This window comes from Seriola aureovittata, chromosome 4 (genome assembly GCF_021018895.1).
Source record: "Seriola aureovittata isolate HTS-2021-v1 ecotype China chromosome 4, ASM2101889v1, whole genome shotgun sequence".
Classification (NCBI taxonomy): Eukaryota; Metazoa; Chordata; class Actinopteri; order Carangiformes; family Carangidae; genus Seriola; species Seriola aureovittata.
The window spans coordinates 8,933,961-9,000,010 of NC_079367.1; the positions used below are offsets into that span (position 1 = coordinate 8,933,961).

Genomic DNA, 66,050 nt, shown 5'->3' on the forward strand with positions numbered 1-66,050 from the left:
CCTTTTTTTTAAACAAGCCTTATTTTAGAAAAGCATAGAAATGTAAGATGATAGTAAGGCATAAGAAACAGCAAAAAACATCATGGTATTGTAAGGCAAAAAAACGTCAAAAAGCATTCTACTACAGTATGGGAAAAAAATGTCAAAGAAGAACCACTGTACTACAGTGCCTCCCAATTAAAAAGTCATATTATACTAAGGCATAAAAACGTGATATAATAGTGAGGCAGCTAACATGGTTAAATAACATCAGTTGTATTTTTTTCTGGTGACGTTAGGTACAACTGTGATATCCTCAAATGACATGAACCTTCAGATAGCCAGCCGCCCTTTCAGTCATTCAATGTTTGCATGCGTAAATCAATGTTTTGGAGACATAGCCTCTTGAAGGGCACATTCTAATATGACTTCACTCCAAAATAGTGTGAACGAGTTCACTTAAATATTTGTAGAGACAGTTCAGTCCTCTCAAAATATTGGTAGGGACATGTCCCTACGGTCTATATGCAAACTTACACTGTTGGTGGAAAATCACCGTAAACCTTTCGGCCAGGCTTCTCTCATCTTTGACCTCATTCAGCCTCAACAGCAAAGGTCCTCATCTACAGGCTCCTATTGATATGCACATTGCACCCAAAGGCATCAATACTGGATGCACAGATCCTGAGGCCATTGCAGTCACAACAGCTTGCTTTTTCTGCATGCCTACATGTCTGAGTCTTCCAGACTAGATGGTCTTGTGCAAACGTATGCTGGCAATTAGGCAGCAAAGTGCAGAGATGTCTTCTGGAAAAAAGGTTTTGCAGCTTATGTTTGTGTTATCACAAGAGGCAAATGCTTCACAAGCACATTGCACAGCTTGGGATTGCGATGCTTGGCATTTAGCACTTTGCCATTTTTACTCTGAGAAAGATTGATATAGAATATGAATGCTCACTGACATGATGACCCAGCAAAATGGCTGCCATCAGCGTACAGCCCCCTCACCCCTTGTTTCCATTCACACAAACACACACACCCAGACAATCACCATGCTCATGCAGAGTATAGACATACAGTTTTCACTTCCATCCAAGCAATTCATAGAATATGAAGCCATGTGGTGAATGCTATAACTATGTGATTGTTTCCATGTCTGAATCACTCAACAAAAGCGTCATTTCTATTCACACCAAAATTTATTAAAATGTTTTAGCTCAATGCTCTTGGCAACATTTCATAATTATTCAATCAGATTTTTTCTGTTATGAAACAGCCAGATGTGGTTTGCAACTGAGCAGGATTTTTAAAGATTAAAAAAAAAAGAAAAAAAATATGTTACCATATGAATTGGCATGGAAGGGGCAGCATATGCAATGGGTTACTTGAAACCTAAAAAAACAAGAAAGGCCAAATCGAACCCTTAAAATTGATGTCTATAACCATCAACCTCTTACTGAATAACTACTGTGCAACTGTGGGTCAAGCAAAGGGAACCACAAAGGGGCTAAAGTGAGGCAGGATATGAACCTTAAAGGGCCATGACAACTTGTTGACTGTTTAACAGCTTCAAAGCCTCTTCAGCCTCATGACCTCAGTCAGGAGTTAACAGACTTAAAAAGAGAGCTCTGGTCTTGATTTCACTGCCTATGAAGTGCTGTCATTTCAAATCATCAATTTACTCCTAATGAAAACAAAAGTAAGAGTGGCTTTCCCTATTCAGTTACTTTGGAGTTCTGGAACCCACAGTATAATCCAGTATTGTTATCAAGAAATTCTTCAGATGTTCAGTGGAATCACTATTACTTGTAGACACCGGAACACTATTCAAAGTTTATGCAGGATGTCCGTGACTTTTGAACCCACTCTTTCTGATCTGCAAAGAATTTCTTATGTATTTGTGGATGTTATTCAAAATGTCTTTCCAGTCAAGTTTTTTTTTTGTGAAAGGTGTCTCCCATCATGATAAACCCACAAAGAAAATCACCCAACTCTACAGTTTCTCAGTTCCTGATTGTAAGGCATTGTTGATTTTCTGGCCTGCCTTTTGTTGACCCCTAAAAGGCCCAAGACTCAATTTCATTATTTACAGGTTTTAACTGTGTAAATAAATAAAATACAGTAGTTACAGTATGTATAATAGCAAAACTTATTTTAAGATTATTTTAAACAAAATCATTTGCTGAACGGTAAACAGGAATTTCATCACAGTGACAGTGCTATCTATTGATTAAGACATGCAAACACAGTATTTAATCATGCAAAAAGCATGAGCAGCAACATGCAGGAACACATTTCCAATTTTATCTCATTTATCCCTTTGTTACACCACTTATCACCTTACAAATAGTGAAGGTTAGCAGGTCACTGACTGCTGCCAACCTCTTGGCCCTGAAGTTGATTGACAGAAACTGATATAGAAACCGACATTATTCATTTGAGTGCTCCTATTGACGTGGAGAGAAACTGCCATTGTTCACTATCACCACAAGACATCAAAGGCACTTAAGCGTTGAAACATGTATTTCTATTCAATGAAGGCTTGTAGCTACAATGTTGTGTTTGTGTACTAATCAGCTTATCGTAAGTACAATGTAAACACAAACATCTGTTTACCACCATGTGTGCCTGTCACCAGAGGTTGCAGCAGTGAACAGAAATAGGTCTCACTAATGTACAGTATTCAATAGCTTCACATTTGGATTGTTCCTGTAACTGCATCAGTCTGTAATCTATACTGTAGATTTACACACTGGTGCAGTATATGATCTCCCCTAATGATGTTTTTACCCTCCCATTAAATTAAGACTTTGATTATTTCACTCAATCAACCTCTTAGATTCTGATTAATAATTCAATTTATAATAAAATATTTTTAAAATCGACTAAATTTGCTGATAGATGATATATTGCATACACTTTCACATCCACAAACTACAATTGCATCCCTGTTAATTACACTGTTTTAGAACATTTTATGCTGTCATAAGATTTTTACTTTCCTTATTAATTGCACATCATTATAAAGTCAACAAGTCAACAAGGTCACTAAATTTAAGTTGCGTGAATTTGATGAAAACAGCTCTTGAGAGGTTCTTAATGATCAGTTCTGTTGATAATTGTGATCGTTCTCGATATTGGAAACAGCATCACCCTATCTGGGGACTTATCTGTTGTTGTTTGTTGTCATTATCATTCAGTGGCAGTAACTTTCTCAGATTGCATCATCAATCAAATGTTGCCTCCACCAATCTTAAGTTGTTAAACCAGCCCAACAGTCAGTGCAGGTATGTCCTCTGGTGGCTACTTGCGAGCCTTTTGTCTCATATGAAAGGGATAAAAACGAGGGAGCCGATTAAACAAACAGTCAAATCACCCCCTGAATAAAAAAACCCTTAAATGCTAAAGGCTTGTCATCTTTTTTACAATAGCAGGGATTTAGAAACTAATCTTGTTGTGTGTCAACAGTAATGCATTGTGTCTGTTAATAGAGTACACATTCTGCAGCTTGCAAGGTAATACTGCAGCCTTTTGTACCACTTTTGCTGGGAACAATAGACTTGAAAAATGACTCCCATTGCAATTCACAACTTTTCTCCTGAACCTTCTCTGAACAACTTCGGCTCATGAAGTGATTTGGTTCCTGGCCGACCCTGGAGAACTTTTCTATTTGGATCTTAGCCACTCCTTTCCTAATCTCAGCAACCTCTGTTGTCTCACTCCATCATCTGTTTATGTCCTTTTGGTCCCCATATTTCATCACAACACAGCTCTTTAGTTGTTCTGAAGAGGGGACAATGGTTGTTGCTCAGAGCAAGACAACTGCACTGTGCTGAGCTGTGAAGTGCTGATGTTTGCTCTACAGTGACAACACTATGCCTGGGATGTGTTCAACATATTTTTTATCATGACACTTTTTAGAAAAGTTGAGGAATATATGAGTGAAATTCTATTATCTATCATGAACACATACTCTAGAGACAACATTATCATTATAACATATTAACATCAGGTAACAAAAAGCACCTTCTAGATGATTCTAATCATCCTAGCTGCTCACATCTTCAGACATTCACTTTCCAAATTCTGGCATCAACTGGAAAAAAAAGGAATTCCTCAAAACAGTAGCAATACATTGTGTGTGTAAGTGTGTGTCCACAGTAAATAATGCCTCACAAACTGTTTGTCATTGAAATGCAGAGAACCCGAACCATATGGCGATACAGTACACATAGGTTTTGCATTAGTGTTGTCAACATTCACTTAACTAACTGTTCCAAAATGACTGAAATTTGAAAAGGCTTCAATTCAAAAATCAAAAACTTGAAACAACTGACTATAAATCCACAGCAGCACCCAGTCTGTGGTGGACTGGGAGTAATAGAGGTCAGCGTGGCCCTCGGTGCCAGCCAGGCATCTAAGGAGTAAACACAAGATGTTAGAGCCGAGGGAAAGGTGTGCATGTGTGTGTGTGCGCGTGTGTTGGAAGGCGGAGGGGTACTTGATGTCTCTGTGGGCGTAAACATCACCTGGCTGATTCCAGCACAGCAGGACAGGACAGTATAAATGCACACAGGTATTGGTGAACAAGCATAACAGGAGGACACACCTAAACTCTCTCAATCAGTTGTGAACAAGAAAGGCACAGGAGAGACGGCTCAGCTGGAGATTGCCATTCATCAACCTTTTGCATGTGCATCAAACAACTTTGACTTCTTATCACAAAGGTGAGTTTGGATTGAAGGGCGTTCACTTCACTTTTATCTGTATATTTTTGCAAGAATGTGGTGAGAACTGTCTCTCAGTGTGAGTGCTTGAGATACAGTTGATTCAATGGAAATAGGATTGTTACTGTGACTTTTTACAAAAAATAAAGAATAGATATAAAAAATGGAATGGGGCTGCTAATAAACGGATTGGTTCAATTTCCTCAGATAAAGCTGGCTTACACCTCATTAACAAGAGAAAGCATTTGCCACAAAAAAGGCGCTCATTAGAGACTTATTCCAGTAATCTCCCTTTTAAATCAAAAGTACTGCTAAATCCCTGCTCTGGCTGGAATCATGTAACAGTCACAGCACTTTAATAATGCAAATAGTGAAAGTTTCCATTGATTCTCATATAGAATAAGTGCCATATATTTGCAGCATTATAATGACTTAAAGGGAAAGAAGTTTTAATAACAGTAATATGAACCGTAACGGCAATTATTGCAACAGAAGCAACACTGTTCCTTAACTATATACTAGCCCACATTTTAGTTGTTTCCACTATAATTGATTAAAAAAGAAAAGAAAAAAAAGTTATTTGTCAAAAATTTAGTTAAAATTTAGTTCACTTAATTCACAAATGTAAATCTGGTACCAGTAAGGAAAGAGCAGGCTCAAAGCTTTAAACCCAAAACACCGTTATTGTATACATTCAAAGGGCCTGTGTAATTACATTGGAAACCAAAGGAAAAATACAATGAAAAAAAGTCTATCATTCTAGCATAATATACAGCGATTGTTAGCCTTTAATTGATTTATTACATTTAAACTGTTTTAACTCTGGTCAACCTTAATGTTCAAATGCTTTGACTCTGAGCCATGATAGTGAACGCACTAAAGCTGTGTGGGTGCTCTTCAGGAGTTCTTCACAGTGGTCATTTCCACTTGTAACAACTGTAACAACTGCTTTTTTCTAATGCAAAAACAATAATTTAGAGCAAGTTGCAGTGAGACGTACAATTAAAAGACCTACATACCTGAAATTATTTCAGCACATATCTTGTTACAGTATGAAAACATGCTGATGTAATGATTAGGTGTGGATGGATAGGTTCACTTCCAAAAGGATTAAAGTTCGCAGGCGAGCTGCAGAGTGGGATTATCAGATTTCTTTTGGATGTGAGCTTTGAGGGCGGAAAACAAAAACATAAACTCGCTGCACTGATCGTTTTGTACTATTTCACACTCACTAACAAGCACGCCATGATCCAAATGGGTAGTTTGCATGACTTGGCAGGAACAGAGGCCATACTTATTTGGAAACCTCTGTGCAGCCAATACTGCCAGTTAACCATCCATCAAGCACCAGACTTACGAGAAGTCGGAGCTTGAATAAAGTCAAAGATTGTTATGTCTGCGAGCAGCTGGCCCTCTGGCAGGGGTTGCCCAAATTATTTTAATGCCACGTTTATTTTTGCTGCGCTGAAACCCTGCAAACAAAGATGATGCTTGTTTTGAGACACTTGCACGGGACTGAATTTCCCAAATCATTTGGTTTATTTGCAGCACTTATGTGTTCTGCTTCAGTGGAAACTTTTGTGTCTCATTATAACTTCAGGTCTTTACAGCAGTGCTGCATCCACTCAGGATTATGGCATTTCAGTGAGGATTAAAATTGCAGTGGGACAGAGCAGCTTGGAACATATGAGACTGTACATGTAGAGTGAGACTCAGTCACCATGGGAAGAGGAGTAAAGAACTTCCAGAAGGAAAACAAGGAAGATACTTGCAGTGTACAGAAGTAGGACTGGTGCTCACTATATATAAAACCATAAAAATGCAGTCATGTAATAGCTTTCATGTCAGTTTCAGAGCCATTTTTTGCTTTCTATAGGTGCTAAATATTGCTGCATATGAAATATATCATATATGTGCTTGCCCTCCCCTTTTTTTTTTTAAATCTCCCTTTCAGAACTGAACAGGCAGCATCATTGTGACATTTTACTGTTTGATTGTAGTGAATTACAGCATTTAAGGAGGACTGACAGTCTGAGAGGGCCTGTCACTTCCTGACTGGTTAAATGATAGAGACGCAATCAACTATATTTGTTTTTTGCATTTTTTAGCTCTATTTTTTTTTGTCTTAATCAGGGTCACTATAGCGCGGTGGGTCCCCAAGTCAGCTACAGATACAGTCACAAACAGATTGTTATTGCTTAGTGTGAAGTTTGCATTAATTTCATTGTATATCTTTCTCACTACCTCTATATTTTTTCCTGTTTTATTGTCTTGTAGGTCGTGGGCTCGTGGAAATGATTGGATCCTTTAACAAACGTATCCAGGACAGTCTGGCAGAGCGAAGAAGCCGCAGGACCAGATTAGTGACCAAAGATGGTCGCTGCAACATTGAATATGGAAATGTCAAGTACAGCAACCACTTTGCCTTCCTGGCTGATTTCTGGACAACTTTTGTGGAGATCCGGTGGCGCTTTGTTCTCTTCTTTTTCATCGCCTCGTTCACCCTCAGCTGGTTCATTTTTGGCCTGCTATGGTACTGGATTGCACGCAGTAATGGAGACCTGACATGGCAAAACCCACCAGTAGACCACACTCCATGTATCGATAATGTTGTAGGACTCACCACGGCGTTCCTCTACTCCCTTGAAACCCAGACAACTATTGGGTATGGTGGGCGAGCACTCACCCCTTTCTGCCCAGGTGCTGTGGCCCTCATCATCATTCAGTCCCTCCTTGGAGCCATTATCAACTGTTTCATGTGTGGAATCATCCTGTCCAAAATCTCTTTGCCCAAAAAGAGGGCAAAGACCATCACATTTAGTGACATGGCTGTAATCAGCCCCAAAAACGGTTCGCTCTCCCTGTCAATCAGAGTGGCCAACCTGCGAAAGACCCTGATGATAGGAAGCCAGATCTACGGCAAGCTGCTAAGAACGACAATCACTCCAGACGGGGAGACGATCATCATGGACCAGGTGAACATTGACTTCATGGTGGACGCTGGGAAGGACAACCTCTTCTTCATATGTCCTCTCACACTCTACCACATCATCGACAAGAGCAGCCCCTTTTTCGAGATGGCAGTGGACACGCTCCACAAGCAAGAGTTTGAGCTGGTCGTCTTCCTGGATGGCACAGCAGAGTCCACCAGCTCCTCCTGCCAAGTGCGGACCTCGTTTATTCCTCAGGAAATCATGTGGGGCTACAACTTCTTGCCCATCATCTCCAGAAGCAAGGAGGGCAAGTACAGAGTAGATTTCTCCAACTTCTCCAAGGTGGTGCCCGTAGCTACAGCACATTGCGCCTACTGTTTCCACAACATCAAGGGTCATCATCACCACTCCAAAGATGGAAATGACAACCAGGGCTTTGAGGTGATTGATATCAATGAATCCCCGAATGTCACCAAGATGTGAGACGTGTGGAGACATGTGGAGACAATGACTAGCAACAAACTTTAGAAACTGAGGCTGGTCGAGGCATGTATGTCTCAAAGACAAACTCCCAAAGACTCCAAAGGACAAACAGGGTTTGCCCTTCAGGCAGGTGGGGTGACCTAATGGCAGACAGTGCATTGTGCAGCATTTAAATATGAAGTAAAGCAAACCTACTTATTTGTTATTCTTTTGTGTTTAACAGAGATAAGAAAGCTGTCTGTTGGCTAGGAAAATTATTGTGAAGTATTTGTATGTAAAACCACACCTGCCACTGTCTACTTGATTGACTGACCAAAAACCTGTTTTCAAAAGGGAGGCCAGGTCATGCAAGATGGTGAAGCTACAATTCAAAAACAGGCAAAAAAACCCCCAAAAATCAGTTTGAATATACCTTCAGCCTTGCACATCAGGTTTACTGAGTATGGAGAGGCAAAAAAAAAAAAAAATTGTCCTGTACATAAATCTTGCAATTACTTGAAGGACCAGTGATTGGGGGGCATGCTATTGTCATGGATGATAAAAAGACAAAGTCGTTGTTCAATAATTCATGCTACTGTAGGCTGTCGTACACAAAGAGACACTCGGACTTGAGTCATTAGAGTGTTTTAACTATTCAGACACAGAGGCACTATAGCAAAGGATTGGGCTCAGGCACCAGTCTTTTTAAACAGTGCGTGACGTAATTGCGGTTTTCTTTTTGAGTGAAGACATTGTGAGAGAACAAAGCAGTAAGGAAACACTTAAAATATGGTTGCATTCAGTGCCGACTATAGCATGAAAATCAAATCTGTTTGTAAAGTCTTTTTTTGTATTTCATCTCAGGGGAAAAATACACTGAAATAAAGGCTATTTTTGCATTTAAAAAAATGTCTGCACTGCATTATTATTATTATTATTTGGTGTCTAACGAAGCTGGAACTTCATAGGAGGACTGTTCTCAAAAAGGTCAGAGCAACATAATGACAGGTGCCAACCCTTATCATGGCTTATCATCTATAAACAAAGTGAAGTTGTGACAGCAAACAGGGGCCTAAACACAACAGAGTGGTAGTGTTTGGAAGGTGAGAGCTGTTGCTTATTGTCCACTATTTTGCCTGCAGATTCTGAACATGAAACCAGAACTCTCCATTTAGAGAAATAACAGCACATACTGTATGCTAGCATGGAGCTTTGACAGGTTTTGTTAAGGCGGACCTCCCACTACGCCCTCTCTAATGAACTGCATATGCTGAGAGTCCTCTGTGTGTGTCTGCACCCGGGGATGTTGCTGTAGCTAATCACACAGCAATAGGCAAAGCCAGGGTAAAAGATTGTGAATATTGACAAATATGTGAAATTACTAAGTAGCATAAGGATGATAAATGCTTCACAGGCATATTTTAATTATAAAGAAACAAGCCCATCTCTGTCTTGATGGCTATTCACTGTGCCTTCTATTTGTGTTTTCATGCTTCTATATGCAAAATAAAAGGACACTTTGCAAGGCTGTAGCTGTCACCTGACACAGACGCCATGTATACACACTGGTTGTTCAATTACCAACACCTATCATTTCAAGCTGTGTTCAAAAAGAGAATTAAATGATGCAACCCACAATTGACTTATTAGCATGTTTGTATGAAGGCAAATACTGAGTAGACCTACCTGTAAAGTGATTTTACACCTTATGCTTATATGTAGCCAATCTGCGTGCATGTGTAGTTAACACTGAATGACATTCAGTCGGGATTTGACATTTACATCAGAACAGAAAGAATTGGAGGTCGCGGTGGTAGATGGGTGTATACATCGCATGGGTTTCAGGATCTGTGCCAGTCTATCGTCAGTATTGACATCTTTATTATTTAGAATTGACACAATCATTCCCTGAACTTATCCAAGTGGTGCCAATTGTCTGAAGGGATATCATCAAGTGGTAACTGGTAAACTAATTTGATTGGTCAAATAATGGTTGATCTATTGATGATCTCACAAGATAAGAAAGAGCAGGTCTGTAATGGTTAAGTTAAAACTAAAAATCTTATTTTTTTTCTTTCTAGACAGCGCCTCCACATCTGGGTCTTTATTGTGTCACTTTCTACAAATAAAGAAATGTACAATTCCCTTGTTCACAGCTTGTGGCCTTGAATGATCTGTTGATTAAAAATCTGATAGAACTGGAAAGGGTATAAACACAGTTCATCATTATTTTAGCGATGACAAAATGGAACTTCTGATCAACATGACAAAAAGCTGGCATCAAGAAAAGAAAGCCTGTAAAAACGGTGCAGTTTCCTCACCCTTCCTTCCACTGGAAATTATAAATGCTTAAGTTATACTCTCTATTATTCTACTTTATCAGGAACAGCCAGCTAAAACTAACACAGTGTAATGTTTATTCTACCTTCATTAACATATGTTGAGTACAGATTAGAAACATCCACATCACGTATAACACCAGTATGACACCATACATTCAACAGCACCACCAACTACAGCCTCTAAAATGACCATCATATTGAATCCAGGCCTCTTGAAAACAATTTCAAACACACACTAAGCATTATAACCTTCATGGAAGCAGGATTTATTGCATGGCTGTTGTATTATACTGCATTAGGTGCATCTAAAAGACCAGTGAATGAAAATAAAGTAAATTTCTCAAACTTTTCATAGTCCCTTGTCATTGTTAGTTTGTGCAAAAATTTGATTATATTGTAATCAGATATCAAATCTTTCAAGAATGAACAAGCTAAAGATGCCAAAGTATACACTGAAAAGTGGTCATTAAATTCCAGATTGTTTTGTTAGAATGAATACATGCTTTGTTTTGTTTCTTGTTGCAGATACTAACAAAGCGGGCTTGAGATAAGGAGGCAGAAAAGCAGGTTTCTAACCCCCTCTTACCCTCTGCATTTGTAAATACAAGAATACAACTGTTATCATCATACTATATGGAATAATCAAATGCAACACATTATTACTTAAAGGAACAAATATGCTTTGCAAATGTCTGACGAGTTGCAAGAAATGTCATGAATTTGAGGCAAGTATTGTCCTAAATGTGCTAGTCACTATCAAGGTTGTTGTATTGTACTTTTGTAGATCTGATTTCTGAAAATGTGCTGCGACTTTGTTTCTACGACACTCTGCTGAAGCCATAGCCAGGCAATGGAAGATGGTATGAGAGGTAAAAACATTTATTTTGTCACATTTTCCTATACAAAAGCCCTTTTCCAAAAGGTATTCATACATTTCAGGAATTACAATAATAATAATAATACACTGGTTAATTGTAAAATTATACACACATACGCACACACACATACACACACACGCACACACATATCTATATATATATATATATTTGATATCCAAAATACATTGCATATACGAAGTAGCACAGATCCCTTTTCATTGTCAATGCTTGTGAAACATGGAAGGGTACATTACAATAATTTCTTTATGCTACAAATTATATGTTCCCTTTTTTATTGTTCTTTTAAAGCTATAGATCTTCATGAGAAGCGGGTTGTGGATATTAATACTGTTTTTGCATAAAATACCTGAAATTCTTTAATGCACAGGAAAAGCTACCAATCTGAGGGCAGTCTGGCATAAAAAAAGTGATTCAAAATGGAAACAAACCATCTTAACCACATGTTGCATAATAGAGGAGAGGAATCCCTGGCTATTGGATTATGATTCAAGCAGGCATTTATGGTTTTGGGAATACAAGAAAATATCTTGTGCATTTAAAGGCATTTAAGATGTTACAACCGAATTTCAGAAACAATAACAACAACAAGACAACAAAAATGTTAAAATGCATTGCCCAAATGTACAGATATAAAAACGCTTAAATGCTGAACACACTACTTAGCAGAAATGGACTCAAAAGGTTTGCATTTTTGACCGAGGTCAACTCGTATTAATTCTCTTGACTTTTTTATACTGTGTCACATATGAAAATAACTCTGCATAATTTATACAGTAAGTTGCTTTAATGCCTAGTTGACTGATGCTTATAAAATAATAAAAAATAGGTCTGACAAACGCACAGCGTTTGCGAATCTGAGGATTTCTTTGTTTCATCTCGTCATACTTTATTGGTTTTGTTCTCTGATAAACTACTTAGTCCCAAGTAATTTATTTTCAAGTGTCCATTCTCAGTTACTCTTAAGGAATACTTTTGCTATAAACAGCTTTGAACACCTGAAGATGGATATGTTTTGATATGATACTATTACATGATGATGATGAAATCCTGACTTGAGATTCATGTGCATTTTGCTGGGCTCTAGATCAGTGAGAAACTAACATTCAAACACACATGCTGCTCTCAAACTAGGATCCAGCCCTTGTAAAAAAAAATGCAACTTGACTGTCCACTAACATGACTTACTGCTAAGCCACTTCTCTGTGCTGACCTATACGGTCCTGACTGGCCTACATAGAGGAAGGAGACACCGTGGCAGCCGTTATTGTCAGAGTGCACTTCAAAATCAAAAATTGTCAGATTTCTGGTCAGACATGGAAATTATTAATGTACTTCACAATACATTTGTAAGCTGTAATGCTGTTTCATCTTTAATGAATAGAAATATATGGTATAAAACAGCAGTTAAGGCATGGCACTAACACTTTGATGGTTAGGGTTTTGGGTCTCATTATGGCACATAGTAAACCACCACATAGTAAAAGTAGATGCACTGTAAGGTATAAAAAAAACAAAAAACAAAAAAAACAATAACATCCACTTATCAACATTTAGCCTTCAGCTTTGTTATGTAGATAATATCTATATGTTTTAGATTTAGAAAGGTGCAGCAATCATGGTCTTATGTTTGAAGGAATTTATTTTCTCCATTAAAAAGTTTTAACAAAAAGAAAACATCTGACAAATTTTGATTTTGCTGCAGGGGTATCCCTTTTTACGTGTTTCACAAACCAGAAGACATTCACATTAATACTGACACGGTCCAGCAACAAAACATCTGGAAATGGCATGGCTGAAAGGCAACAACATGGCAAACATTTACTGTAGTAGCCTAGTGTGTGGCCCCCTGAAAACATCTGACCTGGGTTGAATTATTGTTGCAAATGACTTCAATTACATCTTGACTCGGCTTACCCAGCACAAACGACTCAACTGTACACATCGCCCGTCGTGAACTCCACAACACAACACACAGAAAGCATTTTAAGAAACTGAGTTGACCCAGGTCAGCAAAACATACAGCGCTTCCTTCTGCGGCATTTAACTCTTCTCTAGCCTTCCAGTTTGGAGGATAAATTAAATTGTGAATGGCATATTCCAGTTGCCAAATTTTCATTCAGTGCTGAGAAAAGTCCGTCCCTTTGAGAGCTCTTCCTTATCCAGCGAATTCCAGAAGACTCTCCACACACACATAAAAAGATGCAGATGGACAGACGAGCGGACGAGAATAAGAAACCCCGGACAAGGCTGTTGACAAGCAGAAAAGGCAGATGCTTTAAAGCGTAATGTACATAATGTACTGAGGAGGATGTAGATTGAGACCCATGAATAATAGGCCCATGTCTGGTAAGATAGCAGGGTGAGGAGGCAGACAGACTCGGGTTGTTTCTCCTGTCCTCAGGCTTTGATTTGGGAAGGTTTTGGAAAGGGCACCTGTGGGTGCAGCTTTCAGGAGGAAGGGAAATAAAAAGGCACAGGAAACTCAGACGCACGTCCAAAAAACATAAACAAACAGTTGCTAGTCTTGAAAAGGTAAGTAGTATTCCATTTTGGAGCATAGCATCCAGTTGTTTATAAATTCTTACATATAAAAAAAAAAAAAGTCCTTCAATTTAATCATCCTTCATTTAGGAGCAAAATTTCTTCAGAGGACAAATGCCTCCATCAATTCAGTCTTCATCGGTTTGGCGTCACTGGGAGTGCAGGTCAGCAATTGTGGACTTTGATGTTGAGAGAGGGGAAGTTTTAGAGGGTGGTGGATGGACAGGAAGGGGTGTTTTAATAGTAACTGCCAAGGTGGGAAGGCACATGGGTGTTAGGGTGGCGGGGAACATTTGGGTTGGGGTAGATGCCTGCAGTGGGCGAGCTCCAGTATGGAGCAGTGGGTCCAAAGAAGTTGGAGGAGGTGACAGGCATGGATGGAGGGTGTGGGGATACAAAGTTGACCTTCTGCTGGTGGGCGTGGTAGGAAGGCACATAGGCTAGGTCCGAGGGGTACTTATACATGGAGGACTCGGTGGGGTGCGGCTGCAGCGCCTGAGCAATGCCGTGGAAGTCGAACTTGTAGGCATAGCGCTTGCCGTGCACCTTGGTCATGATATTTTTGTCGTAGTAGTAGCGCAGCGCACGGCTCAGCTTGTCATAGTTCATGTTGGGCTTGCTCTTACGCTCGCCCCAGCGCCGCGCCACCTCATCGGGGTCCGTCATCTTGAACTCGCCGTTGGTGCCCTCCCAAGTGATGCAGCCGGCATTGGCGCTGTCAGACAGGAGCTCCAAGAGGAACTGCCACAGTTGGATCTGACCTGAACCTGATGGTGGACACACAAAAACACCGGTCAGAGAGAGATTCAGCCTCATCCAACAAAGAACGCAACCAAATACATTATTCATTGTCCACAGCTTGATGTCTCATTATCTGTCCAGTGATGTAAGAAACATCTGCCCATTCACAGCAGTCGCGTTGTTAAGACCAGGGTGTGCTCATAATGTTACCTGGGTTGGCTAGGCGACTACTGGTGGGACCAAGAATCTGGTAAGGATCTGTGGACAAAAGCAGAGCTGTGTTGGTCTACACACACTGATTACTCATATGATATAATAGCATGTGGCCTGTACTAATTAGTATGGAAGACTGAAGACAAAATAAACATGTTGCCAAGCAACAGCTGATGCTGATGATTTTATAACAGTTTAAAAATTCCTCTTCTTTACTTTAGCTCGTAACATCGTAGTTCAGGTTGAGTAAACCTAGCTAAATATGCAAAACACGTACAAAATGAGAGTGTGTTATGTGGTCAAGTCTTAATATTAGTGTGTGTGCATTATCATACACTGCACACCCTCTAACTAATGAGCTGACTAGGTAAACCAATTACACATGCTAATAGATGTGTGGTTGAGAGGTAAGGGAAAAAATACCAATAGTAGTGGTAGTAACACGCTCGGTGGTAGACTGTTATTAAATTGCTGGTGAATCACTTGTAAAGAATAGTTTTCCACATGTCTGAGGCTGTGAGGATTTAATCATGTCAAGAAAAGAAATGAAGAAAGGGAATCCGATGGTCATATTAACAAATGAACGACAATTAAATTGATTATAGACAAAGGTACGCTGTTACCTGGCTGAGCTCTGGGCTGCTCAGTGGACTTGGTCACATTTTGAGTAACCACTGGTGAGCCTGCAGAGAGAGAGAGACAGAGAGAGACAATTAGGGAAGGAGAGAGAGAGAGAGATGAAAAGGTTCAGAGAAAACATCGGTGGGGTGGCTGCAGATAACTGACCCACACATCTTGAAGGCAAGACAGCAGAGGTCCAAAGTAAATAAGGCAGTAACTGGTGGCTGGACTGACTTCTTTTGACTGTTTGTTCATGTTCTGACAACAGAGGCTGTAATCGGTCAGGGGTCTGTCCCACACGTCTAGACTCCCTCTGTGGATGTTGGAACGCCACTAGTGTGATGATGACTTAGGTTAAACAGTATTTGTAGATAATCTGGATGTTGTAACCTGCACAATCTACCAAATGACTCAATAAGCACCTCAGGTGAAATGTAGAGTCATGCCCTCTCAGCCAACCATACTTACTCTACCAGTATTATGCAGTCAAACATAATACATTAAGGTCTTTAATGATTTCTGTGTCCTCACCTTTGCCGCTGTGCATGTTGTTTGACCATCCTGTCCGCCGTACAGCATCATATGAAGGGTCTAAGGAAGACAGAGGAAATGGAGGGGTTTGAGTATATTTTAAAAATGTTTCCCAGTTTCTCTCCAAAGAGGGTGAGAAATGTGCACAACTCATGAAAGATCAGTGGATGTACTTCGGTGCTATAGAAATATGCAGCTGTCTGACCAAATTCCTATGTATTTAGTCATTTTGCAATCTCAGAATTTGCCCGTGTGTGTGTGTGTATGTGACTACTGATAAGTATCTCATCTCACTGTGTGCTAGCCACTCTCAGGAATGCAACTGTCACAGAATAAAAGCAGGGGAGACCAGCGCCAAATAGCATCAATAAATCTATCAAAACATGGTTCAAGATGCTCTTCACAGGATATCTGGACATGCTAATGTGGTTTTGTTTGGAACGCTGCGGTGGATAAAATGTAGATGGCACAATCTTTGACAGACAGTACAGTTGGTTGAGCAGGTTGCAACACTCTGACCACAAATAAAGGGTCTGATGCAAATTAACGTACAACAGAGACACACACACACACACACGCACGCACACACACACACACACACACACACACACACACACGCACACACAGACAATAAATGCACCTGATATTCACCCTCATCCCATCTCCCCACACAATCTAATTTCTCTGAAACCTTGACAAGCAGCCAAACTGGCGCAGTTTGCACGAGTTCTCCGTGCGGTGCGTCTGCGCTTCAAACCTGCGAAGCTGAGTGAGTGTGAAGGTGGACGGCTTCCAGTACCAATCAATCCCTCTGACACAAGCAGATAGAAAACAGAGGGTGTAACGTTCCCCTTGGCAGTGTCTCAAAAAACACCCCAGTGTAGTCACAGTGCACCTGGACAGCCACCCTTGATGGTTAGTATCATTGTGTGCTAGAACAGTTCAAACAGTTGCCAGCGTGCGGGGGAAACATGATGCATACTGTGGCCAGATATGTGTTGTGTGCAACGCGCTACTCACACTCTTATCACAATCTGTACATCCTTTTGTCAGCAGTGCTTCTCCCAGAGGGCAACAGATAGAGACAGTGTTACGGTGATGACAGAGGTTGTTTCTGGGATCGGCAAGCTGTTAGAAGGTCAAGAGGCAATCCCATTTCCCATCAGCGTAGGCTGCGTTTTTGAGAAGCAGGCTTACTGACAATCAAAGTTGGCAGTGTCTTCTTCTCTTAACAGAGAAGCAGAATGAGCAGGAGCTGATCTTGCACTGCAAATTCTTTTCTGACTTAACTAGCCAGTGTAAATTGTGCATGAATATGGCATGGCATGATAAAGAAGGTCAGATCTTCATCAGTACCCAAACATAGATAATGCAGCAAAGTGTTTTTACACCACATGCATGATTAATTATCAAACAGAAAAGGTGTGATCATTAGAATGATATGTTTTGACATTTCAGACAGGAGTGAGTGCGCTGATGCCAGACTCTAAATGCACTCTTCTTTGTGTGTATTTGTGTGTGTAGGTGTTTGTTTTCCCAGACATGAATATTTATTAGTTTTCAAGTTATTCTCTTTTGTGTTTCATCCGGTGCATTTAAATAATTCACATGCTGATGAGCTGTCTATCACTGCACTGTAATATAATTCCACATATTTGTCTAAAAACTTTATAGATCTTCGTCATGTTTACATGGACAGGTCCATTGATTTCACATGCGAGACACTTGTCAAACAATGCATGTTTTTTGTAAATGTAGAAAGCTCAGTTGTGCCTGAAACAAATGAAGGTGGCCATCTTCATGACAACAATACACTTGGAGTTTGTGTGCCTTCTTGACCTGCAAGACCTCACACAGGCACACCAGAGAAACATCCAGTAACAACACATTTATGATTTGCAGCCGCTGCATGCCCGGCCATTTCTACACACTGTACAACACTGCCCTCCTGTGGATCAGACCATACTGACAGCCTGCTTTCCCTGAAATAAACAACAAATAATAAGGTACTCTGAATCAGCACAATTGAACTTTAGATTCTAATCTCACTGCAACCATGAAAACAAAGTTTTCCTGGTAACCTACCACACAAGTGTTTTATTGTTTTACTCATTTCATAATCCACCACTGAAAATGTAAAAACACTTCAAATCAAATTACGTGTGTCTTGTGCTACTTTCAAAGGATGTTTTGTTGCCTTGTTTTCACTCTTCACGAGCAGAATATCCTTCATTGGGGAAAGTTCCTGCTGCTCGGGGGCCTCTTGATCTCCTCACTAATTTCTAACTTTTCAACTTTTAACCCCTGAAATTTCAGTCAAGGGGTGTGTTCCTGTCTGCAGACAACAGGAGGAGATCTGGTCTCTGTGACTGGGAAGAGGGCAGCGGAGAGAAATGTAAGACAGTGCAAGAGACGGTGCAAAAAACATATGGATAAAGTGAAATGAAGGAAATGAACTATGCAACAAAGCATGAAAAAATGAATATATTAGAGTATGATCAAACAGATGAAAGAAAGGCGAGTGTAACGGAGAGAAAGACAAAAAGAAGGAGAAAAAGGACAAATAACAAGTGGGCTGCCGTGGCTCAGCGGGGCTGTCAGGTTCAATCTGGTGTGGGCCGGCAGGATAGCCAAGGAGCAGTGACTGGGGGAGAGTCCTGGGAGACTTGCGTTTCCTGCCTGCCTCGCCTGCAGACAACCTCTCTTTGTTTTACTGGCCCTTTTTTCCCCTCTCCTCACCGCCAGTCCCCCCCCCCCCCCCCCCAACCCCCAGCCCTCCATCCACTCTCCACCACACCAAAAAAAAAAAAAAAAAAAAAAACACAACGGGGGCTACCTCCATCTATGTGCAGAGAGGAGGGGTTACAAACAGGAGAGGAGTTGGTAGTGGTGGGGGAGAAGAAGCAGAGACTAATGAAGGAGAGATGAGAGGGTGAAGGAAAGAGAGAGATTATTGAGAAGCAGACAGATGGAGATGAGGACGGAGTGAGTAAGTGCATAAAAAAGCACGAAAAGGGAGGAGAAGAAGAAACTTAAGGGAGGGTGGAGAAAAATAATGACAAAAAAAAATAGAGTCAGACGAAACACAACTTTGGAATTTGAAAAGAAAACAACGGCAGCAAACCCAGCTCCTGTCTGGTATGAGCTGGAGGAGATGCCCAGCAGTAATGTGGGCTCATCCACATCTTTTTGATACCCTGGGTGTAGCTGTTGGCACCAGATTACATCAACCTCAATAACAATTTTCCTTTTACCAACATGCAAGCGAGAATAGACAAATAGAGTGCCAAAAAATAAAAATATAAAATCTCAAAATGTACTGAGCAAGTCAAGCTTTTCACCAATAGAATAAATCCATTTTGGGGGTTAATTGGAACTAGAGAAAAGTGGCGAGGTGGAAGTGAAAGTGCAGAAGAAGGAAGAGGCAGCAGATGTAAAACGTACAAAAGCCCAAGTGGTTGAGGGGTACGCGGTACGAGCCAGCCACGCAAACACAGACCCAGACCCGAATGTGTGCACGCACGCACGCACGCAGACTCTCACACACACCACACACACACACACACGCACATGCGCGCACACACACACACACACAACCGCCTCATCCCCCTCATCTCCCCTCCCTCCCGCCTTCATTTTTCCAGGCCTCGCTCTGACTGCGACTTGAGCCAGTTTCCACTCTGGTCTGGGGTGTGGTGCACGCTCCTGGGAGACTTTGACTGCAGGACCAGTTAGTCAAAACAAGGCCCGAATGCTAGACAGAGCGGGAGAGGGAGAGGGAGAGAGAGAGAGAGAGAAAGAGAGAGGCAGAGAGACAGAGACAGAGACAGAGAGAAGGTTGAAGACAGAGGGGAGACAGAGTTGGAGAGAGAGAGAAAGAGCAACTGTGCGTACAAGGTGAGATAGAGGCAAGTCATGGACTGTTTTTAACCCAGAGTCTGAGCCAAGGAGAGAGACCCAGACAGGATAAACTTTTTTTAATACCCATAATACAGGTGCTTTAAAAGCCATCTGTGTGAAGAAGGAGCCATAGGAGGAGGAGAATAATGGCAAACTACAGGAGTTATACACAGTGAGGAGGCAGTAGGTGCTCCAGAGGAGAGAGAAGCATCAACTGCAAAAACACTTCAGAGTAACAGGGGACAACAACTCCGCTGCACACGCAAACTTAAACACATTAAGGGCAGAAGTGATGCGCAAGCTTTGTTAGCCCACCCTGTTTTTATTCCATTTATTTCTTTACTTTCAAAAAACAAAAGGGAGTAATTGAAAGTCACAGATGTGCAACATCTTGTGGCGCACTTCAAGTTGTGTTGCCACTTGGACTTGGCAGCAAAATAAATATTTTCACAGAGGTGAATCATCATCTTCCCTCAGTCATAGAGAAGCAGCGGAGAATATGAGTGTCCATACTGCGAATTATAAAAATCCACTATTTCAAAGCTGCAACACAAAAGAGAGACTTTAAAATTGAAAAAGGTGCAAAGACTCATCACATGGAGAAAAAAAAAAAAAAAAAAAGCTAAAAAAGTGGCCAACAAGCAGAACTCTCATGTATAAATGTAACACCCAGATGTACAATGCACATATAGCTCCCAACATACTCACTCAAACATAATGTAAATGCATACTGTTATACATGCTGTACTAGGACATCGAGAACTCACCCACACACACATACCTATCCACAGGCAAATAGTAGACACAGACTTTAGAAACATGCAGCCACACACACACACACACACACACACACACACACACACACACCCTTTCATAGCTGCTGCATTCCGTGTTTTATATGCTCTCTTTTATTCATAACATTGCATTTTACACCACAGAGTCTGGAGCAGATTAAGGGTTGTCTCCTGCTGTATGCTCGTGCTTACTCTACCCCAAAGAGCCTGTATGGTATTTGACTGTTCTCAAAAGGCAATATGAACTTGAACATCTGGCAATACTGATCTGTGAAAATGTTAATAAAGGCTTCTCCTGAAGCAACACTTGTTTTATTGTTGAGTCACAAACTACCAGCTCCAATTTTGATGTTTTTTCTACCTCTTCTCTTCTTCCTCTCTTTTTTCATTTAACTTTGCATGAAAGTAACACTTTGTGGTATTTAATGTGATTAATAAGTTAAGCGATTCATGTCAATTTGGTGGGGCACCAGTGTGATAACGTTTTATTTCAGAATACATGGAAAGTCACCCTGTTGGAGTCACAGGCAGCTAGAAGCTATACACAGGCTGGGATCACAGGACACAACTAGAGGCGCAGTCAGTGCTACAGGAGCCTATAATAGAAGTCACCTCTTGTGAAAGGGAAATGCTGTTGAAGGGAGTGACGCTCTATTCCTGCCAGTCCAAATACCTGGCGCTGAGAACCAGGAAGACCGGGGTCGGGGGTGACCGAGCAGAATCTTATCTGGCCTGCCCATTGGTCTATTGGTATTGAAGCCGGGCGTTAACAAGTACGCAGCCGGCTAATGCTCACCACTGGGGCAGATATAGAAGGAGGCAGAGGGCATTCTCGGACTCTTATCAGACCTAGTGTTTCCTCTCCTCCTGCCGTGATAGGGCCCCTCATCCTGTAAGCGAGGCTATCATTGTTATTGCAGTCCTTTCTCTCGTCTCTGGTGGTGACACTGTATAGCCGATGTAAAGGATGTGTAGCTTTTTTAAACAGATAGGCAGTGCAGCCTTCGCCTAGTTCATGTTGTGTCAGCACAAAATAATGTTTGTAGAGTGAGAAGGTATCCAGAGGAAAGAGACAATCATCCTGAGCTGCCATGGTCATTGTTCTTAGAAACTCAGCTTTGCTTTTGCAAGAGTCACAGGACCAACACTACAACAGATCTCATTTGACAGCTGCACTTCTACTTTTTTATAGATTTTGTCACTGTAAACACAGATTCAGGCGTTTGTGGTCAGCTCAGACACCTGTGAACTGCAATCACCAGGAATCTCACATCATAAGAATGCAAACATAGAGCCCCTCTTTTAGTTTTACATTCAATCCATTAAGAAAACTCTCAGTAACAAACACATGACAGATCTCCAGTTGTAGTGAGCTGCTTGCTATTGTTCCTATTGCTACTTTGGGCACCTTTTAAAACAGAAGTGACAATACCTTAAAAAAGACCAAATAAGAAGAAATTGCATTTTATTTTATTTTTTAGTAAAACCGATTTGTTTCGTTAAAAAATAGAATAAAACCGTGTATTAAGATGTATATCTCGCAGGCTCATACTCAGTACTCACTGTGCCACATGTTTGAATCGAACGTTACCTATGTTGTGTTTGTCAGACAGTGACAGTAATCTCATAAAAAATGCTATAACCACTTTGCGAAGTGTCAAATGTGCAGAGTGACAAGAATTGGCAAGTTTATTCCAGTGACAAAAGCCCCTCCTCTCCCTTTAACCTTTTGTCATCCTCTCTACAGTAAAGAACCTGCACACACATCGTCTCCTTTCCACTCCAGTCTGGCCTGAAGCAGCCAAGCTTCACACATGTTTGCCTTACACATTGTTGCTTCAGCACCTGTCTCTGATGCTTGTCTTTCCATTAAACAACCTCATTCACATGTCTCACGTCCTCCTGCTTCTGCATTCACAGTCTGTTCTCGCCCCTGCTGCTGTGGATAGGACTCATCAGCACAACGCCTTTGTCTTGCTGTTAATATGCCTCTATTCTGTGACCGCCCCCTCTGAGCCACGATGTGTTGTCACAGTGTTCAGGTAGCGGCTCTAAATAGCACGGTCTGCTGTAGCAGCTTGGCTCATATTATTTTAACAACACAAAAGGTGCACCTGCCGTGAGCTTTGTCAATGGCAATCACTGACTTGTGCATGTGTTTTGGATTTGTAGGGTGGGCTTGTATATTCTCAAGTGTATGTGTGTGTGTGCGCGTGAATGCGCTTTGTGTGTATCTGCTTGTCTGACGCTGGCAGGTACTGTGGAGTAGAATTAGCCTTTTTATAGTTTTTACAGGGCAGAGGAGACTTCTCTGACTTCTCATTTCTCACCACACTCCCCTGATATAAAACAGTGACACCAATCCAAATCATAAGATTATCCAAAAATACAGAACAGAGAGAGAATAGAGAACAAAATGAGTTCCTACCCTCTTTGGCAACCAGACGTGGGGATGGGTCTGTGTGAGATGGTGTATTGTAGGATAATGATGAGCTACCTGTAATGAAATGAGATAATGAATGACACCACAGACAAGCACAAAAAGATATGAATATAATATATGAGCATTCAGTAATTAACAGTGTTACACATTATTGCACATATAAGGTTCAGCATTATCAGTATGCTTCTATAAGTGTTTGGTTTATGATCTTGCAGGATATTTACAGGTGTGAATTTCTATGATGAATTAGCTTTAACGGAATCCAATCCAATCCCAATTTTATTTATTAAGCACTTTTTAAAAATAACACTGTTGACCAAAGTGCTGTACAATAACAATAAAATACAAAAAAGACAGTTAACAATGAAAAGGCAACATCTCAGACTATGTCAAAAGCTGAGGAAAAGAGTTGCGTTTTAAGAAAAGGTTTAGAAACAGGCAGTGAAGAGGCCTGCCTAACGTGTAAAGACAACTTGTTCCAGAGTTTTTGAGCCGCAAATGCAAATGCCGGATCCCCTCTGAGTTTCAACCTGGTTTTCGGGGCCACTAAGAGCAGCTGATCGGCAGACCTGAGAGACCGTGAAGGTACATAAAGTTGAAGCAGGTCAGAGAAGGCAGAAGGAAGGGGAAGGAAGGTGTATTTCAGAGTAACCTCAGTGCACCCTTACTGAAGCCAGGGTGACAAAAACCTCAATAGGTTACAACAATAGCCAGCAGGTGGCAGTAAAAAGTTCAGCTCAATTACTGTCAAGCAGCACTATTCAGTCCTTTTCATCTTTTGAATTGTGTTCCTGCTTTATCTTAAAAAAATAATCTTAAAAAAAATAGGGAAAATAACTCCTGACACATAAATCTAGTTCCAAATAAAGCAAAGCCAGCACACAGACAGTCCTTTAAATGTCTTTAATACGAAGGAAAAAGCCCGTAGCCTGTCAGCATTTTAAGGGCAAACCCTGCTCCTTAATAATAAAGTCAGGGAGGCAAGACTCTGCTTATGTCTGCCTATTCATTTCACCTTATGGAGCAGAACTCTGCGCCGCATTCCTCCACTTACACAGGCACCCTGGGCGGCACCAAAATGCTCTCTTAATTTTAGCTGCCCCCAGGCATAAATCAGCGAGTGGAAAAACAGACCCAAAAATGCACAGAGAAAACACAAGAGCAGCTACTACATGGGTAGTGTTGAGATTGAGCACTAAGAAGGGGGGAGCTGCTGAGCAGGGAAGATACCCTTTGTGAATGGAGCAACATAAAAAAAGAACAAACAAAAAGCTGTAAAGAATGATTCAATTTGTGACGTGCTTTTCTTGAGATTTGGGGTAGGATTCTTACCTAACTCACTGTGCTGCTGGTGCTGGGATTGGGGGGTGAAGGGGCCCATGGTGGCCGACTAGGGATCTGTTTTTTTAGGGGGTGGCCAGGAGGGGAGGAAGAGTGGGGTGCTCCACAAATGTATTCTAACCTCCCAACACCCCACCCCTCCCAATTCTACCTACTCCACGGCACCCCCAAGGCTCTGGGTCTAGTTTAGAAACCTGGGGGCCTCAGAACAGGGGAGCCATTGTATGAGGCAGGGTCCCTGCTCAGCAATCAAATGCAGCTCTCCGTACAAAAATAATTCCACACGCAGAGTGTAAGCGCAGAGGGGCAAGCGAGCCACCAGAGCACCATCTCTGGAATGAGGGGGAAAGTGTAAGAGAAAGATGAACAGACTGACAGAAAAAATGAGGGAGAGGGAGAGAAGGGGGAGGAAGGGGTTGTTAACCCTTTTCCTACTGTGTGCCACATATGTGGGCTGACCCAGACAGGCAAACAGGCAGCATTGCTGAGAAAACCTCAAACCATCCCACAGACAAATGCAGGGCTGCTGTACGAGAGAGAGTGAGAGTGAGCGAGAGCGTAGGGGTGAGTGAGGTAGACAGAGAACGAGAGCGAGGGAGAGGGAGAGACCACAGCTGACAGTTTGGTGGAGGGAATCTTGGCTTTGCTGCCTATTTATTTGGACGGCCTCTTCCTCTCTCAGAAAACAAACATGTCCCGGTAATCTGACAGCACAGTGGGAGGACTGGCCAATGTTCAGCTTCTAAGACCCTCACTCTCTTCCCCTCTCCTGTCACATCTGCTCAGAGTCTGTGAGATTACATAACATCCACAAACAATTTTCTTTTGTGTCATTCCTATGACTGACGGCTCTTTCAAATGCTCCCGTCCTCCAGTTTGGCACGCCCATAATATTGACAGAGGTCCTCCAGGGCTTGCTCAGCATTGTAACGGACCTCCATCGGGCCCCTGCTGTTTATCCTGTAGAGCTATGTGATACCATTGCCTCAAACATGTGGTCTGAGCTTTGTCAACAAACTGAGGGTCCCAGTCCCCCGGTTTTGGGCATCCTGCCACCTCAAGGGGGCTGAATGGTCTCCAGCCAACGGTAAGTCATCCTTTTAGCTTTATAGGATAAAAGACTGCACTGACTAGCCCTGCTGTCTGACTTCACGCCAGCCTTACATAGTGAAATTTCCAACAGGTCTTCCAAACCACAAAGTATCATTCGTCATTGCCTTCCAAAACGACCAATGTGAGTGTTTTCTAACATCTAATTCACATTGTTTGTCAGCCATGTTGAGCAAGTTCAAATGTATTTAATTACTCATTACATGCTACTGATTGAAAAAGTAATTACATCAATTTACTCGTTTCTCAAGCACAAAATAATCAGTTACATTAATCATTACTTTGCGTTAATTACTCAGCCTCCAGCTCTGTAAAAAGTGCCTTTAAACATAACAGTCTACACACGCACGCGTCTCATATTCTGTTCTTAACCCAGAAATAGAAAATGAGGCAGTCTGGTTTAACCAGTGGTCAGCTATGCTTTGGAGGTATATTCTGACCATCAACAGATAGCTTAATGTTAGCTTAAATATAAGTATTGGGTTTCAGCTCAGTTCAACAGCTAATGGTACAACTGTTTAAACCAAGGCCTTAAAACCTCAAGTTTTTGTGAGAAAAAGTTACGTGTTGTCGAGGTTGCTAGGGCGGGCACAGCTGGTGATGCAGAGCGAAAACCCGCCGTGGGCCAGACCATCTCATTTCAGTCTACGACGGCTACGATGGCTACGATGGCTATGAAGGGCCAAACCTTTGTGTCCACCCAAGGATATGGCCCCTGAATTGGGACACAGCTATAGTGTTTCTTCTGATTGTACACACACACACACACACTATCAGAGCAAACGTAGACCAAACGTCACTTTGCCATGACCTTAATCTACCCCTTACTTAACTGTATAGTTGCGATGCACAGGCATTGCAGTAAGATATGTTTTTCGTCATGGTTTTCCACCAATTCCCCAATATCCACATTCTTAACTGGCATTGGTTTGCAAGTACAATTATTATGTACCTCTAAGCAGTTAGCTTCAATTACAGCTGAGCTCATCTCAGTGTTTACATGACTAGCAACTGCTTATTATCCTCCCCCACTTATGCTAATGTGATATGTACATAAATTCTTGTAGTGTTGAGTGTCTGCACCCCAGCAGTCGAGTGAGCAGCCACAGACTGCTTGCTCTGTAATGGTGGCTAACAGCAGACAGCTAACAGTAAAGGGCGCGGAGCCAGGCCGTTGAGCCCCTCTGCACCAGTGATAATCTGCCAATTGAAAGAACTAATGCAAGGGGAGCTCAATAAAAATGTTGTGAGAGGAGGAAGAGGGGAGAGAGTGAGTGAGAGAGTGAGGGAAAGAGAAAGAGAGAGAGCTCTCCAGACCTCCTTTTTCCCTACTCAGCCTTCGAGCCCAGATGTTTATGGTCTGTATAAACTATTGAGGGCTCGAGAATGTCCCCCACTCTGGAGCGAGCAGCAGCAGTGCAGAAGTCCAGACTTATCTCTCTCTCTCTCTCTCTCTCCCTCTCTCTCTCTGTCTTGACTCCCTCACTGTAAATCCATCCAGACACACAAGCAATGGCGACAGCTGGGAAACAGAACTATTGCTATCCTCCAAAGGCACTCAATCATGACCACCTCGGACCGTTTCCACACACTTTTAAAAAATAGCTCACCCCCCGACTTTTTTTTTTTTTTTCTATCTCACACTCGCGTTCTATAACTGTTTCTCCTGCTCACACCCTCCTGCCCTTGTCCTCAAGTAACTACTGCTAAAGCTATCTGTCAAGGATATTTTTTTTCATCAATTTCTAATATTATGTTTCTTCAGGTCTACAGCAGATTTGCTCTCAATTCTCTGTCTCCTCACTCCCTCCTTTCATTTCTGCCTTCTTCCCACTTCTTTCTCCCCCTCTCCTCTTGCATCTCTGTGTGTCGGGAGGATACAGTTCTCTCGTTGTCTGAGGTTTCTTGCTCCGCTCCGTTTCCAGCACATGTGGTATCAAACCGACCTACATGGGTGCGATAAAGCAAACAGTCCGCGGTCCCTCCCTGACAGACTAATTTGAACAAATTCTCAAATTGCACCCAAAATTGAAAGCACATTGGGGTGCGGGCGGCCATCACTTATAAAAATCTGGATAAGTGACCAACAATGAGGCCAAAATAATGCATGGGTAACTACCCTTGTTACTGCAAGCAGCTGGGCAGCCAGACAGATGTTCAGATTGTGCCCACAGTTGCACCAGCGTGGGCGTCTGAACGATATTTCTGCGCATGACGTGGCAGGAATGTTTTGTTATGGTATGGCTGTAGGGTGGGGAAGTATGTCCCTGCCCCGTGCCGAGTGTACATACAGCGCTTAATGACTCTGAGGAATGTTAATCAGAGGTTCAATAACCAGAACCAAATGCACACATGATGCACACAGATGTGTATGAAATGATTGCAGTATCCCCTTGGACCATCCATCTTTTGGTGGAGGATGGGGGGTAATATAGTAAAGATTGGTGAATGGGGTTGGAGGAATACATCACATGACCTGTAATCACTAATACTTCCAGGGCTTGGCCCAGGCTTTCCCCTCCTTCTCTCTTTTTCTGTATTCTGGAAGCTCGGCCCAGCTCCAGCTCTCGTGAGCAAAGCCAGAGGTCTATTTTCTGGACGGGGTTACTCCTCGTCTATGATTGTGTTTGTTTGTGCTGCGGGGGGAGAAGAGAGAATGGCTTTAGTTCCCAAATCATCAGCCCTGCAGGGTCTGCATGAAACCTCAGCCCTCCTCATCTTCCTTCTCCTCCTCCTCCTTCTTCTTCTTAGTCTTCCTCAGACGTTCATTTACTAACATGGTTTCTCTTGCCCTCAGGCTCCCAGTGTCAATAATACACACTGCTCGCTTCTCAGAGAGCTGCCCCAAAACAGGTCAGTCGGTCCAGGCGCGGGACGGGAGCATTCATCTTTTTGATTGTCGGGAACAGATCCAAAGCAATTTCAACTGGCAAGTGGAGAGGATTCCCAAGACATCTCTTCTGTCTCCAAAACACACAAGGTCTAAATCAAAAAAAGGACAGCAATGGGCAGAGTCGCGGTGCAGCACGCCTAAGCCGTGGCTAAGTCCCGCAGCCAGTGGCCATAATGAAAACTGCTCTGCGGAGTGTGCCCAGTGGCGGTCAGACAGATCCACCCGCTGCAGTGCTACACAATGAGGCTGTTATACTCATGACAAGCATCTCTCTCTGCCCAGACGCTGTGCACAGAGAAAACTGTTGACACCCACAAAATGCAGTTCCCATTACATCACACTGAGGCCCATCACAATTTTTTGGGAGTAATGTTAAATTTAGTTGAGCCATCAGTCACTCCACCCAGCGTGGTGTCATGATATTCTGCAGCCGCAGCAGACGCAGCTCTCACTGTCTCAAAGTACAGAATGAAAAGAATTCTCTGTATGTCCACCAATCACATTACTCATGATCTGCTTATTTTCATAGTAAACAGTGGATGAAGCTATTGTCTGAACTAGACATTACTGTGTATTCAAAGCAATACCCGCACCAGATGTTACATCTTGTATTGAAATGCAATTTGCATACTGCCTCAGAAAATTGGCTTCGTTTCCCCGCCGAAACATATGAAGCCGGATTGCGCCGAGGAACTCTTCAAAGGTAAGAGGCTCAAATTTAGTTGCCTCCGTTGCAAATTGCAGATCAACTTTCTTTGCTGTGCTGAACACACAGGCCTAGCGTGATTCCTGAGGCAATGCACCTGGGCTTCATCTTTCTGTGGACCATGTGGAATAAGGCGCTGCAAAGTGTAGTGGAGGGGGGCAGTGGTGGGGATGCAGTTGATGGTTATCTCGAGAGGGGAAAGAAACCCTCTTGGTTTCCACAGCTCTTGCTTAGTACTGGGTAGACATTATGGAGAAATTAGTTTCCAGTAAAAGCAATTTCATTGTTTATTGATGGTAATGGGAATATGGTGCGGTGACAAAAAAAAAAAAGTGTCATGTTGTTTGCCCGGGTTTGGCGATTTTTCACTCTAACGTCTCATCCAAAAGTGGAGAAAAGTATATGAAAAGAGGCTTGTGTTTTGATTGAAAGTTGATTTCGACTTTTCTTTGGCAAAGACGGATGCCAGTGCAGACTTCAGCTGAGGCACAGTCAGCATGTACAGCAAGAATACAAAGAGCACAGTGCATCAACATTACTGTCCTTTTGCTAATGATTCAGTATGTTCTTCATTTTTCAGTTCTGTTTTCTATTAATAAATTGGCGTTCAACATATGCTCCGGTAAGCCATTAACTGATCATCATACATTGTTCCTCTTGATTTGCCTCTTTGCTTATTCTTGCACTTAATTTGCACTGAGTGTACTTACTTTCCCTGAGGTAATTGAGATGAGAGAGAAGCACTTCGGCGTTGTACATGGTGGTGAGCCGGAGGAAGTCGTCCTTGCTCATCTTGCAAAGCTCTTTGCCGTCGGTGTTCTGAAACATGGCTGTGTCGATCTCTAACAGGCCGTATTCCTTGATGGCCCACTCTAGCCACTGGCGCACATGGTCCTGGGACCACAACGACGGGTCTGCGGGAAGACAGCATAGAGCTGTGTTGAATGTGAAAGGATTGATTGTGGACAGACAGCAGGGAAGACAGAGCCGGGAGTGCCTCTCTAAGGTAAAGGGAGGGGGAGAAATGAACAAATTGGAAGCAGAAATTTATATCAGGAGCAGACGTTGTTTAGCTAGTTGTAAATATTCTTTGTCTTATTTTAACCATATGAATCGGGTACGCTCGAGTGGGATGACTCATATTAGGTTTCAGGTAAATCATTTTTCAGAGTAATATTCTGAAATCCCTTCCTATGATCAAACATTGTAGTACATTTTGCTTTGTTTAAGCTAAATACAAAGTATCTGCACGTACTACTTGACCCAAGTCTGATATACTGCACAGCCAAGTTGGAAAACCTAACCCCAAACTTACCACTTGTGGTTAAGGAGTGGCCTCCATGTAGAGCTCCTATTAGTTTGATAGATGAGTGGCCTTTTGCATCAGTTTAGTACTAACACTTGAATAGCCTTTATAATGGAAACTTTATCAAGGCTCCGTCCGATTTTAATTAAATGAATTAGATGTGCTCATTTTTTGGGAAAATACAGTCATTCTCTCTGGCTCATGTGTAACAAAATAATCAACTTCGGTATTAAAATTAAAGGCTTTAACCTCAGAACTGCACTTGTTACTCCCTGAACTGTATTATTCTGCCTGCTAAAAGATAAAATTTGTACAAACAGTGGAGAAATATATTGGTCTGGCAGACAAGCTGACATCTCTCTACCTGCACACATTCAGCTGTGCTCCCATGGGTGACGTAATACACTGGAACAATGCTTTACACCATGAACTGGGTACATAAAAAAATGGGACTCATAAAACATTTACAGCATTGGCAAAATGATACCAAAAGAGAGGGGTGATTCTGTCTGAACTCACAGCAGCAGCAGCACAGGAGAAACACCTGCTACGTTTTGCACCTTTATAAATGTGCAGTGAATATACAGATACAGCGCAGTATCACATAGCTAAGTCTTACCTGCAGGTACAATGACTCGACGCTCATTGGTGGTCATGTTGGGGGGAGGGGCGTTCTTCTCATCCATGTAGTTTCCATAGTTCATCTGAGAAGTGTCGTTACCCCCCACCAGCTTATTGCATTTACCCACACTGCAGTCCACTGGAGACTCCCTGCTACACAAACACACACATACAAGTAAGTTGTAAAAATATTATCAGCAGATAAATTGGGTGTTGTTGGTTTTCTTTTCCAGTCATTTACTTTGGCACGGGATATTTAAGCCCTGCACTCGCCAGGGCCAATTATATCAAAGATTAGATGCAAAAGTGAAGCTTAGTTGTGGTAAAGAAATGGCCATTTTAAAAAAAAAAGAAAAAAAAAAAGTCATATTTCACACAACACAGAAGAATGTAAGAACACAGGAAGTGGCTGTCATGCCATACCTGGATCCATTCATGTGCTCATATTCTCTCTTGACGTTGACCCGCACTGGCTGGTTGATCCACTCCTGCTGGGGGGGTAAAGGGTTGATTTTGTGGGTCTGGCCGTAGTCCTGTGTGCCAGATGCAGTCATGTCTGTCTTGGGGAGAGGGGCAGCAGCAGCGTACGGAGGCTCAAATAAGGACTGGTCTTCACTCACCACTGATAGCGCCTCCTGGAGGTGGAAAGAGTAAATATTAGTTTCTTGACTCACTTAACAAGTGAGAAGTCATGTACAACCATTCTATCCTACACCATTAAAGGAACTGCTTCACATTTTGGGGAATACTGTCATTAGTTCTATTCTCATCACATATAACATGTTAATTAAAGAGCTTTAGGTGCTTTATACAGAGCCAGGCTAGCTGTTTCCCCTGCTTCCTTTGTGCTAAGCTAAGCTAAGCTAACTACCTGCTGGCTTTCATATTCAATGAACAGATATCACGGTAGTATCAATGTCATATTTGCTCCGAATGTCCAACTATTCCTTTAAGAGTGGGAGGACACAGTCATCCAACAAGAATGATTAGAATACACTGAAAATCATGAGCAGATACAACATCAAGTCACTCATTTGACATTACCCAGAAACTTGTGATGTCAATTTTTCAGTCTCTTGTGTATTTCTGTTTACAGCAATTATGTGCAGTTATGGGTCATATCACAGTCTGGCATCCTAAGTGGTTTGTGTACACAGCCCATGTAGCAACTGTCATTTCCTGTTGATGTTAGGATGACTTCAATCATGCCCACAGTGGAGTAAGACGGAGTTGTAAGATTGGAGGCATCCAACTTACCGGTTTACTTACATAGGATCCATTAGGTAAGGTTTTTCTACCAGTAATGAGCCGTTAAAAGGTTTACAAATAAAACGAAAAAAAAAAGTTTTTTTTAAATCAAGAATCTCTCATTTACTTCTCATGCTGACTTTACAAAAGTATCCTAACAAATTTCCCTGGCTGTGTAATCGTTTTCTCTTGCCCGTTATCAGTATCCTCTTAACTTGCTGGACACAAAAATCCCCTGTCAGGCCCTGATGTGTCTGTCTTGTCTGGGCCTTGGGCTTCTCTCCACAGCTGAAGACTCAACAGAAGCAGGGGGGGTCACGGCTACACTGACCCCTCTGCTGTGGCTCAGCTGGAGCAATGTAAGTTTATTAAAGAAAACAAACGCAGAAACTCAGGGCCGGCCAAGATATTACGTGGTTTCAACATGCTCCTCGTGTAATGTCTTGGAAGTAAAGCATGGATTATGCACTTGGTGGGTTACATTTTAACATGCAGATGTCACCACTTGTGGTGTTTGATAGTGAACAGAGTTGGGTAATGTCACCATCTCAGACCTGTGCCAGGCAATAACTTTTAGCTGGCACAAAATGTAGGGACTGCTTCACAATGACTTGATGAGTCAGCCTTTGTTATAAACGCCCCATCCATCATTGTTAAAAACAATCAAAGAAACAAATACAAAAAAACAACAAGTCAGAAAGCAAAATCATTACAGTCATATGCCTCTGCTGAGGATTAGGCTCAGGTCTGAGGCACATCTGGATCTGATAGGATCTGATGGCACAGCTTAGACCGAGACGTGTCTAATCCCCAGGGACTGAATTATTTCATTCCAAAATGCCACATATCTGCTTCAGGGGGAAAATGCTACTTGATATTCATTGATCAATATTTCCAACATGTCGTTTGCATTCTCTAAAATGTTACTTTTATGAAAGTGAAATCCTCCTGATCTCACATAACTTCAGTGCCATTCCTTTCTAAGACATTTCATGCGAGTAGAAAGTCTTCACTTAGGCCTATTCAAATGACAAATGTCTCTTTTTGGGGTAAACGTTCGAATCGGCACATACGGAGACTGACCATAATATGAATGTGGTATATACAGTATGTGCACAAAAACACTAGAGTCACAATAAATGTCAGGGATGCTCTCTCGCCAACTCTATTTTGACAATGAGTTGAAAAATACAACATTCTTTTAGCTACAGCAATCACAAACCGGGTGTCTCTATGGCAGTTATAGCTGCTTTATATATTATAAACACTAACAAAGTGATAATGTTTTTACATGTAAGACAAGAAATGATATGGCTGAGTAAATCTGAGTTCTCAAACAAGAAACATAAGCAAGAAGAGTATTGTAGTTGATGACAGTATTTTTGATTATGATCACCTATATGCCAATACTTGATCTATGTTTTTGACCATATACTTAAATAGTAATTGTCAGCCACTTTCTAACTATAGTAGTTGAAATAACTGGTACTTTACAGACAAACTGATCTAACAAAAGACAGTGAAAGGTGAAGCCTTTGCTCTGTATAATTCATTTTCAGAAGTTATGGCGACCTTTGCTGTGGAAAAACTGCATTTGCACCATAGTGCCCTCTGTTGTAATGCCACAGCCCTGTTACTGGCTGTAAAGTATGGATACAAAGACTTACAAAGTCTTATAGTTACGTTTTAATCCACCTATTATTATTATTATTATTATTATTCTGGCTTAATAATATAATGAAGTGAACTGAGAACTCTGCATCAAACTAAATTTAGAGAAATCTCAGGCACTATATTTAATGTCTCTTCCCACTGTTAGAAATAGCTAGGCCTGCGCCATATAACAAACACAAAACAAACTTTGGACATTTCCTAAAGTACTGCTTTTCAGGTTAATGGTTGGATAAAAAAAAAGCAGAACCTCTCCAGAAGCATTTAACCATCTCGCCAGAATTAGATTTTCCAGTGATTTCATCAGTGGATCCATCATAGTCTGAACACTGGCAGCAGGACTCACTATCTGAGCAGAGCACAGCAGCTCGTCTGCGGATGATAAAGTGTGGAAGAGTGAGGGAATGTCTCATTACGGCCCGATAAGGGCTCAGTCGGCTATTTTGACTGTTACACGTTATATTTACAGTGACATATCAGCCCGTGCAATTGAAACCATGATTGGCAAGTGGTGTGTGTCTATCAAGATCGCAGAGGGTTTTTTAAAAATAGGAGCTCGCCACGCTCATGAGAAGACGCTGAAAGGATGACAGAGCAGTGCCAATTTGCTGTGTTTTATTTCCAGTATCTGAGAGGAACACACACATACTGCCAGTGAGGGCTAGAGGCAGTTATTCTCTCTTTTTTTTTTTTTGTCTATCTCACAATGTCCACAGATAATTTCTGAAATGGTTAAGTGCCACTTTTGAGCACTTCAGATGAACTTCTCCTGAAGACCTCGCTTAAAATCTATAATAATCTCTAGAAAGCTTCTGAAATAAAAACATTTGGTCTTTGGAAAACATTTTTATAAAATCTGAATTCTAGTTGTGCAATATATCTTTCTACAGTGCCACAGACAAAGGAGGGAAAAAAACATCAAATAAATCATAGCTCAGCTGTGAAGCTGCAAGCCCAGTTATAAGCATTGTGTGAGTGTGACACCTGCTGGGAGCCACCTCTGTTCTGTTTACATCAGCCAAGTCTATCTCTCCAAGTGCGTCATGATGCCTGTGGAGCAGACTGGATATATATATATATATATATATATATATATATATATGCAATAGCTCCAACATCCAAATTGCACGTGTGTCTGTTTGGCGTTCACACACAGCCATCTAAGCAGTAGCCACCCGGGGTATGGGGGGGGTGGGAGGGTGGTGGAGGTGGGGGGGCATTCCTGTCTTTTGTTTAAGAAGGAAGAGGAAACCTGTCAGGAAAAGATTGTGTAGGACAGGAAGCTCTCATGGCTAGAGAGCCCTTCCTTTCTTTTAGCAGGCATGAATGCAGCTTACAGCCAGTCATTTACACTCAGGGATTCAATTATGATTACATTAAGTCACACAACTTCTCGCTTTGTTACAGACATCCAGGCTGAGACACTCATATCCTCCTGTAGTATGGCATTCATCCCCATGCAGTACATAACAAAACACTCAGAGCGCTGTGAATGACGGGATTCAAAGTGACTATATATGCAGCCTGACATTTTTGTCTGGCCAACGTTTACACTCCTCCAAAACTCACACCACACCCAGCCGCCACAAACCAGCTACTTTAAATTTCCAAAAGAAAATAAGTCACATGCATCACTTTTCAGCAACAATAAGAGTAAATGCAGATGCTGCAGCTGCATTCTTCTCAGCTTAGACTTGTTAACCAGAGGACACAGACTGGACGCATGGCAGGGTGAACTAATAGGGACTTGCCATTCAACATCTGGTGGCTGCAGCCATAATACATCTGGAATTTGACTGTCGGGGGCCAGTAGCCAATGTTAATGTAGACCAGCGCTCTTGACTACCAACATACCATTTCAAAATAGTTGTGTAACTATATAAGTAGCAAGCCAAGGTATCATTGTGAAGCCTTGTGGTTTAAAGTGTTGCAAACTGTGCAGTTACCGCATGAAGTTGCCAAATGACAGCTTTCCTTACACTTTGACAAAACTCTCTGTCCGACAAAACGGAGGGAAAGCACTCTCAACAATCAACAGCAATAAAGAGAGAATGGTTATTTCTTTTTAAAACACCAAATCATCACAGTTTTTTCCTGAACAACGACAGGATCTTCGGACCGAGCCGGGCGACGTGCCACACCGCTGTTGCGCAGCTCGACACATCGTATCCAGCGGTACATCCAGTCATAGCTATTGCTCAATCCCCGCTTCCCAGACTAAACCAAATCGTTGAACTCGTGGATTACTTATACCTATATGAAATTACAGCCTACAGCGCGTTGTCTGAAACAAATAGCCACTCCTTTGTGTCTTTCCAGACGTGCGTAATTGTGCGCTTGGTCCCCAAAAGTCCAAAGCGTGATTCTGATTTAGCCTTAAATCCACACCGTAGCGTCTCCTCACAACCAGGCATCTTATTGAAAAAAGGACAAGGGATACTTTCAAAGAGAGGAGAAAAAGGAGGAAATCTCGTTACCGCTTTCAGACCGAGAGAAAAAAGCCGCTCATCGTCGTCAGATTGGAGGTCCCAGCTCATAGACCGACACAGAGGGGCATTTCAACCCATTGCTTAAAAAAAGGAGGCGCAACTCCGAAAAAGCAGTCTCCCACAAACTCATACACCCCGTTCTCCACCCTTACCTTAATAGTTCCGTCCATTTTGCGCAATTTTCAGCGGACCCCGACAATATCCCAAACATGACACGCTCCTGAATTAATTCCAGCCCCCGGTATGTGGCGGAGAGAAAGAGACACTTTTACCGGATTGAGTTTTTTCTTTCCTCTAAATTTGGGAAGTGAAGTCACCACTGTTGAGAAGGTTGAGAAGGAAGCTGTGTGTCACCGAAAGCCCTGCCTTCAAAAAAGCAGGATACTGTCCCAGAGAGATAAGCAGGGAAAACAATTGAGTTGTCGCTCCGCTGTTATGTTTTTCTGCTCGGAAATATTTACAGGATGGCTGCCTGCGTTGTGCACAGCCATTGCTGTGTAGCCTGCTGTAGAATAGTGATGTGTGTTTTGCTTTCCCAGTAATGGCACAGATGGTGTGGACGGGTTTACTATTTATCCGACTTATGAATTATTTCTGCACACATTTAACCCAGGTTTTCTGGAATGAGGTTTACTGTCACAGGACACTATAACTAATGTGATCCCATGTTTAAGAGCCCTTTTTGGTTCACGCCTACACTTCACACTTACATCTGGCCATGCCTCCATCCTTCTGTAAATCAACATATTTTCTGTTTTATTCTATATTTCAAAGTGAAAGTGATACATTGAATAAAGTTCATCTTGACAGATGTTTCTGTCAGACATAGGCTGCTGATGGAGCTCTAAATCAAGACAGCAGAGAGAGCTGAACACCTATGGCAGGAGCTGTTGCAACCTTGTCTTTTTTGTTACAGCTCTCTGTGAAGTTGCCCTGAGACACCATTAATAAAAATCCAAGCATTCAGTTCCTAACCGCACTATAGTCTGAAGGTCTGCTCTACACGTGTGCGTCTGCTGCTCAGCACAGGGCTGAATGGATGACACGCAGCATGCGTCAACAAAACGAACATAAATATATTATTATCATTATTTTTACGCATTAACTTTGCTATTGTCATTCGATGGTTTCTCCCTCTACACGCCTGAGCCTAAACAAAATCAGATATCTCTAATCCCCACCCCCACATAGTTTTTTTTTTTTCTTTTCGTCTACCCTATGAAATTGCCCTCATCAATTCAAGCATAATTTTAGTGCAGATGCTAGACATGGAGCCAGCTTTGAACGTGACCAGGCCAATAACACTGCAAGAAAAGTCCATTTTCACAAATCTATTGCCACTTGTTTTCTTTTTCTTTTTTGTTTGTTTGTTTTATACTGAGGACAAATGAAACATATAAATCTAACAAGTTTGTAATTTAGATTAAGAGACTGAAAACAGACTTTAATCCAGATTGTAGTGCTGTAGTTGTTTCAGGGATTTTTTTTTAACAAGTTTGAGTCTAGTTTGGAAAAATCTGATCATTCCATCAGTATCAAGAAAACCACATTTGATGGGAAAATAATACATTTAAGACTTTACTTTGGACAAAAGCGAATGTATCTCATTACACTGCCTGTTTTTATAATGTTTAACAACATAGGCCTGATACGACTGAGCTGAAATGACGATGAAAATTTTTTGCAGTGGTGGGGTTCTGCTTTGGGGAGCGGCCTATACGCCGCCGCGACGACTGACAGCAGGGCCGGCCTGTCTGCTTTCGACTCGGGGGTCTGGTGGGGCTGTGGGCCCCCACCCTTGGGACCACCACATCTGGATCCTGCTAAGGGTCAAGGCTTCTCCTGCCTGAGGCCAGTTCAGACTCGTGTAATTAAGGGAGACACCTTGTTTAACTCTTCAGTGACTGGTTTGGTTTCTTTTTTTTCTTCTCTACATTCCTGTGTATGTGGGTTTGATTTATTTTAATGATGCCATTGATAAAGTGAGAAATTAAAGAGGTGATTACAATGTGACCTTGAGTTAGTGATTCACTATACAGGGCTTTATTAACACAAATACAAATATATGTTAAAATACCCATCATGCCACTATGATACTGTGACTCTTTGGATTATGTCACCAGTTCCCATTAATAAACAAGTTACGTTTACCCTCCACTCCAATGTGGCAGCCAAGATTAGTTTAGGTTGTGTAAATAGATGAAATGTAATGTCATGTAATTTACAGGATGCTTTTCAAATGACGCTAAACCAACAGACAACATTACTCCCTCTCTGTATTCAAATACCTGCCACCCCCAGTCATAAAGCTGATTAAGAGGGCTGGGGGTCCAGGACCTACCAAGACCATAATGAATACAGTGGTAACAAACATTTTGGAAGGCCAATAAACAGATGCAAGTTGGTTTACACAGTGAACCACAGAACATCTGGCTTGACGCTGGAACTAGACAGCCAGACATTTCTGCCTTAGCCTACACCACGAGCCAGTAGCTCCTCTGTCTCTCCGCTGGGGCAACAAGCCAGAGGTGGGCGGACACTATGGAGAGTTTATGTTCAGAAGCCTTTCAATTGTTAGGCCCATCCTTTCTTCTTTAGCTTATACCAAAACCTACTAAGATTTAGGATATGGAGTTAAATGTCATACATGAGAAAAAAAAGAGTGAGTATTGAGGCTTTTATTTGTCACATAAGCTCAACAAGTGAAAACAGTCTGACAAAGGGGAGATCTAAAGTGGGAATAAAACGAAGTGGGGGGGGGTATTCTTTAATGTTTAGCATTTGTTAAAAAAAAAAAAAAAAAAAAAAAAGTACATACGTGTGGTCCTGTCCCAACCAAATGATCCATTTTCTTGTTTTACACTTTGTATCAAACCTTTTTTTTTTTTTTTTCTTTTTTTACATACACATGGGAAACTCAATCTGGTGTGGGAAATCATGTTATTTTTTCATATTGTGAAAGTTGTGAGAAACTTTTTGGCGGACTGTTATTACAATGAAGAAATAGTCCCAGTCCATGTGAGCCTGCTAAAGTTGCTGTTTATTAGACTGCAGACTTGTATTCAGATCATTCCTTCTCTCGGGCTAAAAGACAGCCCGAGTCAAAATACTGAGGGCAAAAAGTGGAGTCTGCAGCGCATATAAGCACGAACTGTCTGGCCCCTCGCTCTAGGCCATAATTAATTTGAGATTTATTTTTATTGGAGAGTTCCAGTCTCGCCTGGCCTTAACCAAACAAAACCAAATGCTGGGCCGTGGATTCGCTTGAATGAGGGATATTTCTTTTAAATTTTGTATTGAGGCGTGCCACATTCTGACCAATATCTCCGTGAATGTGTGTGTGAGTAAGTGAGTGCAGCACTTGCACGCAAATAAATGCACGCCAAACCTGATTCCGGGCAGAATAAACCCCCCCCCCCCCCCCCCAAAAAAAAAAAAAACAATAAATAACATTATTGGAATCAGAACAAAAAAAATAATCTAGACTGCATTTCCACAGCAAATCAAATAAGCTTTGAGATGAAAGTAACTGTAAAATTCGAAGTTAGCTCGCCTTCCTGCTCAGGTCCCTCTAACCTCTTTCCCTCCTTCACTGGCCTCCTGTCTTCTTTATTTTAGGGAGCAGAGAGACTCATTTTAAAAGCATATTTTCTCCTAAAACATTCCTCGCCATTCAACTCCCTCACAACAAATCAGGAATTGTTCTGAGCCCTAAAACGGCGAGTGTCTCCGCAGTGGCACAAACGCTGCGCCTGGATGAAAAGAGCCCTTATTCAAAGGGGGAATAAGTCTTCAAAACATTAGCAAGTCGCCCTTGGAAAAATACCTTGATTATGGAGATATCACCGAGCTCGCCTCTGCATAATGGCTCATTTTAATAAGGCACAATCCGAGCAGTCACCCTCGGTATATTATTATGATGTGAGCAAACGTCGTCATGGCAAACCACCCAGATTCACAGAGACAACTGCGAGCAAAGTGCACGTTGAACATCATGTTGGGCATTAGCCTATATGGTTATACATGGTCTTATATCAAAAAGAAATATTTCATGGTTGGAGCGTCTCAGAAATGCAGGGTCTGCGCCATATGTGGCACGATGCAGTTTTTTTTTTTTTGTGAAAACCAGATGTGCGCTGTTTGCTTTATTTACATTTTCAGGAGAGAGAGAGAGAGAGAGAGAGAGAGAGAGAGAGAGATTCGTGACGTCACCATAACAACAGTAGCTCTTGGATTAAAAAAAATCAAATTGATATTCAGATAGATCACAACAGTCGCATCTCAACAGAGTCAACGTGCAGGCATTGCAGGGAGAATTAATAACAAGGTCCCGATCAAATGCAACAGGCCTGGCATGTGCATGATAGTAAAGCCGCAAGTGTTAGAGGTGTTATCATTTAATGTTGCATAATATTTTCTACTCATATAAAATCAGGAGAAGATGCAACCTAAATACTTAATTCCACTCGTTTCTAATGCAAATAACTGATGATCGTTAAATAATGTTCACTGACTGGAAATACACTTTTTATTTTTGTATTTTGGGATAATGATATTGCAGGGGGTTTTGTTGCACATGCTTTTTTTTCAGCCAGAGTCATAAGAAATGAAAGGACCCCACTTTGTCCCTCCAACATTACCTGATCGAAGAGACGGTGGTGTCTTACCTTGACGTAAGACGACGTGTCAGGGACAGTTTGAAACATGTCTACTTGACAGACAGGCCCAAGGGTGATCAGTGTCCAGTGGGCCCTGAGGAAAGGAAAACATTGACAATCACTCATAACTTAATCACATTCTTCTTCCTCTTATTATTATCATTATTATTATTAGTTTTTTTGTGAACTTCCACATAGGGCACACATGGGTTTCCACTTCCACCAAAATACAGGGAAGTCAAATTTGCTTAATGGCCCCCTGCATGTATAACCGCTCACATAATGCCTTCATTCATTCATTCATTCATTCTTCCCCCCCTTCTTCTTTCAGCGGTGGTCAGTGGTATTAGATATGGGCAGGTTTTAATTACAGCTGGCCATACATTAACAACACGAGCAGATGGAAATTACACCACGAACCCACTGGTAACATGAATGAATTACTCCAACAGGAGTAAGCTCCAATAGGAGCTGGGCAGCATGGAGAAAAAGGGGGCCTCATCCCAACCCCCATCACGTTTTCCCCCTAAAGCTTACCACATATTGAAACACTTTTCGCTTTAATAAGTGCAGCTTACAAAGTCTAGGGTGAAAGGGCACTTAGAGGACGGTGTCTTTAGCCCTTCCCTCCCTGTGCAATTATTAGGAAGGTAGTGGCATATACCATCACAAACGGCTGTTATATGGACTGTGTGATAAGGCAAATTAACGTATATGGACCTCTATAATGGCATCCAGGACGCACCATTAAAGTCCAACATATCTTAACAAGGCTTATGGGACACCTCTCTCCTGTTCAGTAGCATGCATGCTCTGACCTGTCAGGGTTATAAATATACAATCATGAACTTTTTTCCGACTGTGCATTTTAGCATAATTAGTGGTGGATGCAGATCTCAGGCCCTTGTGATCTTAAGCCAATACCTGACAGGGAAATTCAACAAAAAAAGAAAGAATTAAAAAAAACACACAGGGAGACTTGTACCTTCTTACACGCGATCAGGAGTTTAATAGCACCACAATTTCTCCTTTTTACTGCGCAATTTCACGTTTCTGCTGAAGTTTTTTTGCGCATTGAATTCCTGTCCCATGATAAATTAGCCAAAAAAGGGTGGGGGGAGTTATACATGAACGTGGCACGGTTTAAATACTTGTAAGGGACCTTTTTTTTTTTTTTTTGTCTTCTCAGCTCCTGCAGGCAAACGCAGGGCTCGCCTCATAAAGTTCCCCAAATGCATCCAATTTCTACGCGGTAAAAAGAGCATTGGATACCGCATCTGCAGCCAATTAGGCAGAGGACGACTGGTGAATAACGGCGTGAACCTTCCTCCGAGACAGCCCCGTGGGCCGGGACCCCTCTAGTGTTACATTTTAAGCATCTTACCTTGCTGTTATTCATCATAAACGAGAGCCAACTGATTTTCAGCTAATACGCATTCCACCACCCCCCACCGCCCCTCTTTACCTATAGACTATCCTAAAGTGAGACTGCGACGAAGTGAGTGGTGTTTTTCGATTGCAAAAGTCAGATGCAACTCAGACCTCGAATAAGGTAAAAGTTTGAACAACAAGTCTGATGCAATAAGACACAAACATTAACGAGAATTGAGATGGAGGCTGCAGTTTCATTTCACTGTTGCAGTCATTTCGAAACGTGCATTTTTTTAAAAATCGATTGAGACGCAATCTACAGCTTTTTACAGTCAGTCTGGGCAAATAATAACAAATAAAACAAGTGGAAACGATTTATAGTGCTCCTGTGCACACACCCACGCTGCAGAGTGTGCAGGACTTCAGCAAAACGCACAATCTGCTTCTGTTATTTTTCACACTCACCTGTCGTTACCGTGTCGGTCGCTTGATCTCTTTCGATCGAATCACTCCTCCTCCAATTCTAAATAATTAGTCCCGTCCAGGCAAAGCCGTTTTCCCGATGATGATGACAGTGAGTTATTTTGAAAGGGGCTGAAAAGGAGCGCCCGGTGTATGAATGGAAATGTTCCTGAGATGGGAAAGCCGCGACCAATGAGCAGCGAGAGAAAACCTCCCCTTGCCTGCCGTGTGAGGCCACTGAACCATGAAATAAGGGGAAAGCAGAGAGAAAGAGCGTCATAAATCTGCTTTGCAAAGTCTTCTGGTGGAGAGGGGGCTCGATAAATATGTAAAAGATATATTTTTTTTAGATGTTTTTGAGCTTGTTTTTATTTGCTATTAATTATTCCGCATACACCCCAGCTGCAGTGGCGCATGTGGGTGAACTGCTGCGTGAACAGTCAAGACAACTTCAAACGCGCCACAAACATCTCTGCAAAAACATTTCTCTTCCTAGTAAATGTTATTGTCTCTTATATCATCTCACCTGCAAACCTCCCCTCCACAAATTAAGTGCAGGGAAAAGTGTGCTCACAGATTCGTGGATTTATGCTCCATTATAACTACAGACATCATTTTTTATCTGACAACTTTTCACAGAGAAATAAATGATCATTCAAAAGGATCAAACTTGAAGTGAAACAATTCTGGAGAAATAGACAGCCTCTAGATTCGTACATTTCTGCTCTGCAAAGTAAACCCTCCAGTTAAAGCCAAATATCAGCTCTTCTTAAAAAAAATAAATGTGTGTAATTTATTTTGAATGATCAGGAGTTTCTATGCAGACACTCATTCATGTTCCAGCCTGTCCTCGTGGTGACAGTTCCCGTAGGAATACAACAGCAACACGAGTTCCTCCGCAGCGGGTTTGTCTTTTCCTGCTCAGTTGACCCCACTCAGTTCACTAACTTCATTTCCTTCACTTTGCTGCCCTCAACTTCGACCAAAGAGTCCCACCAAAGGATGTGGGGCAATTCACGGTGAGGAAAGTCGCCCAACCATAGCATTTTATAGCCTCATCAAGGTCGCTATTTCACGCAGAGCAACCAAAGTGAAACAGAGAAGTCGCCTGTAACTTTTTCTCCTTTTTTTTTGCATTAGAGAGCCAATATGTGATGAGCGTGAGATGTGGGATCGATTGCTGTAATTTGGAACTGTTTTATGTGATCATTGCAACAAGCACCTATATCATAAAATTATGTTTTTCCAGCTCTTTATTATTTTACAACATATGATAGCCTATTTGCTGCCAAATGGTGATGCAATGATATAACTCTTGGAAACTTTAAGTTGAAACAGGTTGATTTATTTTGGGAAGAATTTCAATAGAGACACTCAGTTACGTAAAATAATCACTTACAAAAACAGTATAATCCTTAGAGGCAATATATTAGGCCTACCGACTGGCTTCACTGATTTTTTTTTTTTTTTTAAACTGTTTTTCTGGGGGGGGGGTCATCTGGTAAAAAGGTCGTCTTTCATCAGCGGCTAGACCTTCTGTTTGTTGCACCGTTTCCTAATGCAATGATTAAGAACAACAACATTGATAATAGTGTTCCCAGCACGAAACAATGGACGGAAATCCCAACATCCGTTTTACTGAAAAATGGCATTCATGCGCCTGCTGTGTTACCTTCCTCAGGATACAGTAGAAGAAGTTTTCTAACACATTTGAACAGCAACTATTAAATTCTCAAAGAGCAAGAGACGAAGAAAAAAAATATTACATGCTATTCTGTGCTAATGTTGATAGAAATATTAATAAAGGCCAAAGCATCCAGCTTATAGTATACCCAGTCAAACTGTCCCCAGTTAACCAAAATACAGCCTTTCATGGGAATCTTTAATACGTTCTCATCATATTAGGTTAAATCTGATTTCAGTGGATTAAATTTAGCACTGAAAACACAAAAAACAGGCAGATAGCCTACAGTAACTGCTTAAAATATACCTGTCATACTACACTAATTAATTAATATTTCTAATTGTTATTAACACTTGTTTAACCTTAGATGGCAGAACAATGCTACTTCAAACACTACCATGTCAGATATCAGAGGTTGCTGAATCAGCCTGCTATAATTGCCTAAACCTTCTGACACTGATTGATTTTTTCCTATGTGGCAACAGCCTCTCATGTTTTTAAAAGAGGTGAAAAACAGAATATATGTGCAAATCCCTTGAGTCCTCTGTCTGGTTGTTTCATCAAGTCTTACACCATCTACGACTTCTTGTTTTTGTGCTTTGCCGTGGTAATGACATTTAGTGTGGAATGTAGCTGTGAGGTGATCATGCCTCTTGTGGAGAGTCCAAACAGAGCTCTTGACAGTCTCGATTGTGTCTCATGTTTATTTAGCATATAGTTGCAAACAGAATCTCCCCTTGTGCTTTAATAAGCGGACTTAATCCCTCTCTACAGTTCGGCCAAACAATCTACCATCAACAGTTTCCCATATGCAGTCCACTGCCAGTCTTTCCTCACTGGTATGTTAACATTTCAGAGCTCCTTCTCCTGGGATTCCACCAAAAGCACTTGTATTTGAGATGATGTGGGCAACCTACAGACATCTGTGATTACATCGCCGAGAGTAAATGAAGCTCCTTACTCTGAACTGTAATGAGTTATTTATTTAGTTGAAGGGGCTACTGAGAGATGATCTGGAGATGGAGATCGGTCTCATTCCCCCTTTTTTTTTTTTTTCACTCCTCAGGGAGAGAGAAAATGGCAGTGTGGCACCAGGGAAGGCAGGGCAGAAATATCAAATCTTTTCACGCAAGCTTCAAGGCATTCATGGCCCAGACACGGAACAGTAAGTGCGGTAACAGCAGTAACTGAGCATGTTCAAAACAGTAGAAGTCCTCTCTCCCTTAATATTTCTTTTATATTTTCATGTATTGAATTGCAGTTTGAAAGATTTAGGAGAGGCCTAATGGAGAAGCAGGAGATGTATTTCCTGGTGCTCACGGTTAAACAACTATAACTGTAGCTCTTGGGGGAAGGTCTTAACCTGTCTACGCTCTCTGAACACTGACATACAACACACTGCAACAACATCAAAGCTAAAGCTTCATTTGCTGCGAGAAAAGGGTTACAATGTGTTTACAAGTCGAGCTTGTCGTGTCAGTCTAATATCAAGACACAACTTGGGGGATGGAACAACAAAATTCAAAGAAACTCATCCAAACACGTGCCCTGTCTGTCCTTTTAAAATCCCTCACACAATGCCAAGTGCAGACAGCAGCCTACTTGTGTGTGCGGTGATAATTAGCAAGGGGAAGTATTAAATTAAAGCAAGGCAGTCATTTTATGAGGCAAGCATTTATGAAGGTAATAGCATCCCTATAAATTTACGACCTCCCAGTGCCTCTGATGTGTTGCCACTCATCAGGTCCAGAGCAGAGACCGCTGATATGTCCACAATATGACCTTATCTGTTCAGTCTTGGTATTCTCGCCTCGGGGGGTAATGCTGAGATTAGAGCTTATAGGACTGGATGTTTGGGGATGGACATGTGCTGTCGAGACAAAATGCATGTTGTCATTACATACAATATGTCATGGTATGCACTTTATCATAAGAAAAGAGAGGTGTGTTTAGGTCTGTGTCTGTCTGTGTGTGTGTGTGTCTATGTTTCATGGCTCTACATTGTGCATCCATATAATCACTTTTCTCAACACCACAAAACACTGAGAATCTCTCTCCTCTCTGGGTATGTACAAGGATTTCCCAGACCACTTATCTTATGTCAGTTCAGCTGCGAGTGTGGACACACCCTGCCTCTAGTCCAGACTGGGCATGGGAAACCAAGGTGCTCACTTTACATTTTAAAATCAGTCTGGGTTGCCAAGGGGGAGTCATCCCTACATGAACAACATGAAGCTGAAATAAAGCCCCTGAAAATTACTGCTCTTGTGGAAAAACGCAGGGCGAGCAGGAGCAGGAGGAAAGCAGTGCCATTTAGAAAGCCTAAATCATCCCCTGAACTATAAATCCACTGACCGCTCATCATTCAGCAGCATTTTAAAAAGCCCTTAAAGAAAAACACTGAGTGAAATGAATATGCTGTCACCTCTCATTTGGGTCTGGCCCGCTGGCTCAATAAGAAAAGTGTTGTTCCCTGGAAGGCTGCTAGCCCGGTCTGAGCTCTCAGGTTTAGGGTTTACCCCTGTCCCGCATTCTCAAGGCTTTTACTTTGAGGCCCGTGTCTCTCTTTCCTCCCCCACATCCCCCCAGACATGTCTGACAGGCTGAACTCGATGTGGGCTGCTCACCAGACTACAAAAATCATTCATCTGTGCCTTCAGACGGTCAAATCTGGATCTAATAAAGGGAGCTTGCCTATTGATCCTATTCATAGGGAGAGGTAGTGCCAACTCTTGCCACTGGAGGGCTCTCTGGCTCAAGCTAGCGGTGGCTCATTGAGGACTCAGGTACCCTTTTGTTCAGACTGGGAGACATGGGAGAAGAAGCAGTGATGAAGTTTTGGAGTAAATTAGCTAATGCAATTCATTAGTAAAATATAAAAACAACTTATGGGAACTTTCTTTTTTTTCTTCTTTAATGATGTTTGTATTAAAAAAACAACTTACAGTCAGGAACAAAAGTCTGAGACCACTTTGAGAAAGTGTTACATGTACTTGTATGTACCTGACTAATCTAAGGACAGTATACTATACTTCCTCAAAAGCTTCACATCTGCAAGATAAGATTATAATTTAAGACAAAGACAAAAAAACAACATCCTCCTTTTTCACCTGTGGCACAAACAAACAAGTGAAACAGGAAACAGACACTGCCGCACACTGACATATTGCCAGCCAGATGAGGTCAGGACATTGTTTTCTTTCAGACACTGGAGTGAAGTATGGAACCAAAGTACAAGCCACAGAACAACACAAGAAACATCATCAATTGTGTGGACAAGACCAGGGACGCATCTAAGAATCATAGGGAAGAGAGACAGTGAGAAGGAGAGTGAGTCACAGTCACTTTTAGGGTTGTGTTTATGTGTGGGTGAGGGCACTACCCCAAACGCCTAGGGAAACCACAGCATTCCACGCCGGGTCTTAAAGAGACAGAGCGACGCTGTCATCATGGGTATTTGGGGAGTAAAGCGTTAACATATGGTGAGGGCTATTTGAGACGGCTGGTGAGGCGCACAGAAGCCAGCAGGTGGCCGTGCCAGCTCTCTGACTGAGATCTGACAGCAGAGTGCACCAGCTCAAACGCTACGTCAGGTAGTGTGTAAACAAAAGGGGAGCTTAAGAGATTTTGTTTTAATTGGTCAAAGAGAGAGAAACTGACAAAATGTCCTACTTGGCCAAAAAAAAAAAAAAAAAAAAAAAAAAAAAAATCACACAAGGAATTTTTATTCAAAGTAAGCAGACTTTGTTTTTGGTTTGTATCATGCTGCTGCTAAAAATGACACTCTTAACCCATACTGTATCTGCATTTCAGTAAACCAGAGATAGAGGGCAGAGTTGAGCTGTGAAACAAGAGTAACACCAGCAGTGTCTTATAGTAAGCTTGTGCTAGGAACTTTTCTCAAAGAGTTACATACCCTTGAGTATACCAATGCTATAAACCTGCATACATTTCACAATCTATTCATTGACTTAACATGTTGTTGTTGTCACTACTGCATTAGCTTCTGGAGCTTTAAGCATAACTGCTATTATCATGTTAAACACATTTTTTTTTTTAAAGTTTCCTATAAGGTCAGCTGATGTGGAGCTCTAAAATTCCTGTATCTGGTTTATATTTTCAGTTAAAATTATCAGGAACTGGATCAGTACATGCAAATACCTGGTGTACAAAACCAGAGTTGGATTTATAGCCAAGTCAAATCAGAATTTGACCACTGCTGTTTCAGCATTCTGTGATATACAGTTTCTTATGTGCACTTTTGGTTGTTTTGTACATCACAAACACAAAGAGAGGCCTTGTAACACAATGCTGTGAGGTGCACTACTGAAACTATCTATACACAGACAGCAGAGTGGGTGAGCAGTCTGAATGATGACAGGCCCAGATTGCATGTAGGAGCAGAAAAAAAGCCCTCTGCTAGGAAGACTGAGAACGAAGACGAGAAAGAGAGAATGAGAAAACGAGAGAATTGCGTAGGTGTGAGGAGGGAGGTGAGAGCGTGTGTTGACAATTGGGCAGTTAGAGAGAGGGAAAAGCTAGGGGAGAAAGAGAAAGTGTGTTGGTGAGGGGGTGTTGTGGAGAAAGGGCTTTTGAGAAGGAAAGAGAGGATGCGGAGAAGAAAATGAAATGGAAGTGAGGGGGCAAGAAGAGAAACAGCCTGTTTCCTCACTGAAAATCCATGGCACAATGTGGACTTAACATCCTTAAACCATCAACAGAGCTCTAAAAATAACCCCATTTCTGCACAGTAAGAGATGGGAGTGGAGTGGGAGTAGGGGTGAGTGAGGTGTGGGTGAGTGGGGTCGGCTGGCGGTTGGAAATGGGATATGGAGCTTGAGACTGGGAGTGAAAAGTTGGAGAGAAACAAAGGTAGAAAGACCGCCCTGCCAGACAGCGGTGATGAGAGATGGGTTTGACTATGTATGCGTGTGCAAGAGAGACAAAGATGGAGAGAAATAGAGTGTGGGAGTCAGAGATTCAAAGTGGAAGAGAGACAACCACAATCAAGTCCCCACAAGCTCACTTATCACAGTACTTTCACTTGGTAAACACTCGTCTTGAATGCTGAATAAAATGCAGCAGGCAGGCAGAACAATGTCAGTGGTGTTCACCTGTTGACTGACTTTGGAAGTACAAGAAATTTGCTGCGGTTTGCTAGGACTGTATATTTACTTAATTGAAGGCATTTATTTGACACATACTGTATAGTTACTAGTCACACTGCACTGTCACAGTTCTCAGGACAACCTTAAAATGCTGCAGTGCATTAGGTATTGAATCTGTTAAGTGCATATGCAACTTGATGTAACTGAGGTTAGTCAGACACCACAGAAGCTGGCCAGTTAAGCAGCCCCAATGAATGATGGACAGGAGGCCTACGTCTGTTTCAGTGCTGCCCTATATAGTGTGGATACGGACATACTGCTCACTAACACAGTTAACCGTCTATAGCACATCTCTCATGACGTTTCACTGTAGAAATTATATTATAAATTCAATAATATGAACATATGTAACTTGATATTAAGAAAAAATATATAATGGTCCATCACAGTCAGCTTGCCACAGTCATCTCATATCCACCATAGAGCTAAGATCAACAAGGACTTTTCAGCACAGCGGCTAACTAGCTTGTTTCCTGAGTGCACTATTTCATGTAATATGGACAATTTAACACTGTAAAATGAATTTCATTGACTCTGAAGACTTCATAGTAACATTTCAATAAGCCACAGCATGTTCATACAGAGGTCATACTGTAATGTTATGAATTTTCAACTTCAGTGTGGAGCGCTTAGCTAATTTCTTTGGCTATGTCTCATGAGCTGACAGCTACTCAGCTAGCAGCGGCAGTAACTATTGAGAGAGGGCACAGTCGAGCTAACAAACCCTACTGGATTTACAGCAAGTGGAATCACACATTATACAGCCCATATCATATAAGCTGCAGATAAGAAACATTTCTGTAAGGTAACATGTATTATACAAGGCTTTACGGAAGATATTTGTAAGTTATGCTTTTGCTACATAGTCAATGTTAGCATTGCCAGCTGTTTACTCACCAGTATAGAAGAAGTGTTGCGAGTTCAGCATCAAACTTCATTCTTTAAGGAGCTGTCCCCAGAGGTGGAAAGCAATCCTTTTGTTTTGGTTCTATTTCTATCATGTATTTTCTTCTACTGAAGTTAGTCGGTATGCTAATCAGCCAGCCCCAACTCGGTTGGTCCATCTCGTCACTAATTTCCAGTCTGCCCTGTAGAAGTCGCGCTGCGCAGCAGGTGTAGCAAGACTGGAAGTAAACAGCCCTTAGGCCCACTGGAGCATATGTGCTTCAGAATTCCACGTTGTCTGTAGAGCGTCCTTACTCCGTGATCGTTTGAGCTTGAGACGTGTCGGGTTTTTTCTCCTACACTACACGATCGGCGCTTTCTATCTATCCCCGGATCTTCCGTGTGGGTCACTGACTTCGATCGATCCCCTAATGTTAAAAGTTATGAAATATTTGGAGTAGTTTTACTGTTTGTCTGGCCTATTGCTGCTTTCTGTCTGTTTATTGGTCGATTCTTATCCGCATTCTTTGCCAGTGACGTCTACAGTCACGTTACTCAATTGTACATTCCTATTGGCTGCAGTTGGTGCTGTCAGCCAATCAGACTGTCTGATTCAGAGCCTTGGCTGTATACACAGACTAAATGGGAGCACAGCCGTTGTATTTTGAGTTTAGAATAACAAACAAATAAGTACAATCTTCTGTGCTGAAATTTTCCTTCTGTATTATGGTTTACAGTGCTTTTATCTATAAAATAAGGAAAAATCCAAGGTCGGTTTTTTGTTTTATGGGCTATTAAAACCTCCATTATACTGTACTGGAGTTTTTATTGAGACACTTTCAAATAGCTCCTTTGAAAGAAAGTTCAAGTTATCAACTATCAGTTATCAGTTGCCAGCAAGTGTGTACTAAATGCTATTGTAGATAAGCTAATGAAGAAAACCTGTCTGGAAAGAAACATTTCCATGGTTATATGCAAAAAATCTTTTTGAAATTTCTCCAGATGATTAACACAGATACTTGTAATAGATAGACCTGAGTCAAATAATATAAATGTCCAGATTGGTTGGTCGCATCAGGACAGTACAAAGCAAGCTGTGCAATACAGAAAAGTATCCTCAGTTATTGTCCTTTTCCAAACTTTATTGCTACCCACCTGCCACCTGTGTGGGTTATAAAACAAAGCACAAAAGACATTTTCAAATATTCTCTCCTCTACCAGTCTGGTGAGAGAGAAGCTGGAGCTGGACTTTATGAGACTGTCTTATACACTTCAATTCCTACTTCTCCGGACACAACACAGACTCCATTGAAAAGCAGCCACTGACAAGCAGCTCCTTCTTCCCTCTCATCACCCTGATAAGCCCTCCTCTGCAGCCTGAACCACACCTCATCACAGACTGGATGAACTGAACGAAGCCGACAGGTCTACTAGTGGCACTGATGCTGTTATCAGTGCGAACACAACAGGGATGTAGTGGAGCTAATGAAACTGCTCTCTCACAACAAGTGACCAGGGAAATCTTCAGGTTGACTGTCAGACTCACCTAGGTCCTTAAATACCTTACACATAGGACGGCACCAGATTAGAAACTGTAATAATCCTAGGATGTGTGTGTTAAAGGTGTATTGATGGGTTAAAACGGTGAAGAGAGATAAAGGAGGATATCATCTGTAGCTCTTCAGAGGAGATAGCCACTTCACAATAGTCTGTAGAAAGAGCACAAGATTTAAAGGGTTTACAAGAAGCACAAAACTTGAAAAATGTCAGGGTATTAAGTCCATTCATCATATTTATATCTCTCTTCACTTAACCCATTTATCATATTTAAATCTGATGATGCTGCAAGAAAACTGAGCAAAGGTTGGCTTAAATGCCTGTTGCAGAATTTATAGATATTAACGAGAATACCAGTGGACTGAAGTAAGTCGTCATAAATTTGTCCAGACCAAGTAGCTGCCACTCACATCCCCTGTTGGCAAACTGAAGTCAGAAATCTCTCCCCTCGTCATGTAAGTTTCTGTTTTTCTTGTTGTGCTCAACACTTTTTTTTTCCTGGCATGTTCTCTCTGTCCCTCTGTCTTTCTCTCTCCCCATCTGTCTCACTGATTGCTCTCCCTCTACATGCCTCCCAGGCCTGTCTCCCCACCTCTCCTCTCTTGCTCCAGCCTTCTCTCACGTCTCTAATGAGAGTGTATGTTATACAGGCATTCAGAAAACCTCCTCTGCTAATTACATGACAAGCATCTCGTTCTGGGACACTAATGAAGAGGAATAGCGAGCTGGAGACGCCACTGGAGTGGTGGTGGTGGTGGTGGTGGTGGTGGTGGTGTGTGTGTGTGTGTGTGTGTGTGTGTGTGTGTGTGTGTGTGTGTGTGTGTGTGTGTGTTGTGCAGGGGGGTCAAACTGGCCACTGGGTGGGGTGTTTGTGTGTGTTTGTGTGCATGCGTGTGTATTGGGGCGGGGGGTAATCTGGCGCCAGGCCAGCAGCTTATCAACCAGGGCATGTTGGACTCAGCATCTCATTCTCACCCTCCCTCCTCAGCCTGCTTTTTCCTTTCATCTTACAACACATTTTTTTTTCTTACAAAAGATCAGTGTAAGGCGTTATTTTACCAAATAACATTAACTTCATACTTAATTAAATCTGGTATAAGCTTTGAAAAGGACACTTACTCTCTGAGCCTTTGAAGTATGATGTAAAATACATGCAAATCCATGATCTGTCCCGTGTGCTGTACTTGCTTTTTGCACAACCGTCAAATGTGCAGTGCTAGTTTTGACTTTAGAATCAGATGGTTGTGGGCATGTCATTAATTAAAGCACAACACTGACTGACAAAAAAAATAAATGCTAGTACATGCACACACGTATAGCCTACAGACAAACCCACACACAGAGGAGATGGAACACAAAAAAGGGAGAGAGAGCGACCTAGGCAGAAATCCAACGACTCAGCATGTGATGTGGAGGAACTCGTTCTGTCAAGAGGCACACTCGAACAGAAGATCGCTGTCCCGTACCATCCCTCGTGAAACGCTTAAGAAACACAAACCATCTGGAGGCTATAGTGCACACTCTCGACCCATCAAATATTGAGGATGTTTGTCTGATTTACAGAGCCTATTTAGGAGTGTTTGGACAACTTGGCTGAGGGATTGGTGCTTTAATTAAAGATAATATCAAGAGCTAATATTGCCCCCAAGACCTTTGCCTCACAGTCAACAGTGCAACAAAGTCACGGTTCTGTGGGTGAGGGTGAGAGTCTTAACCACAAACACTTCTAAATGAATCTAGTCAGGCCTGACACAAAGGCTTCTCCATGTTCCTTGAGGTTACTACCCCATATTCCCCCACTTTCTCTCTGCTGATGCCAATAGCAACGCAAGGCTTTTTCAGGCCCGAGCCCACCGCGGTGATGGCATATTGATACTGTCATAAAATATTACATCCTCACTTTATTCATTAGAACTGGGCTTTAATCTAAAAATATCATGGGCAGGGAATAAAACAGAGTTTTCAGCGGCAGAAAGATTAGGCCTGTACTTCTCTCACTGAGCACCACGGCTCGGAAACACTGAGGCCCAAAATAGATGTTCTTCTCATAAAGGGCTCCTTCTTTGTAGTCGGCATTCAGCAACAACATCTGCAGGGCAGTTTCTATGGGGGGAACAGATTCGGGCAGGCTATCAAAGAGAGAGGCGATCTCCTGTGAGAAGCGGTGGGCGGAGGACTTCCATATTCTCTCTCTCTCTTTCATTTTTTTTCCTCCCCTCTCTTGCTCCTTCCCTCTATCTCTTGCTTCCAAAAATCTGTAGCAATCAGGACGATTCTAATAAAAGACCATTAATATCACCTGTCAGCGCTATCTTTGGAAGATCCAAAATGAGAAAATGAGACAAAAGGATTCACAGTCTGGAGACGCAGGGCACCAGAGGAGGACAGACAGCAGTATGGTTTGGTGTACTGATTAAAAAAAAAAAGAAAAAAAAAAGAAAAAGTACAGGGTTGACAGGGATCCATCAATGTCCCGGGATGAAGACAACATAAGAGCCGCAGAACAGTCCCATATTTTACAACTTATGTTTCATCTACAAAACATTTGGTTTTCTTAGCTGAAATATTAGGACTGTGGAATTTATGTCTGAAAGCATGGTTTGCTCACGTTAAAGCAAACTGTCACCTCAAGTTATTTATCTTTTTGAGTGTTTTCTTAGAGATATTCCAGTAAAATGATCAACTGGGGTTTGAATTCTTCAGGTTGAGGTGGGATTGTCACTTCTAAACAGACGGTAAAAATGAAAATATGACCCCTATGTGGTACTGTATCTTTCAAGGCAGATAATCTCATGTCTGTCATGAGAACTTTGTTTCAACGTTTACGCTATAGAGATTTAAAACTCCTGATGGTTTTCGGTGCAGAATATGGCAATAAACACTAAGCCCTGAAAAAAAGAATAAAGTTTAAGCATATTTTAAAGATTTCAGATATTCTGGGAGAAATCATATCTCTTTAATTCAGAGCTGATGTAAGTGCAAGAACACTATAAGACTTTACAAGGAGAGTGATGGTGAAGACTTTAAACCCCTGCAGGTCTTTTGACTGATGGCTTTTACTGGTGGTGATGGCAAGGCGTTCACTATCTGTTTAATGTAAAACATGAGCACAGCCAGCACATAGGAGGAGGCTCTGAGCGGAAAAAGGTGGCACCATAATGGGGAGGTGAAAGGCAAGGGGGCAACGTGATGATAGTGGCTTCATGCGGACCAGAAGTGAATCAAGGGCCTCGCCTTTGAACTGGTGAGCCGGCTAATTGAAACAGCATTGCTGGGGCATCGGCTGAAGATCTGGATTGCATTCAACCTCGCTTTTATTCAATTTGGTCTCATCACAGGGGCACGTCCCGTGCTTTTCTCTCCACATGGCAATAAGTCATACCCCCGCCTTTTGCCCTCGACGTGTTGCCCATCTGTGTCCCCTGGGGGCCCGGGGCGCTGAGGCCCACAGAACGCAGAGGGATTCAGACGAGGTCTTGAGAAAATACAGGCTGCCTGCCACTGAGCCCCTTATGGTACTTCTTCACGCCTCTCACCTTGGACTTGACCCCCCCCCCCTGCCTCAGCTCTTCACTCACACACACACATACACACACATACACACACATACACACACCTCCTTACCCAAGACTTTTAAGATTTACTGTTAAGAGCAGTGGCTGTCAGGAGGTTTGAACCGTGCACTTTCTAATTCAAACAAATGCTGCACTGGGGTCACAGAATTATCATGGAGCCACAAGGTGTTTCAGATGACTCGCAAGTGTTGAGTGTTAAGCTGATAGAGAGAGAGAGAGAGAGAGAGAGAGAGAGAGAGAGACAGTGCTCTGTGCTGTTAGGTAGCAATGCTGCAGAAAGCTTGCGAGCTTGCAGCATGGAAATAAATAAACAAATAAAGCGATAAATAAGCAAATAGATAAACCTTCACACCCTTACCTGGTTATCACTAACCCCTATCAGAGCGGGTGGATGTAGATCTTGCGTCGTACTGAGGGGGAACTTCTCATTTCGCAGAAGAGTGGTCAGCGTTTCTGTCACAGCTTTAATCAGTGTCCCACATGCATTGGCTGTTGGTTGGGGTTAGAGGGCCAGAGGTGGGGTGGGGAGGGGGTGATATGATAGTCAGTGATGTAGAGTAAATAAATTCTCAAGAGGCAGATGCTTCTCAGGTTCATTCTGGCAACTCCTCAGACAAATTGATTTGACAGCTACAGCTCTTCAAATGGTTGGTTTCAGCCTGGTTTGATGCCAGACTTCAGAGGTTCACCATGCAGGACAACCCACGAGCCAGGAGACATGTACCAGCGAATTTTAAATGTTACTGTTTGATTGAAATGTGTTATATCTTTATTTGTTTTAGGTTTTTTTTTTTCATAGTGGTGCTTTAAATAAACCCGCCTGCCTGATGTGACACACGTACATGCACACTGATTTTTTTTTTTTTTTTTTTTCCAGATGACAACATCACAGGAAGATCAGCTATTGTCATTGTCATCACAACCGTCTCCATGTGATGTTTTCCTCCCTCTTTCCTGCTATTTTTCCCAGTAAGACTCTGGCTAAAGGAAAACAAACTAACAAATAAACAAACTTCAATCAAATTGAGCTTAAACCAGGCCATTTTAATGAAACATTACACAAAGCAATGAGAGAATATAGTCCTGGATTATTTAAGGAATGGGTCTAATCACAAATGACACATCAGTTGTTGCCTTAATAACTTCCTTGTTTAGATTGAGGAAACCTCATAGCTGACTTTATATTGGATAAATATACTTCACCCGCAGTAATTTGGAATATTTCAGTAATGTAAGATGTAAGACAGGGAAAGTTTTGTCCAACCAAACCCATTACTGACCACCACAGGCTCTCTACGAGTTCACACCTGTGCTGCGGCTGCATGTGAACCGCAGCTGCATGTGAAGTCCAAAGACTACATGCGGAGGAAAAATAGGATTTGGAGAGGATCACCGTGCGATTGAGGGAGGGACTAAAAGTGTGCATAATATTCCTTCCTCTCAGTGGGACTCGCTGCGAGCAGGTACAGCATCTCTGCAGTCCACCGCTCAGCTGTCACACTCAGCTGCCCAGCGCTTCCACTTCACAGGAAACTTCTCACACCGCAGCAGTCGGTAAGTGCAAAGTTTTTCTTTTTCTTTTTTTTCTTTTTTTTAATGTATTTGTAGCAAAATGAACTATACATCAATGTGTGCTGTTATCGGTGCTCGGTGCTCCTTTGATGCACAAAAGGGGAAAAGTGTCGGCTTTAAAGTTTCTGTTTTTTCCCGTCAGGAATTCTCGCAGCGCCCTTTAAAAAAAAAAAAAAAAAAAAAAAATTTTAGATGTGCTGCTTTTGACCTGTTTCATCTCTGCTTATTTTTGCGACCTTACAGCTGCGTTCAAAACGTCTAAACAAGAAAAAAAAAAGTTACGTGCACATCTTTATCTCTTTGTAAAATGAACTTTATGTCAAGATTTGTGAGTTTTTTACACTTTGTGGGCTTGAAACTGCCTTCAGATAGAGCACTCAAAATATAACATGCATAAAAAGGATCTATTTATATCACAAAATGAATAATTAGGGCTATATGAATACTTTTGCTCATTTTAATTACCACTGATTTATTGTTTGTCACCTCACCAAAGCCTAAAGGTAGTGTATGATCTGAATGATAGAAGTGATTTGCACATTATTCAGTTTGTGTATGGGCACTTTTTTTCCTGAAACAAGAGCATCTGAGTCTTTTTGAGCTGGTGAACATCTGCAAGCATTGAGCACTGACACATCTTCCCCTCACTCTATCAGCAGCTGCCACAGACTAGATATTCCAAATCGCTTAACATATGAATGTGAGGAAGATGGGACCTGCCACTGCCCATGTACACCACTCCTCCTCTAATGTATTCCTTCAGCTCAGTTTCTAGTCTCTTTTTGTTGATGCTGCTTCGAGTAAACAATGTTAAGTGATAAGCAAAGTGTGTAGGAGGGGAGGAAGGAGAGGAAGAGGAAGGTGCAGAGGAGGAGGAGGAGGAGGAAGTAGAGGAGGTGAGACAGATGAGAAGAGGAGGCAGTTTTACATTTGGAGAAGGGAGGGAGATGGTGAGGGAGAAGTGATGGAAATGTGAAGTTAACAAGCCTCTGGATGGATGGATTTGCTTCATCTTTTCTCACATTCAAAAAAAACTTGACTCAGACAAGAGTTGGCTGGGACAACATACATTTTTGAATGTTTTTTTAAAAAAGCCCTAAACCAGTTTTCACCCTTCTCAACTGTGCCGCTGATGTAGCAGGTTAATGAAACTCAGCTAAAATTTCTCACTCTATCTGTTTTTGACCCCCCTTCCTTCTCCCGCCATCTTTTCCTCCTCTCTCACACACCTACATAAACACATAAAAATACATACGCCCACACACACACACACACACACACATAGCATATGCCACACACTTGCAGCACACAAAGCGTAAACAGTGTGTGATAGATAGGTCGCTCCACCCTGCCTCATCTGTTTGTGTGTTGATCCCTTCAGCAGGCCCTGCTTCTCCTGTCCACAGCGTCCGTGATGAGTTACTACATGGATCCAGTTTCTTCCTACCCGGCCCTTCACCCCTGTGACCGTCTGGGCGCAATGGTAAGACCTCCCTCGTAAATTACCTCTGTGTTAAGGCTGCCTCAGCTACCTACCACACAGCCGGACAGGAGTGTGAGGGAAAGATCATTTGAGGGTGTGCATGTGTGTATGTGTGCGTGTGTGTGTAGCCACTCAGGCACATGGCAGTGTAGGAATGTGTGCAGGAGAGTTTGAATGGTGTGCTCCCGTGTGTGTGTGTGTGTGTGTGTGTATGTGTGTGTTCGCAACTCTGGATTCCATCAGCTCACAGGAACACGCTCTATCTGAACATTTTTCCTGTTTAGCTGCAGTGTCTCCATCTGTACATGGTGTTCATCGTGATTTCGTCAAAGGTTGGGAAACAGAGCTGTTGAACAAGATGATTTTCTACAAGGCTGTGAAATCGCCCTTATGATCCCCTTTCTGTTGCACAACCGGCCACCGCCAACATGCACTTCTCTTTTGCGATTAAAATTCTAAATATTGAGACCTGTATGCCTCCAACTTTGCCACTAACCAATCAAATTGGTGTCAGACCATAACTACTGAATAACAGTTTTCTCAGCGAAGCAGCACCCTGTTTGCAAGAACACCAAGGCTTCTAAATGCTCTCCAAATGAAAGCGCTGAATACAGAGTCAGAGACAGCGGTAGCTGGGAACATTGGGATTCCTGTCAGGAGAGCATTTGAAGGGTGAAGGCCAAGGAGCGGCAAAATAAATGCCTCCATTTGTATGCAGAGCGCTGGCACATTAGGATAAGAGACTGAGGTTATATGCAAATGGCAACCCCACCCTGGCCTGATAGAAAACATAGAAGAATACAGCTCCCAGGGTCCTAATTGGCTCAGGTGGTGGGGCTTGCCTTTGAAATTGAGACAACTGTATACCAGGACAGACTTGGTCAAAGGCTGAACCTGGGTCACCTCAGTAGGTCTATTCTCTTGAATTTACATGAATTATCAGCGAAAAAGCAGCAGCCCTGATATGTTTTATTTTTTTATGTTTACACTTCAGTCAGTTTCCTCTATGCTTTAAAAGACTACATGCAGAAAACAAGGGGAAAAAAAGAGCTTCCCAGCAGCATGTAGGAGCTAAAAAAAAAGTCTCCACCCTCACTGCAAAGGTGATCTCAATGTCTAAGAAACATACAGAGAGATTATAGAGGTGTGTGATGCCTCCCTACTGTAGAACATGCAACATATGGAACAGCAGAGCACTCTTCCTTATGCAGCTTTGGTTTGGAATCACATGAATCAATCCTCTGAATCACTGCCATGTTGCATCATCACTGACAGATGTAGAGGCTGACGGATGTAATTTTTGCATCTATAAAATGCAAGGGATTGCATCATGGGAAATGATAGCAGAAAGTAGGTTTTTTTTAGCAGGAATTTTTTAGGTTTCTTTTTTTTTGGGGGGTGCATTTGGACACTCAACTAAAACTGCAGAAGGCATCTGCAGGAGTGCACTACACAGTAAATGACTGTGGTTTCTGGACCTTAAAAAAAAATCTGATATTTACACTTGTCATTGCAGGAAACGCTTAATTTTGTTAAGTGCCTAAGTCATTACAAGGAGGCCAACAAGCACAACACCAAGGCCCTGCAACTGTAGCCCAGTTCCTTCGTTGAACCACTAGGGGGCAGATAGACTAGACAATAAATGAATTATCGAGCAAATGTATGCGTGTATAACCATGAGGCGCTGTATATGAAGGGCAAACCACAAATGTTGAATTAAAATGGTCCCTTACAACATTGAGAAATTTCATTCGCTTTTTACATGGGTTAAAAGTTTCATGTTCCCATATTGCAAAACACATTGTGTGATTTCAAAAGCATGTTCCCTTCTATATATAGTTCAAGTTACTCTGTGGGTTAACTGGCAGGTGACAAAACATTTAATGAGCATGAATCTACTTTGACGACACTGGAATTTCAATACAGGCTGTAAACATCTTAGACAGGAAGCACAACATCAAATACACTGACCTATTTATAGTATATAGAAACACTAAAAATGGTGTGGCCCATTCTCCACTCGAATCTGTCAGATCTTTGAATTTGCAGGAGAGTGGACTGGATTATCACTAGTCCACGTGCCAGTTGAGCGAGAATCTCAATGCCTGCTGACTTTTTTCTATTCAAATGTTGGTTTATTACTATAAATATCAACGTATAATGTAATGTGCATGTTTCTCTATGTTTTACCATGGTTTTATTATTGTTCAGAAATAGGCTTTTAACGTGTCCTGTCGCAAAAAATGGCTTGTAATACATTCCCATTCTGAATCATTTCACATACAATCCTACAGTAGCTGTGGTCATGTTTAAGACCATGACCATACTGGTGTCTGTGTCTTTCCTTTTTTTCTCCGGCACTACAAAAACACAAGCCAAATTATGTTGAAAATATTAATATACATATGAAAGTGGGAAGTACGGAAAGTTTGTATAGTATTCCGACTGAAAAGGTATTCAAGGCTCCGTCAAGGTCCCTGTTCATTTTCTGAATCGCAGACTGTCCTTTGCATTAAAAGTTATTCTACATTTGAACTGATCAAAGAATATTATAGTGTTGATGTTATCTCCACTGTTATCTATGTCAGTCTACCTGTCTAATCTATAAATCGTCCATGTGGCTCCTTCCATGCCTATCTAACTTTTTCCTCCTTGCTGACTGGCCTGATAGGAGATGGCAGCGTCCCACGCACAGCTCTGAAGAGCTTCGTAAACCAGCCTCCATGATCCTCCGGTCATGTTAGCCATCCATAAAGCTGGCCGGGTACTGATAAATGCCGCTGTGCTTAAACGGGGGCTGCTTATCAGATCGGCAGTCACTCTGTCAGCCAGTCTGACAGTTACACATACGACATATAACATATGACAGTCCCTCTTTGTGGGAGCTACATTGGCAAGATGAACTGCGGCGTTGCTCTTAGTCTCTTTTGACAAGATGAGTAATTGCACCATATTGAATGACACATGACCGAGGGACTTTTATGAAATGAGCATAAACTATGAAAGCATACTACATGTGATGAATGTGGAGCATACATTACTCCAGCACCAGCTGTGGTAACATTTTATAGAAACATGTTTTTAAGCCTAATTTAACATGGCAAGTAAAAAAGAGCACACTGTGCCTTGCTTGGCACGCTCTTGTGAGAAAAATGTCAATCCCTCATTCACATCAGTTTCAAACTGAAACATTCAACAACATCTATTGAGGTTTGTGTTTGTTGTGAAATGAAGATTTTGATATGCTATAAATGGCCAAGTGGCTATCTTCTCCCCGACTATCTCTTGTATCCACATAGAATTTCATATCTCCCCTGGCTCCCTTGTCAAGTGCTGACTTCAGACTTCCCCCCCCTTGGTGCGACCTCTTACGTGAACAGCTCTGTGATAAGCAGGATAAAACAACACTGCAAAGATAAACTGAATGAGTCAAATTTAGCCGCAAGGGGTTATCTGTGAGGGAAAACAATGAAAAAAATTGTTTTCAAAATCCAAGGTTGCACTGTCGGCCAAAGCCACCGGATAGTTTGATCAGCTGTTTTCGGCTTAACCTTTCACTACATCCCCAGGCAGAGAAATAAATGTTTTTCATTAGTTAAGAAATAAAAGTCTGGCCAAACTTATTTGTTACATGAAAACACACGTTGATTTAGTTTGTAAAGCTTGTAAAAGTAAAACACTGGCAAGTTGCAGTGTCCCTCCAATGGTTCAAGTATGATTTTGTGCTTAGAGTTCAAGCTTTGGAAATCATTGATTTTATGACTTGAATTTCATCCAAAACAAGTGATTGGCAAGTGGCAAGTGATTTGCTTAATGTTTATGAAATAACACATTCCCATCCAAGTATTTCTTTTTTTTTCATGTTTGATTGTGTCGTTCACCTCCAGAGGCAGAGTGGAGGGGTGGCATTGGGCCCTCAGACCCAGCTCCCAGGCGTGGTTCACCCTCAGCAGCAGTACTACCCATCGCAGCCCCTTTACCCCCAGGATATACCCCTGCAGGAGGTACCCAACGGACACGACGTGTGCCCTACTGGTAAGAAATGGACACAGAAAATCTGACTTCAAACATGGTTTTAGGTAGTACAAGAAGAGGCAATATACATATTCAGCAATATTTACAAGTATCCTGTATTTGTTAGTTGATATTTGATTAAGACCCATAATTCTAATGAAGTTAACCTTTAATTAATACATGTTTCATTGTTCTTATTAAATAGCTACTTCTGTAAAACTCATCTGCTCTTTTTAGTGACACTGTACATGCTTCAATATATAATGAACGAAAAATAGTCAATGGTTCAATGTGGATTAACAACTTAGAGCAAACAAAAGAGTTTGGAATGCTTAAAGGACAATCAGTCACACTCTAGCATTCATGTCTGCAATCTTGACACACACGTTTAAACTCCCTCATTTAGTTATTTTAGAACAGACACACACACACACAGACACACACACACAAACACACACAGAGTCTCAACTTGGCCTGTTGTTCTGCGTCTGCTGTTGGTGATGCTGACCCCGAGGGCAATGCCTTTACCAGACACCCCCCCCCTCGCTCTCTTTTCTCTCTGTCTCCACTCTACTTCTGGGGACAACCAAATGCCCTGCATTTTTCTGCCTCTAATCCTCTTCTTCTATTTTTTTCCTTTCCTTTTTTTTCAAATGAGTTTTATTTTAAACTGGAAAATTCCTTCCAGTGCATTTGCCTGTGCTTGACTCCGGCCTCTTCTCGTCCTCAAAAGTGATTGATGCTGGTGGACTGGGACGCACGCCACGGGAGTAGGGTAGGGGTGCTGAGGGGCACAGGCTTTCTTCCGTCACCTCCCTGAGCTGGATGCAAGGGGCAAGACAGGGGGCCAAAGGGCGGCCATCTTTTTCCCAAGCCTCTGGTTTGGTCTCTGGAGAGGTGGAGGGGTCTGAGTGTGCATATGTGTGTGTGTGTGTGAGAGAGAGAGGGAGTCAGGATTTGATGGGATTTGCTGATGTTTGTTGCCAGAGACACACTCCTTCGGAGCCCTCACTTCATTGCTCCCAACGCTAAACCGTTGACATAAACATTGCTGAGTGGAAAAAAATGACCAAGCATTGACCTTTTTTTTTTTTTTTCTCATCCTTCCCCTAAATCTTGCACGATGCAGACCACAGGTCTAAGAGTATCTGAGCCACCTGGAGATGTTGTTAGAGTCGTTCAGCTCCTGTTGGTTGTGTCATATATACAAGGTTTTTTGTGCTACCAGCATATGGTGTTAGGACTTTTTTCTAACCTCAAAAGCAGCTCAGCAACCTCTGACACAGTCTCCACACCCTGCAGCCGTTGCTTTGACTCATTTCTCTCAAACTGAAACACAGTCTCCCCTTGAATATTTTGCACTTGCGATTTCAGAAAACTCATATTCAATCGATGTATAATCAGAAATGGAAATACAAACTATGTCTGTAGGCTATCATCCTCCTGCTGTGTAAGGGATTTGTCACTTTGGAGCAGTCACATCCATTTTTTAACCACTGAGGTTGTGCCAGTTTTTAACTATGACTATGTTTTATGTATCATCTAATCAACCTCAAAACCTCTCAGGCATCCAACTGAGGATTTGCTGGGATGTAATGTAATATAATGACTTCATTAAAGGGGTAAATCAGCCATTTTCTGGCACAAGGTGAACAATAAACAAAAATAAATCAGGACCTTTTGTAAGTGCAACAAGTAAGTCCCAAGTTGACAAAGTCCCTAAAAATCTCACTGTCTTAGATACATGGTATGATATATTTTATTTAACATTTAAAGCGGGCTACATTACATAGGTTTTTACTGCTGAAGTCCCTTTTTTCTCTGAGAGTGGATTGGTTGTTGTTAAAATGAAATGTACTAGTGTGAGAAAGAAAGAGTACAGAGCAGATGTGAGGCGGGGATGTTGGATGTTACAGGACCATCGCATGTTTGGCCCAGAGCCCAATGTCACACACACTGCTTCCTGACAACAGCCATGCCATGGTGATGTTTACACTAACCCAGCTCTACTCTTCACTATCCAACACTCACACCACAGGGCCGGTTGTAAACTCCCATTGTGGAAATTCACTACGTGCCTGTGTGTGTGTGTGTGTGTGTGTGTGTGTGTGTGTGTGTGTGTGTGTGTGTGTGTGTGTGAAAGAAAATTGGAGTGAACGTGTATTTCTGTGCGTTCTCATTGAAATCCAGGCACAGATACTGTATCACATACATGCATACACACTCCACCAACATCCTGCAGTGATGCACACTCCGCATATTCATTCATTAAATTCACACCCTGCACTCTGGTGTGTATTGTATTACAGCATCCTCCCATTCAGTAAAGCAGACACACACACGCACGCACGTGCACACACACACACACACACACACACACACACACAGACACACACACACACACGCACACACACACACACACACACACACACACACACACACACACACACACACACAGACACTCCCAGGCACTCATGAGTTCACTGTACATTTAAACATGCACTCCCATTTAGTACACACAGACACAGCTGTGATCTGGCACTCAGGGACCATTGGCCTGTGTTTTATTTGATGTGATTTGACAGCTGGACAGTTGGAAGAGGAGGGGAACGGGGTGGAAAGCAGAGGAGAGTGGGCGGAATACAGTTTGAGGAGAGAAGACGGATAAGGAGAGGGATAAGTCAGAGGACTGGGACTGGCGTTGATGGGAGGAGAGGAGAAAAGACGAGGGGAGGGGAGGAGGATCTGAGATTTGGAGTCTTGGGAGGGGGGGTTTCGTCTCTGATGAGGGGCACGTCCTCACGGGCGCAGGCCCATTTTTTATTTCTAAAAGTAAACAGGCAGCCTGCGGGGGTCTGGGGGGTTATGGGAAAGGAGGAAACAGTGATGCTAATCAGGCCGGCGCACACTTCCCCCTCCAACAATAAAACAAAACAAGAGTGGAAACACGGAAAAGCGACAGACAACTGTGGAGGAATGGGCTACACTGCTGCCATGGTCCTTAGTTTGAACTGCATGGTATGATAATAGTCCTGAGGAAAGAGGTGTTAATCAGTAAACAGAGGGAAAAGGTAACGTGTCACTACTACACTGTATATTTCTCGCTTTTG

The 66,050-nt window shown here is 42.0% G+C and overlaps 2 protein-coding genes and 1 long non-coding RNA gene across 14 annotated transcripts; 2 read left to right on the forward strand and 1 right to left on the reverse strand.

Moving 5' to 3' along the window:
* The first annotated feature begins 4,589 nt into the window (after positions 1 to 4,589).
* On the forward strand, positions 4,590 to 9,439 carry kcnj1a.1 (potassium inwardly rectifying channel subfamily J member 1a, tandem duplicate 1). Its single transcript, XM_056374505.1, has 2 exons — positions 4,590 to 4,706; positions 6,984 to 9,439. Exon 2 carries the CDS (start codon positions 7,001 to 7,003, stop codon positions 8,120 to 8,122), a length of 1,122 nt encoding a protein of 373 aa, XP_056230480.1. The 5' UTR covers positions 4,590 to 4,706; positions 6,984 to 7,000; the 3' UTR covers positions 8,123 to 9,439.
* Positions 9,440 to 11,306: 1,867 nt separating this feature from the next.
* On the reverse strand, positions 11,307 to 43,224 carry fli1 (Fli-1 proto-oncogene, ETS transcription factor). 12 transcript variants are annotated; one of them, XM_056374180.1, is made up of 10 exons: positions 43,006 to 43,224; positions 41,152 to 41,263; positions 31,527 to 31,738; positions 31,102 to 31,253; positions 29,887 to 30,177; positions 23,112 to 23,180; positions 15,990 to 16,049; positions 15,461 to 15,520; positions 14,835 to 14,882; positions 11,307 to 14,650 (listed from the first exon to the last, which is right to left on the reverse strand). In XM_056374180.1, the coding sequence occupies exons 2-10, from the start codon at positions 41,215 to 41,217 to the stop codon at positions 14,121 to 14,123; spliced, it is 1,488 nt and encodes a 495-aa protein (XP_056230155.1). In that variant the 5' UTR covers positions 41,218 to 41,263; positions 43,006 to 43,224; the 3' UTR covers positions 11,307 to 14,120. The 12 variants fall into 12 exon arrangements, with proteins under 12 accessions (XP_056230155.1, XP_056230154.1, XP_056230157.1 ...); XM_056374179.1 differs by having other exon boundaries at positions 31,102 to 31,256; positions 43,006 to 43,223; XM_056374182.1 differs by having other exon boundaries at positions 31,102 to 31,256; positions 41,179 to 41,263; positions 43,006 to 43,221.
* A 14,041-nt stretch (positions 43,225 to 57,265) lies between these two features.
* Positions 57,266 to 62,955, forward strand: LOC130167614 (uncharacterized). The gene is made up of 3 exons (XR_008827314.1): positions 57,266 to 57,425; positions 58,825 to 58,926; positions 62,814 to 62,955. It is a non-coding gene; the product is annotated as an uncharacterized LOC130167614 (long non-coding RNA).
* Positions 62,956 to 66,050: the final 3,095 nt, after the last annotated feature.

Coding starts and splice junctions, on each gene's coding strand:
- kcnj1a.1 (XM_056374505.1), top strand. CDS start 7,001: ATGATTGGATCCTTTAACAAACGTATCCAGGACAGTCTGGCAGAGCGA.
- fli1 (XM_056374179.1), bottom strand. CDS start 41,217: ATGTTTCAAACTGTCCCTGACACGTCGTCTTACGTCAAGGTAAGACAC. Junction 23,181..29,886: donor TCTCAATTACCTCAGGGAAA/GTAAGTACACTC, acceptor ATTTCATTACAG/GTAGCTCATCATTATCCTAC. Junction 14,883..15,460: donor GCAGCCCAGAGCTCAGCCAG/GTAACAGCGTAC, acceptor TTTTGTCCACAG/ATCCTTACCAGATTCTTGGT.